This window comes from Callorhinus ursinus, unplaced genomic scaffold (assembly GCF_003265705.2).
Source record: "Callorhinus ursinus isolate GAN/ISIS: 27379988/994484 unplaced genomic scaffold, GSC_fseal_2.0 scaffold1, whole genome shotgun sequence".
Lineage (NCBI taxonomy): Eukaryota > Metazoa > Chordata > Mammalia > Carnivora > Otariidae > Callorhinus > Callorhinus ursinus.
In genome coordinates this window covers 94162031-94234119 of record NW_027397063.1, presented here as the reverse complement: position 1 = coordinate 94234119, position 72089 = coordinate 94162031, and the positions used below count along the sequence as shown (strand labels likewise).

The window sequence follows — 72089 nt, the reverse complement described above, 5'->3', positions numbered from 1 at the left end:
CTTCTAGGCGAGTGTCGAGTGGCCATGGCCCAATGAGAACAGCTAGAAGGAAGTGATGAGCCCCACCCACCCTGCAGCCTCCCATGGCCATGGCCACAGAGAACTTGGGGTCTGCTGACAGTGTTTTCCGACAGCCCCTGTGGGAATGGTAGTAATTAATACCCATATTGAATGGAACTGAAAAGTCCAAAATAAACTCCCCTCGGGAGGTCAGGGGGTTGAGGGAGGCTGTAGGCAGCTGGTGCTGGCTTTAAGATTGATAAGTGAGAACAGATGGATAATTCTGCAGACTGCTGGGCAATGTAAGCCATTACTGCTGCTGGGGTCCAGAACATGCTACCCCAAAATATAGCACCTTGGCATATTAAATATTTTAAGCTGAAGGGGTTTGAGAAAATGGCAGAAGCAGGAAGACCACTCTGACACCCCACCCCTCCTCCCCCCACACCTTACCCCTGTTGCCCTTCTTCCCTTGCGTCATAAAACCCTCACACGAGAGGGGGAGGAAAGGAGCATCCTTATCTCCAAAGACAAGGAAACACTGAGAAGAATCCTCACAAACAGGCCTTGCCAAGTTTCCTCAAGTTCATTACGATTACCTCATACTCCTAGCTTATTATATTTTTCTATGACTGTTCGTTTTTCATCAAACCTAGCATAAAAATACTCAGGTCTAATGGTTTCTTCGAATCTTCGTTTCCTTATGAAGGCTCCTGTATCCCCTAAAACTTATATTAAATAAATGTGTATGCTTTTCTCCTGTTAATCTGCCTGTGTCAGTTTAATTTTCAGACCCAGCCAGGAACCCCCCAACAGGGTCAGGGAAAACTTTTTCCGCCCTTACATGGCTTAGGATTTCTTTCTCTCCAGCACTACATGTAGTGCAGGATCCTGAAAAATAAAACCTACGGGAAGACCCAGGGCCTGGCTTTTCCTAGGGTCCTTGCCCTTCCTGTAGGCTCAGGAAGAGGGTGAGACCATTACGAAGGAAACCAGGAGGTTCTCTTTTTTCCTGGAGCCCAGGACCTAAGGAGCCTCTTCTTGCCTCCTTCCCATCTGAGCCACCAATCAGAGATGCCACCCCAAAACTCCCCATGCAATAACCAGCTCTCTTGGTCCTCTGCCAAAAAGACTCCAAAGGGTTCACCAAAAAAGCCTCACTAGCTTTCATAATATCTTCACTTTTTCAGAATTTCTACCCCCCCACCAAACCCTCTCATCCTCCAGAAATTTTTTAGGGAGGAGAGAGGAAGGAAAGATACAACTGCCAGTCCTCTGAGCCCAAAGGGGCTACTCTTTCTTCTTCCCATCTTAACATACAGCACGATTCCCAAGATCTTATTTGTGAAGGTTGCAATAAAGGGTAGCAAAGACTTCAGAGAAACGAAACTCAGAAGGCCAGGAACTGATAGAAGTGAAGGTTCTGGCTGGGAAAACTCTGAAGACGCAAGAGTTCAAAACAAAGGTATGGGACATGGGCATAGGTGTCAGGAGGTTGCAGAGAATTACTTTGGATTGGGACCAGAAGTACTTTGGATTGTCACTCAACCCTCAGGTGAAAAGGCCTGGCTTCCCCCATAGATGAGAGCCAGGACAGTGGGGCAAACATTTCAGACTGGTGTATTATCCTGCCCAGCTGAATTCCATGACTCTACCTAGTTGCCGTATATGACACCAAGACATTCTTCATCCCAAGTATGCTAATTTGGACGACTCAGCCAGAAGCAAAGCAAAGAATAGAACTGTGGGACCACATGAGATCCCAGCAAGCAGTGTGGAGTAGAAACTCTTTAATTTGTTTGATTGAAGGGGAGCCAGGAGCACTTTACATGGGAAAGAGGCTTCGATAATTGTGTGTCTGACTCAGGCCTTTTTGTGACAGATGTTTAAAAAGAAGACATACATTTAGCCTTCATGGGAGAATAGAGGAACTATATCAATGTTTTTCTTTTACTAAGACATAAATATTATATAAAAAGAAAAGATTAAATGGCATGGAGTGGCAAGTGATAGTGTAATCCCTGAAGGTTTGATTTCAGATTAAAATTCAAGTTTACCAATGTTTATACTAGGATAATATACTCCCAATGAAAATCCTAACTTTTCAGCTTGTTTGTTACAATCTGCTTTTTACTTTTTTTGCCGAAATCTCCAGCTGTTTGAAATCTAACAATCATCCCTTAAACTGTTTATTATCCTTAGCATGTTCTTCATAAACATAAGACACTTGTTAGGAGGGAAAAAGGAAACTCTGAAATTAGACTTTCTGTTCAGAGCGTTTCTAATTCACAATAAGATAATTGCAAGGACCTAACAATTTATTTCATAATATAAATATTTTTGAACGTAACTTATTGTGTGTGTGGGTGTGTGTGGGTGTATGCCCTCATTTGTCACATGAGACTTGACATTCCTTGGGGTTTCAATGGCAGATTTCGAGAACGTTGAGCTGTGTTTTAGATATTCTCAGCAGGCCAGCTCTGGTAGGAAATTGAGCTCCTTTCATTCAAAAGAAAAATGAATCCAATGCCTTTTAATGGGATCTATATTCAATTAGTCAACAAATGGAAAAAAGAGTCTACCAGTGAACACATTCCAGACAACAGAATTAAGCTAATTTACTTCAACCTGATACCATTGTTTTCCTCCTAGAACACAGGATAAAGTATAGAAAATTCTCAGGTTTCCTTTAATCTTCACAGTTCTTTCCAATTTTGTCTGTGCCTGAAAACGTAGATGCCCCTTGTATGATTGTGTTACCAAATGTGATTCTTCTTTCTTTAATTGGAAGAGACCTTAATGTAAGTAACTCATTATTTATCATTAGCTCTCAGCCACAACAGTATGCCTTTCTGCATCTGCACAGAGCTCTGTCATCAAAAGGCCAATTTATTGTTCAAGGTGACCGTGGACTGAAATAGGTATTTTTCCTTCGAGTAATTTAGGTTTCACAGTTTAAATGAACGTGTACGAAACATACAAGGTCAAATAAGTAATAAAATGTAGCTAACGGAGCATAAAAGCCCCCATTTAAAAACAAAACAGCTTTATCCTACCCCTGTGTAAGTAAGCCCTCTGGCAGCAAAACAGGGACTTCTGCTGAGACAGTCCATCTCTGCAGGTGGCCTCTTGTTGAAGTTCTAGAAGTTGGAGCTTTAAAATGGATGCAGGGAGGTAAGTTTTTGAAAATCACATCAAGGGGCACCTGGGTGGCTCAGTTGGTTAAGCGACTGCCTTCGGCTCAGATCATGATCCTGGAGTCCTGGGATGGAGTCCTGCATCCTGGAGTCTGCTTCTCCCTCTGACCCTCCTCCCTCTCATGCTCTCTGTCTCTCATTCTCTGTCTCTCAAATAAATAAATAAAATCTTTTAAAATTTTTGAAAAAAAAAGAAAATCACATCAAATAATGACAAGTAAAGACATTGCCCACCAAATATGGTCATGACTAAATATATCTGAAAATGCAGGTTTGTTCAAATGATTGTCTTTCCCAGGTTCGCCCTTTCAAGTGTCATAGCCTCAATCCTTTGGTTTTACTGAAACAATGGCAACATCGTTAGCAACTAAAATCACAGAGGTGCTTAGGCCTTTGGAGAGCAAGGGCAAAGCTTGATTTTTTTTCTCCAAGCCTTCTTCCCAGGGGAATGGGTCAACAAACCAGCATTTGTTGTTAGGTTGAGGGGTTTGAAGAAAGTGGGTTTGTCACTCACTCAGCTGCACTTGGCCATTTTCCCTGGCTATTTACAGTGGTCCGGGAACTTGCCCTAGGCCTTGGTGGGTCAGATACTCAGCCTTGGGAGGGTCCCAGATTGGCCGGAAGACAGATTCATGGCCACGGGAGGCTGATGGACAAAGCCACGTGCTCATTTGTTAATTTCCACTGAGAACTAGAACTGTTAGGTGGGCCAGATGTTCATGCCATCTCAAGTAGTCCCTTCTTCTTCAGAGGCCAGGGAGGCCAGGTTTGCTGGTGGTTCTCTGGCAACATGGCCTCAGAGCTAGGGCAGGAGGCGCATGAGTCAAGGGCTTGGTCCCAGCAAATTTGGGTGGCCCATTAGACCATGTCTACACAGTTATTCCTGTACCACACACTGGCAGGGCACTCCTTTTCCAGAATGGTGTTTGATAGGCATCAGCAACATTTGTTTCAGGGATTATCCTTTCTCTAGTTTCCATAACTAACCAACTGCCTCTTACTAATGCTCTCTTTCTTTAGATAATTTAGTGCATTTGATCAAGTTTTCAGCAGTTGGGCTACCTGGGAGCCACTCTGTATCTTTAAGGTCACTTGTACACCTCTGCTCTGAGCCCCTTTGGGCTCAGAGGATAATTTGTTTTCCTCTCTGTGGGGAGGGACACTCAGGTCATGGTTGCCTCTATTTAAAACCTATATGTAACACCAAAGGAAAGCAGAAAAAGTTCCCGAGAGGTTATGTATTATCAGGAAAGTGTGTTATCCTGGGGGGGGGTGTCTTCGAGGTTAGGTAGTCATTGACCTGGTGGAGAGGACAAGGAAGTCATACCAGATGGTGTGGGCATTAGTGCAGGATGGAGGGTATGAGCCCTGGGCACAGTGGAGATACTATTTGAGCAAAGATAAGGAGGGTAGGCAGGTCCACCTTGTCTGATAGTCTGTGGGTTGGGGCCTTGTCTTTTTCTCAAGTGTATCTCTAGCACTTAGCATCTAACACATAGTAGTTGCTCAGCAAACACAATGGAAGGGCAGAGATCAAAGAAACCAATGGATTTGGAGTGAAAGCTTTCATCCTAGAGTGGGATTTCAGGTTGGGGAGTCTGAATCGATGGAAAGAAGACTGGAGCTAGAATCAGAAGATCTGAGTTGTGTGATCCAATATGTGACTTGGAGCAAGGCAGTTCACCTCTTTGGGCTCAATCTCCTCTGTACAACAAGGATGTTAATACTGTAGCCACTTCACAGGACAGCTGAACAGTAGTGAGTACAACTGTGAATGGGAAAGAACAATGGCGAGTGGGCAGCTACTTTAGAAAGCACAGTGCTCACAGAAGGTAGTGGCAGTGATAAGAAATAACCCAGCTCCTTTTGCTGTGCAAGGAAAAGCCACTGAGGAAGAGGGGTGCGGGTCCATCTCTGTTGAATTCCCCATCTGTTATGCAAGGTCATGGGCAGCCTGCTGATGAGGTTCCGCGGGGCTGGAGAAGGAAGTGGGGTTTCTCACCCAAGGTCAGCAGATTTGCCAAAATTAAGAGAGCAAGCAGAGCTGGGAGCCAAATGAAAAGCTGGGTTCAATTTAACAACAACAACAACAACAAAAAGGAGATTCCAAGCAGGGCAACAAGGGTGAAGCATCAAAGACAGAAGCATGAAGCCAGGAATCTGAGAGCCGTAGAGAGGAGATAAAAGCCAGGCCCTAAGTATAAGCACATGCCCAGAAAAGAGGGACTGTCTGTGGTTGTCTTTTTTTTTTTTTAAGCTTTATTGAGATACAATTCATATACCACACAATTCAAACATTCCGAAGGTACAATTCAATGGGTTTTAATGTATTGGCAGAGTTAGGCACCCATCACCACAATCAGTTTTAGAACACTTCATTAGCCTGAGAAGAGAACCCACACCCTTAGCCATAACTCCCCAGTCTCCTCATGCTGCCTTCATCCCTATGCAGCCTCCTTTCTGTCTTTATAGATTTGCCTATTCTGACATCTCATATAAATGGCATCATACACTATGTGGTCCTTTGTTACTGGCTTCTTTCATGTAGCGTGTTTTCAAAGGTTTCAACCAATATTGTAGCATATAGAAGTACTTCATTTCTTTTTACCACCGACTAATATTCCATTTTATGTATGTGCCACATTTTGAATATCCAGTCATCAGTCGATGGGCAGAACTCTATACCCAGAGTAATTATCACTAAGGGTGAGGGCACCATAAAGACTGTTAGGCTTTGCAACATGCCAGTATTTTCAACCCTGTTAGGATATGCCTAAAAAGCTTACGTTGAAGAAAAAGACTGACATTGTTACTGGTTGGATTCATATGCACGTATGAAAAGAACAGTCCATGTCATTCACTTAAAAATATCAATGCCTCCGCGTCCTCTAAGGGGCAGCTTTCCATAGAGCAAATGCTCATTTGGGAAGTGCTAGGCAGTACTTGAGTGTGTAATGCTGTTCTCATTGATAGCCATGAGAAAATTAAATGTCCCATTAAATCCACTTAAAAGAAAACTGTGAACTACTAGAAAGTCCTTACAGTAAGACACTCTTTCCTTCCCTGATGTGCCATTAGCAGAGCAAGTGATTCAAGCTGTTTTCTCAGCTGTGAGAGTTGCACTGAGCCCCAGTCTTGTGGCCAGAAGACCTGATGACCAGCTGCTGAAGCCAGGGCTCCCCCCGGGACAGTAGGTCTGGAGCTTCTACTGCACAAAATTCACAGTCTCATCCTGGTAGAACACCTCCCACCTTTCCCTCATCAGCCACACGAGCACCCGGCCCCGGACTCCAGACCCTAGCTGCAGTTCTGCAAGGGGAACCCAGAATTCAACATGACAAGGTTGGCTCCCCTCTTGCTGGGAACCCCCATCAATGAGATGAGGGAGATCATACATGGATTGAGCCTGCTTGCGAGGAAGACCACAGGCAGCAGATCTGGCTCGGCCTTCCCCACATATGACGGGAAGCTGGAGGAAACAAACAGATGATACTCTCTTCCAGCTAACGCTCACCTTCAGTTGAAAATGATAATCATACTTACTTCTAGCCGTCCACCCGAGATCCCTTCCAGGCCTAGAAGACTTTTCTCTACTGAAAGAGGAAGAAAACAGGGCCTCTACCCTGATTTTCTCTTCTGAATTGTGCGCTTGTTGTAGCTTATGGTTTTCTGGGTTTATAAGTGGCACATTCCACGAACATATGAAGGAAGTGAAAGCAAAGCAAAAAGTGTGATGAAGAAAAGGACAGTAACTTCCCACTCAGATTTAATCACTGCATCTGTTTTCTCATTGTGGGAAGTCTCTACATATTTGGCTTTACTGGATTTGTGCATCACGGTCTCTCTCTTCTCTGTGTCATTTTTGTCTCTATTCAACTGTGAGAAAATGTCTCCTTGGTCTTCTTGCCCTAATTTAGTACCAGCCCTGTCCACTGCCTCCATGCATTTCCAGATGTAGCTACTGTGTCTTAAATAGTCTTTCTGCACCCATCGCTCCCTTTTGTGGTGCCTACCTGCTCCTGTGTCTTGGGTGCGGTATGCCCTTAAACTCCCCGAGGACACAAATTAGAGATGCTTTAAGGTTCCCTACTCCTGGGCTTGACATAATACTTTTGGAAGGGAACATTTTTGCTTTGATTTCTCAGGTTGGACCTCTTGTCATAAAAAAAAAAAAAAAAAAAAAAAAATCTTTGAATATGTCTGGTGGTTTTTCTCCATAGAGAGGGGCTGTCTCTTTGTGTCCAGTATTGGGAGAGGAGATAGATTCTAGCAGCAACCATGTGGGTCCCTTGTGAAAATCCCACAGACCAAGTAAGGAAACCGATGCGGATTTTTGGTAGTTCTGCTTTTTCAGATTAGAGGTCGGCTTTCAAGTGGGGAAGTAGGTGGGGCCTGACCGCTGTGGCCAGATTTGCAGCAGTGCTGCCCGGGCAGGCGCAGAAGTTCCTTCTCTGGGTTTGCTGTGCGGCCAAAGCCTCCTGAGGGGCATCTCAGCCTTCCTCAGCCCCCACCGCCTTCAGCAGGACCCACTTCATATTTGGAGACGCCGTCTGCTCCCGAGCTAGGCGTGAGGGCCAGGGACAGCCTCTCGCTGTGCGGGGCTCTGGCCCTGGTGGGGTTGAGATTTCACCCTTTACCCAGGTCCCGTCGTCCCGCCTCCGACTTCCTCATGGACGGGGCATCCCCCCAGCTCCCCCTCTTCCACGAAAAGGGGCTTTAGGGGGGACCTGCTCCGGCTTCCTCTCCACTCCCTGTGGCAGATATGACATGACTAGTTGCCTGCCCAGTGTCTGTCCCCCTGGCCCTTCGCCTACAGAGCCCTGATTTCGTTCACCCAGACATTGTGTGCAACCCAGTGTGGGCCACGAGTGATTCACCTGAGCCAGTAGTTCTCCAGGAAGATGGTTAACCACACCAGAGGGGGCTTTGGAAATGTGGGGGGGGGGGGGGGGGGGGGGAAGGGTGGAAGGGGCTGTAAATGTCACAGTGATTGAGGGGCACCAGACAGTGGGGCCAGGGGTGCTGAAGGAGGCCCTGCAACACGTGGCAGAGGTGTGTGGCACGAAGACTGGCCCTGCACATCCTTCTCATGCCCCCTGGAAATTCGGGTAGGTGAGAAAACTATCGTTTGCGCCTCCCGATCGAACTCCATTTTACAAGGAAACACAAATACATGTTTCATAGCTTTAACCAACGCTGAAATTTTCCAGAAGTACAGCAATTGCGTAAATCGAGGAAAGATTGTGCTAGGCTGTGTTATGTTCGTGCTGTTTTGAAATTTACCAGGAGCTATTCCCTATTACAGACAATGACATCACCGCTGGGCCTCACTGCTTGTGTGTGAGTTGACAAGGCCACACCCCAACGTTGTAGCTGTCACATGGACTTATGTGTGAGGGGGTTTGAGTCCCTGCTAACAGAATTGAATATGATTAAATAAGGGGAGGTGCACGAAACACAGAAATCCGAATTAAATGCATTCTTACAAGTTTTCAAAATAATTTCATGTTTGTCATCCCATATTACAATTTTTTTTTTGGTTTAGCATAATGATAAGAAATCTATGGTGTGAGAATAATAACATTTATTCATTTGGGGGTTGCCTATTGTTTTTCAGCTTTATTTTGATCTTCTTACCAGATGAGTACCAAAAACCTTCTCCAGAGCCTCCTTGATTATGATTTTTTTTTTCTAGAACACCTTCTGTTTCATTGCTTATTGAAGCACAGGGCCTCCAAGGGTTTGTTTTGGTTTGTTTTGTGTTGTTTTTAGGTCCTCAAGGCTAAGTGTTTATCGTGACATGCATTAAGTCTTCAAGACAGGAGATGGGTTTCCTATGGTCCTTCCCCAGTTCCCTGTCCCATGTCATAACAATTATTTTTGACACTGCACTTAGCCATAAGGCTCAGCTCACTTGAGAGGATATCATAGTCTTCATTGTCTCCATTTCCACAGCCTGTAATTTGCCTGGACAATTAAGGGTTTTTTTCTTCTTGCTTTTATCCTATGCAAACAAGTCTGGTTTGTTTCTACTTATATTTACATTGGTTTTTATTCCAGTGCGCATTTGAACCTCGGCTCCTTCATCTTCCTGTACTTCTTGTATGGAATATCTTCTGATCTGTTTTTCTTTCTTCTCAACTATTCCTTTAAAAATAGGTGCAAATGTCTGACTGTGACATTATGTCTTCTAATGGAGTCCTACAGAGGCAATTATACACTGAAATGCATACATTTTCTTATAAATTACTTTCCTCTTGTTTCTTATTTTTATGTCACATTTAGGGCATTTTTCTAAAATTATGGATCTAGACCAGTTATGTGATCTATTCATTGCCTCTCTGGATAAAGGAGTATTACAAAATATTTGTTTACTAAAAGGAGGGAGTAAAAGGGGAAATTTTTTTCTGATAGGGTTGAGTTTAGGGCACGTGCAAAAGTCCTCTTCCCCGCTGCCGCAGCCTCCCTGGAGCCAGGGCCGGGGGGCATGTGACCCAGTTCCAGTCAATGAGATCCACGCAGATGTCTGCTGGGTAGCCCGGTTGGAAAAGCCTTGTGTTCTCTTGACAAAGGGAGACATAGCGGCTTGCCTGCCTCCTCTCCCTTTTTTGTTATGTGGAATACTGATGCGTGTGGCCGCAGAATGACCAGTCTGAGGAGAAAGCCAGCCTGCTCAGGATGGCAGACTGGAAAGAAAAAGCCTCCGAGTGCCCACATGCCATCTTTGACCCACTAAACCCTCTGTTTCTGGAGATTTAGTTATGTGGGGAAAACTTTTGTTTAAGCCATTATAAATTAGGTTTCCTGTGACCTGTTTCACTAATAACTGACTGTTTCTTTGCCTACCCTGAACCCCAAGCTTGCTGCTCTCGCGTGTAACTGCCACCCCAATGACTCCGTGGCATCCTAAATCCATAGTGACTTGGGAATCACTATTTAGAAAATTCTGTGAATGATTGTTCCAGTGGGCACCACTATGTTTAGGGAAACTGCCCGTATTCTCTCCAGGATGCTCCTTCATTTTGAATGCTTATTCAATCTTTTGAACAAACCATAGGGGAAAACTTGATCCAGTGATGACGGCTCTTTGATGCCTTCTTAGGGAGGTGGCTGGGCAGTACTAGCATGGCCTGGAACCCTAGATTGCTGCACCCGAATATTCTGTGGAACAGCGTGTTGCCAGAGTTCTGTTGTTAGCTGATGCCAGTAGCATCGACGAAATAAAAGTAAATCTGTTAACTCTGCTACTGTAACCACTTCAAGCTAATTACTTAAGTGAAGTGGTTTTGCCTTAATATGGAACATTAGTCAATTAAATTACATTTGACTACCCATAACTTTTGTTCAAGGAGCACTTCATATACAGACACCTCTAATCAGAGCACAAAGCACTTAAATACTTAATCTGGTTAAATGGAAGTGAAAACGGTAATGCATGACATTCTCCCTACTAAGGGAAATCTTCAGCCATTATGTCTGTGCAAGACCAGGCTTTAGAAACAATGAGAAACTACCAGCAATCACTTAAAGTATTTTGACGAGTATAGGAAAGGCACCCAAACTGTATTTATTCTCCAGAATCCAAAAAAAAAAGTCCTTGAAATTATTCTTATACCAAAATATAAAATGTTGGGGATGCCTGGGTGGCTCATTAGCGTCTGCCTTTGGCTCGGGTCGTGATCCCAGTGTCCTGGGATCGAGTCCTGCATCAGGCTCCTGCTAAGCAGGAGCCTGCTTCTCCCTCTGCCTGCTTCTCCCCCTGCTTATGCGCTCACTCTCGCTCTCTCTTTCTCTCGGACAAATAAATAAATAAAACCTTTTTTTTTAAAGATTTTATTTATTTGACAGAGAGAGACACAGCGAGAGAGGGAACACAAGCAGAGGAAGAGGGAGAAGCAGGCTTCCCGCTGAGCAGGGGGCCCGATATGGGGCTTGATCCCAGGACCCTGGGATCATGACCTGAGCTGAAGGCAGACGCTTAACGACTGAGCCACCCAGGCATCCCTAAATAAATAAAATCTTAAAAAAAAAGAAAAAAATATAAAATGTTGGAAATTATAGTACATTTGATTTATTCTCTAACCAACCAGGAGACAACACAACAGGGACTTTAGAGACCATTTGCCAGAGGACGTGGAAGTTATTTTGTCCAGAAAATAGGTCACTTGCCATAATTTTATGGAAAAGTTTTAGTTGGCGCTCATCAACTGCTCTTGCATTCTGTGCCTAGTTTGCACCAGGCCGTGTGCTGGGCATCAGCCAACATCGATCGCAGAAGAGACACTGTCCCTGAATTGGTGGTCCAGAGGCTGGGGCAGGTGAGCAAAAGAGAAGACGCAAAGGTCGACCAGGTCAAGATGAGCCTTGGGAACAAACATGTCAGGAGTTTGGGCTTTGTTCCAAAAGCACAGAGAAATCAGTGGATGTTTTGCACTGCATTCACTGCATCACTTTTGCATTGTAAAACCATCTCTCTGGCTGCAGAGTAGAGACCAGATGGAGAACAAGCAAGACCGGAAGCCAGGAATCCAGTTGACAGGTGCAGAGGTGGGGCAGCGAAGAGGAAACAATGAGATGGCCTGGGGAGATATTTAAGAAGCGGATTTGAAAGGACTTGGTGAATTACTAGGCACTGGGTTGGGATGATTATGATTCAATGGGTCTGAGTTGGTGCCCAGGAAACTAAATATCTTTAAGAAACACAAGCCAAGAGTTTTAGAAGAACATAGCATTTCCCTGAAGAACTGGAGACCTAAAAGCTAGTGAATGATGGTGCCTAGGTCACTCAGCCTGGCTTCTCTCTTGGCTAGCTGGTACTTCATACCAGTTTCTACATGAGTGTTCTGTCTTTTTTTCCCCTCCAGCAAACCTCTGGGCAAAGCAGAGGTGACAGATCCATCACACAGGGCACAAGATGGAGCAGTCTTTGAAGGAAACTTTCCACAGCACTTGTGCTAGTAGAAGAGGTTAACAACATTTGTTGGAGGTCTGCCCTCATCTCTCTGACTCTGGTTAGATGCTCTATTTTATCTCATTTAATACAATAGTATTATTATCCCCCTCCTGATGAGAAAAAAGCTGAGATTCAGAGAGGGTGAGTGTGCTGTCTAGAGTCACATGATTAGGAGCTGATGGGGTCTCGGTTCAGGTCTGTCTGGTTCCAAAGGACATGTGTGGCTTCGTGCCATTGCGTGGTGCTTCTGCTGAGCAACAGTCATAGTGGAGTGTGAATAATGGGGCTACTCCCATTTTTACCACCCTATAAGTACAAGATGGCATGTGGCTGAGCCCAGTTCAACCAAAGTCCCATCATAAGCCTACGACTTATTCCCTGTTGATGGGCCCATCAATTAACACATCTCCTGAAATTTAATACTTTCGTCAATCCTTGGCTAGCATTATAGATCTGACCTTCCACCCACTTAAAGAAAGTGTGGAGATCTTTTCCACTGTCAGATACAAATGAGATCCAGCTGCCTGTGACTTCAACCCCAGGCCAGATGTTTTAAATGTTAAGTGTCCTGCCCAATGTATCGTTTCATTAACCAAAAATTTTTTAACTGCAGGCTGCAACCCGTTAGTGATCCTGAAATCAATTTAGTGGATCACAACAGCCTTTTAAAATATTGGAACAGAATAGACTAGAATAGAACAGAACAGAAAATACCAGAACGTACCCCACAGAGTAGAGGGTGTTATCCTGTGAAACTTACACGTCAGTTGTGTTTGTATGTGATGATAAAAAGTATATTTCTTACCCTGAGTTGTGGTTTAAAAAAAAAAAAATGGAAAACCACTGCTCTGGAGGGCTCTGTCATCCTTTCTTTGCAGTTCTTTTTTTTTTTTTTTTTTTTTTTTTTGCAGTTCTTGAAAGAGCAAAGTTCTCTGCCCGTGGGAGAAAGTTAACTCACAAACAAAGGACTGGGAAGGAAGAGACAAGTGGAAGGCAGAGTCTTACCGCAGGCAGGAAAATAACAGCTCGCAGTCAATGGACATGTTCTTGTCAACAAGTCATCCGAGGCCAGTGTCCTCAGAGAGACTCTACAGTAAATTATTTTGTTGTATCAACTGCACTGTTTTCCCACGTCTCAGGATCGCTTTGGGATACTGCTTTGTGGATACTCAACAGTTTGGCTTTCTGGATGCTGCAGCACAAAACAAAGAAGTACGTGTGTTTCCTTTTCTTAACTTTTCATTAACGGAAACATTTTAAAGATTTACAGAGGTAGCCAGGATGGCTTAATGAAACCTCACATACCATCCCCCCGGCTTCAATAATGATCGGGTTCTGGCCAATCTGGTTTCATCTATACCTTACCCACTTTCCAGATGTGCTATCATTTTATCCACAAATATTTCAGTGTGTATTCCAAGAGGTGATTTGTGAACACTGGGTCTACTAGGGTCCTCACGCACTGCAATTGAAGAGGACTGCACTCTTTGAGACATGAGGCTTTGGCCAACACACAAGAACAGGAAGTCAGGCCCCATAAAAAGTAGGTCAGATGGCTTATGTTCCCTCTGACCAAAGACCCTAGAAAGGAAAACTGCTCACATATCCCAAGAAAATCTCCAAGAAACAAAGGAGGGGTGGGGGACAGAATGGCTTTATGAAAAGTAGGACATAAATTAAGAGCTCATGGTCACCACAGATGACTCCCAGAGACTGGTCCAACTCTTGTCATTTTGCAGATGAAATAACTGAGGCCAGAGAAAGTGACCTGGACCTAAGGGCCAGAGGACAATCCTCTTGATCCTCAGTGCACAAGTACGTGTGCTTGTCACGAAACAGTACGTGAATACGGTTCTCATTCAAAGTTAGAGACGGAAAGTTATTATAGGGCCTGCTAGTCAAGAAGGTGGACCAACCGCAACCATGGGATAGCTACTAAATTGCCATTCTAGATCTTCGTCTTTCCTGAGTCAAATCCCTGGACCATTAACTGCCTGAGACCAATTCCATCTTTAAAAAAACTCAACATTCCCAAACCTTCCTCCAATGACCTGCTTCTTCAAACAACTGATTCCTTCCTTTCCCATGGCTCTGCCCTGCCTCAAGGTCTAGTCCACTCCTCAGCCAGGTCTTTCATGGCCTGCTGTCCCGTGACCTCCACCCCATTCATCTCCACAGAGCCTCGTTGTTTTCCCCTGTGACCCCTGAATGCCCCAGGCTGGTTCCCCTTTCAAGCCCTGCAAGTGTGCTCTCTCTTGTGTAGAACTTGCCTTGCTCCTCTTGCTCCACAATTTATCCATCCTTCTTGGCCTCCTTCAACTCTCTAAACTTTGGGAAGCCTGGTATTCCCGACACGCATGCCTCTATCTCTCCCTTTGTCCGAACGCCTGCAGTATTTCAAATCTGTTTCATTCTCACCGGTGCTTTTTATTACTGCCTTTTAACTATCTTACCTTGGTTCACCTAGTGATCTCATCTGGTCTCTACTCCTTGAGGTTAATAACCGAGTGTTCTGAGGCCCCTGGGTGGCTCAGTCAGTTAAGCGTCTGCCTTCTGCTCAGGTCATGATCCCAGGGTTATGGATTCAAGCCCCGCATCGCCTCGGGCTCCCTGCTCAGCAGGGAGTCTGCTTCTCCTCCCTCTGCCCCTCCTGCTGCTAGTGCTCTCTGACTCTCTAAAAAATGAAAAAAATAAAAAAATAACCGAGTATTCTCCTTTTATGGACTATCTTCCGTAGTAAATTAAATAGGGGCAACTTGGGGCACCTGGGTGGCTTAGTCAGTTAGGAGGCTGACTCTCCATTTTGGCTCAGGTCATTATGATCTCAGGGTCCTGGGATCCAGCCCCACATGGGGCTCTGCACTCAGTGGGGAGTTGGCTTAGGGGTTTTCTCTCTCCCTCTGCCCCTCCCCCAGGCCATGCTTTCCCTCTCTCTCTCTCAAATAAATAATCTTTTCAAAAATGCTTAACTATTAAACAATATATAAAAATAAATAAATAGGGGCAACTTGTCAGTCAGGGCAGCAGGGCACTGTGGAATGAGCTTTGGAATCAGAATTCCCTGGGTTAGAACCCCAGTCCCGCCGCTCGGGAGCCATGTGACCATGGCCCGGTTCACTGACTGTCCTGAACCTCATTCTCTTCCTGTAACATTCTCCTCTTTGTAGCATATACAGAAGATATGACATTGACTACTTACTTGCCCAGATGGTATTTAGAATTTCCAGGCCTGTGTTAACTAGAAGCTACGGAGTAGTTTTGTGCCACATCTGTGAGGGGACAGAAGCACAGGTTTAATTCTATCATTACTTTCTCAAAAGCAACTCCAGGATAAGACTGTGCCATAGCCAAGCCCACGGAAGCTGAAGTCGAACCCTGCTAATACTGGAAGGGTTTGACAGCTATGATTCTCAGGGTTGTTACAGATGCGCCCAGAAGTGCGGACGGAGTGCCTTGGGAGGACGTATTAGGATAGTAATTAACGGCGGATGCTGCCACAACACCAACCTGAACCCTCAGGGTTTGGCCCCCTTAGAAGTTCATTGCTGTCCCTGCTGCCCTTGCGGCTCCAGGAAAGTTGGACACGAGTCAGGAGGCTGTCCTCCATCCTGCAACTAGGAACTTGCAAATGTGACGCCAGACCACTGCAATGTTATTTAATACCTCTTGAGTTCTAGTTCATGGTACTTACACAGGTCCATGTCTCACAATACCTGTTGTTAAATATTAACAACAGTCAGCCAGCCGCTCAGGTCCCAGTTTGCCCTGGAGTGCGGTGGTACTGTTTGTATCAGCCATCATCTGAGATGAAATTCAGATTTTGCTGCTGGGCCTGAGAGAGCACCTTCAGGGAGAATTCTGCCCGCTGCCACCCCAGGCTGGGCAACTTCAGGGCGGAGGTCACCTGCAAAGGTGAGCAGGGAGGTGGCCCTATGGAACACAGCAGCTATCCAAGGACCCAGCCTCTCTCTGCTTGTTCTCTGGGCTTCTGTAAACGTCCTCAGAGCTGCCTGTTTGCCCAGCACTCCCCCGCCCCCTCTGCCCTTCTCCTTTCTTTCTGTTTGTTCAGACTTTGCCCCTACCACCTGCTAGAAGCAAAATGGTGGAGGGAGAAGAGACTGGCTGGCCACGCCAGGGACTATGTGGACCCAAAGTCCTCAACTTTCCCATGAGACCCATAACTCTCTGATGGTGGAGATCATTTTGTTGTTGTTGTTGTTGTTTTTGTGCACACAGTAGGTGCCCAATACATATTTACAAGTAGGACAATAGGAACCCCTGTAGTGGGATTAGGAGAATGTGCACTGAAGTCAGCCACACCTTCATTCAAATTCTGGCTCTGCCATTTCCTGGGTCTCAGACCTTTGCAACGGTTATTTAATACCCCTGAGTTCTAGTTCACGGTACTTACAGAGGTCCATGTCTACAATACCTGTTGTTAAATATGTTTACATTAAATATCACCCCTCGTTATCAAAGATAAAATAACACTGTATGTATAAGGCGTCTAGCATGGATGAAGTCCTCTAGAACTGATAGTGATTATTATTAGTTTCTCAAGGGCAAAACTCATATCTGACTCACCTTTGATCCCTAGTATTGTCTTGTATATATTAGGGGCTTCATAAACTTTAACTAGTTGAGTTCATTCTCCCAAAATTTATTTATTGGGTGCCTCCTCCATGCCAGGAAAACTGGGGATACAAAGTGACAGCACAGTCCCTGCATTCGTGGAGTTAACTATCTAACAGGAAGAGAATGATAGTAAATAAATGACCCAGTAACATTCCATGTTGTGGTCAGTGTGTCAGTGGATCAGGGCTAGTGAGACAGGAGAGTAGTGTTTTAGACCCTGCAATCCCTGGAGCCTGGCTAAGGAGATACCAGAGAGTAGGTACCTGGGAGGACAAAGGAGCCATGGAGAAACACTGTGACAAAAATGCTACGATCACATTCGCTTGGAGACCAACACGGTGGTGGATTTTGAGGCTTTGATTAGAGTGACATTAACATTTCTCGTTTTTAAGCAGCCCTTACCTGAAAGGTCTCCATCCCTGTTCTTGTCCCGTCTCTCCTCTTAGCTCTAAATACCGAACAAAGCCTTCTCCCTTCTCCGGCTCCTTTTCTCCAGGCACTTCATTCAAATTTTATAGTCCCTCTTTCCCTCTTCTGTTCCAAAACCACCTTGACCCTTTTGTCCTTTTCCTAAAGTGTTCCGCGGCCCTTTTCTGCAGAAGATGCACATTTACAGCAAAGCTCTCATCCCCTTGCCCTTTGAGACTATCACAGAACGGTGAAAAGTGCTGAGCGCGTTAGGGAGGCGAGAGCTGCAGACCAGGAAGGTCAGAGAGAGCTGAGCCCACAGAACCGCCCGGGCAGGAGTCCCGGGGCAGCCGCCGTGGCTCGTGGGCCAGCGTGGCTCTCAGCAGGGCTTGGAAACCAAGAGGCCGTCGCCTGCACACCGGGAACTGCGAAGCTGGCATTCCCCTCCTGCCATCCCAGGCTGAGCCCTCTGGGTTCCGCGGGGCTGTGTTGAGCATGGGCCGCAGGGGGTTCGGAGGCGGAGAGCACGCCCACGTGATGGGCTTGTCAGCTTTTCTTGACGGTGACAACCCAAAGTAGGGCCCACAGACAGAGTGCGGGGACATTCGATGCGGCGGCCTTTGTGTCCGCTGTCTGTGACCTTCATGCCACATCTTGTACCATTTCTTATCTCACTCTGTTTTAAACGGATTTACTTTTCTCCTTATCTCCAAGGAAATCTTTACGTCAAGGTGGGGGGGGGGTTGGGGGGAGGAAGTTAGTGATGGGCCCAAAGCTAAGTACAATGAAAACTAAACAGTGATATCAAACAATGTTATCTTAGACACTGCAGCCTGCCAAATACTCTGAACCGAAGGTTAGATGTTTCATGAAGCTCTCTCTGCTAAAATGAAAGCAAAGAGGCAGGAAGGTAGGTCAGCAAGTGTTAGATGTTAAAGCCATAGTAGCAGTTATGCTTTGACTTTATCAGAAGGATCGAAGGGGAACTGAAAAGGAAAAAGTGTCCTCAGTACCAATTCAGTGTTGAAGTTCTGTGTCCACGTAACGCCTTAACATGTAAGGGAGTCTGCCGGTGAGCCTGGGTTACCCCGCCAGCTTCTGCGGCCATGTACACTGTGAGTTCTCATGGACTCTGGCTGGGACAGGGCACTGGCCACACCAAGTAGGCTTCCCAAGCCAGCAGCCTGTTATAACCCCCATTGGAAGGGCCCCGATGCCCACGCAATAGTTATAATTTTTGAGCTCTTATTATGTGCCAAGCTCTTAACACACCGATTTTAAGTCTCTAAGACATGTATTGTTATTTGCATTTTAGAAATGAAGAAGCAGGCGCTGGGTGCCTGGGTGGCCCAGGTGGTCAAGTGTCCAACTGGGTTTCAGTGCCAGTTGTGATCTCAGGATCTCGAGATCAAGCTCCGCGAGTTGGGCTCCACACTCAGTATGGAGTCTCTCCTCCTCTCCCCGCTGCTCACTCCCTCTCTCTAAAATAAATAAATCTTTTTTGAAAAAGGAATGAAGAAGCAAAGAAGTTAAGTCACGATTCAATCCCAAGACCATCTTCCTCCAAAGTTCTTGTCCTGTTCACTATACCCCACTGTCTCCCTAGTTGTGAGATGTAAGCTCTCTGAGTTCCCTGTAAGACCATTGATTTTGCTTGGTGGAGTGGTTTTCAAACTCTGTTTAAACCTTTGCTTCAATTTTCTATTGCCGTGTAACAAACCACTAGTAAATGTAGAAGGAGAAAAGAGTGTTTTATTTTGAACACAGCTCTGAGGTCCACAAGAAGACAAGCAGGATTGACTGGTCTCTGCTCCACATGACGTCTGCTGGAGACAGAATGTCTGAGACAGTGTCTTCATGTCCCCTAGGATGGCTCACCAGGCTGGGGGCTGGCTGGAGCAGCTCGCCTGGATGCTTATGTCCATGCCTCCAGTCTACTCTTTGGCTGGTTCCTTGGCTCACTGCCACATGGTCTCTTCAGCAGGGTAGGGCTTCTTCGATGGCAGCTGAGGCGCCAAGAGCCCACTTGTCAAAGGAGAAGTGGAAGCTGCCAGTCATCTTAAAGGCTGGCACAGCATCACTTCTGCCACATTCTTGGGACAAAGCAGTCACAAGAGTAGCCTCGATTAAGTGCAAGGTAAATAAAGTCCACCTCTTGATGGGGAAGTGAAAGAACTTCTGGCCATCTTTCATCTGCCACAACTTTGAAATCTTTGAGAGGTTAAATCATACACAGAATTTGAATGTGCAAATCTGATAAAGGGAGGGAGACATATTGGTTTGAAGTGGGGACATAAGGGGAGGGTGCAGAGCTTGTCCACCCTGCTGCTCTTTTGGACTTTAGATGAAACCAAGGTCTCTAGGGAAGAGAACTTATAAAGACTGATCTGGATGACATCAGAAGAACAATACCCTCCAGGACCCTGCCTCTGCCTGCCTCTCTGACCTTACCTAGATTCATCATCTCAGCCCACCCCACTTTTACTCTCGGAGCTCTGTCCTTCTTCCTGTTTGTCAAACACCCGCCTACCATGGGGTTTTGCATGAGACTGTCCCATTGCCTGGAATATTCATCCCTCAGGCTTTCACACAATGAGCTCCAGCCCGCCATTCCCATCAGGAGACCTTCCCTAGGGAAAGCAGCCCTCCCCAAACTCCAAGCACTTTCTATTGCATTAACCTTTCTTATTTCCTTTGTAACACTTAATATCTATAATGTATCTCATTGAAACATTCCCCAAGGGCAGAGGCCTTGTCTGTCTTGTTCACTGCTGTCATTCTTGGCACCTAGGGCAGAGCTTGCCACTTAACTAGGCACTCGATGAATACTCATTGAAAAACAACATGAATAGTTGAATGGATAAATGTGTAACAGTGAAAGGCTATTTAGCCCTATCTTCTCCTCCTGATGTGTTCCCAGGGCATTCCAGAAAGGATGGATCCTTAGGGATTGTGTAAACTAATGGTTCCTACCCAGGAAACAATAATATTAATACAACTAAGAAAAATGGCCTTGACAGGGGCTCAGTCACTACCCCTTCCTGCAGCCCAGGTCTCTGAGTCCTCTTCAAGTGCCTTTCCAAATCAAGCAGTGCCAAGGCCTGCCCCGGGCTGTAGACAGATCTGACTGACAAAATTCACACAGGTCCTGAGCAAAATATTTCCCTGCAGCCCTGGGGGAATCCCTACCAATCAATTCTCTGGTATATGGCCTTTGTGTAGACCAGTGCCCCCGGGTGTACAGTGCCCAGTGATGGGTGAGGATCGGACTGCTTCCTCCTCCGCTCCGACTACAAGGGCCCAGCCAAGTGTTCCACCTGCGCTCTGCTTATTTAAGTTCACTGTATCCAGCAGTAATATGTATGTCCAAGCATCCCCTGTGGCCACTCTCAAGAGAACCCAGCTGGGTGAAGCCAAGCCTCAAAGGGATCTTGTCAGCTTGCAGCTCAGAGCTATGACATAAGACATTTGTCCCAGAGACTGACTAAGAAACAAGAGAAAGGCGGATTCATTCCTACACAGAGCCATCCCTTTGGACAGAACTATTTTCAGAAAGGGTACCTTCAACTCCTAACCATAGGGATGTATGCGTTACCAAATACTAAACTCAGTCCTATGGCTCCAAAGAAGGCCTCTGTTTAGAATATGATTCTCATGACAAACAGCTTTTGTGCTACGGCAGAGTATTTCAGCAGTTCATTCTTAAAGGGTTCTGAAAAAGTCATTCGGGACTGCCACTTGAACATAAAGCTTTTCCTGTTCCCACCCTAGGGAAGATTATTTTTTCTTACAGATTTCAAAAGATACTATGATCAGTAGTAGGGAATTCCAAAAAAGAAGAAATAGCTCTTGCTTTTAATTTATTCATGAATGTAAACTTTGTTTCCCTGGGCTATACCAGCTGTGGGGGAAAATCACAGACATGGGTTCTAATCACAGCAGGAATTAACTTCCAGTCCCTACCCCATTTGTTACTGGAATCTAACTCTTCCTGATTCTATAAATATCACCCTGGGGCGGCCAACAGCCCCTGCCATGTCGCCCGTGGGTTCCAGATGACACACACCATCCTTAGCTGCTGCCAACAGCGCTCCCACACAGGAGAAAGCCAGGGGGATAACTGGTCCCCCAAGTGTCATGTGTCTTCCAGCCCAACTCTGGCCCTTTTGGTCTTGTTGATTCCCCTTTGTAATTCCTTGGTATGGGGAGAGAAGAGGTGTTAATTAAGAGACTCCTTTGCTGTCCCTGAAACTACATCTAGAAATGGGGCCCTATCTTTGATTGTCTCTTGCTTCAGTGGACTTCTCCACTCTCTTCAGTGGCCTAAGGACCTTTAGGTCCTGAGACAGCCATTATCTTTGTCTTCATTTCGATCCTGTCTGTAAACACCAGTGACCGCTTATTTGTTTATCCCAAGGAGTCCTCATGAAACCAAGAATATTTGGTGGTCTGCTTTGCAGTCCCGTAAAAGCCTATAGATTTGCACCACCTTGGTCTCTTTTTTTTTTTTTTATGTTATGTTAGTCACCATACAATACATCATTAGGTTTTGATGCAGTGATCCACGATCCATTGTTTTCATATAACACCCAGTGCTCCGTGCATTATGTGCCCTCCTTAATACCCATCACCGGCCTAACCCATGCCCCCTCCCCACTCCCCTCGAATACGCTGTTTGTTTCTCAGAGTCCATAGACCACCTTGGTCTCTTTAACCAGAGATTTAGTAACCCAAGTTTGGTTCCACTGGAAACTAACTTTTTTTTTTAAATTAACATATAATGTATTATTTGTTTCAGGGGTACATGTCTGTGATTCATCCGTCTTACACAACTCACAGCGCTCACCATAGCACATACCCTCCCCAATGTCCATCACCCAGGCACCCCATCCCTCCCACCCCTCACCACTCCAGCAACCCTCAGTTTGTTTCCTGAGATTAAGAGTCTCCTATGGTTTGTCTCCCTCTCTGGTTTCATCTTGTTTCATAAACATGGCAAAAGAAAAATTTTCTCTCTTCAGACACACTGTCTATGGATCTGAAAATTTTTCTAGATAATAAACATGCTATACTGAAGGGACTAATGGAACCCAAAGCCACACTGTGAAGGACCCACAGTGTTAGTGTTCCTTAATTTCATACAACCTCCAGCTCCTCCCCCAAACTCAGTAACTCTACCTGAGTGCTCTAAAAAAATATCCCCAAGGTCATCAATTTCATGACACAGCTCCAAATGGATTGGGAAGCATTTCTCCCAAAGACGGTAGGTCTTGGTTTATTGTATGCTACCTTGATATCAGTCTATGCAGCTTTCCTTTAAGACAGTGGTTCTAAAAATGAGCCATGGATCTTTGGGCTTAGAGCATTAATCTCCACAGTATGTACTTTAGGGGCATGAATTAATAATTAAGTTGTGATCAATTTACTTGTGATAGCCCTTCTTGGTGTTTCATCAGGAACACCACCACCCATCAGGAAAGCCTATTTGTATCTACAAATAAGAGATCTGGGGGGTGTGTGGGGGGAGAAAAGGGAAAGAACAGTCCATAGACTAAAGCTGTATAGAGAAATCTGTGGCCCCAAGTGCTCCGTCAAATGCTCAGGCTCACTTGGAGAATGCTTTAGTCATTTCTGGGGTTGGGTCCTGGATGATTCACCATGAGCTAGACATTTTACCTGGCCCTATTTAAAACTTTGGAAATAGAAACCACCATTTGGAAAATACCACAATAATAATCATAGCAGTCCAGAATCATCAAAGGATCCTAAAATCAGTGGACAGTTTAATGAAAACCAGCATTATCTACTTATTCCTACATGATACTAATTAATTACAAAGGAGAAACAATAACCTCAGAGTGGAGAAACCCACCAGACCCACCCGAGCCAAGTGATTAAGGTTTACCTGGTCAACAGTGGTACATGTGCATCACATACCCTCAGAGATGATAGGCTGAGAAGGGTATTCTTGGCAAAAACGTAAAGCCCAAAGATGAGCAACAAGAAACACCACACAAACCCAGTTTGGAGATCATTGTAACAAAAAACTGGCCAGTGCCCTTCAAATATTTTCAGGTCATGAGAGACAAAGAAAGACTGAGGAATTGTCCCAGATTGAAGGAGATTAAGGAGATATGGCAACCTAATGTCATGTGTGATCCTGGATTTGGACCCTGGTTCAGAAAAAAAGCATTAATGGGACAACTGGCAAAATTTGAATAAGGTCTGTGGATTAGTTGTATTCTATTGATGTTTATTTCCTGATGTTGAACATCCTACTACGGTTATGGGAGAAGTACTGGGGTTGTGTAATATTTGGGGAATGTAATTGAAGGGTGTATGGGAATTTTTTGTTACTGGTTTCACAACTTTTTTGAAAGTCTGAAAGTACTTTGAAATGAAAACATTAAAAGAGTCTTGAGACACGGAGAAATCAGAGGAAAATAAACATCAGAGCAAACTTGTGCAATAAGTAAGATTTGAAATAACACAACTACTCATTCGTTCAGCAAACTGAGCACCTACTTTGTGCTGGGGGCTTTGCTGGGAGCTGGGGATGCAATGAGGAAGACAGTCCTTACTAGCTAGGACACCTTGGTCTGGACTAGAAGGATCCAGACACATTAAATGATGGGATGCTGAGGTGGGGGCTATGTTAGAAACTCAAGCGAAGTATTACAGTATCACAGGGGGAAAAGAAGTCATAAAAAATTAGGATGTATCATTAATGGGCAAAGAGCAGCTTGAAGACGTTACAAAAGCATGGGAAAGAGACCCCGAGGAGGGAAAGAAGGAGTGAACGGGGAACCATCAATTGCAGAAGTGCAGAGGGCAGGATAGAGCAGAAAGAGACACAGGGGGAACAGGGAGGGATTTGGGAGAAGTTGGAGAAGAGATGACGAGAAGGTTGGTAGGTGGCAGGAGAAGCCTGTGATTAGGGTAAGAGTGACAAGGACAGGAGAGGGCTCCTCAGAGAGGAGTCCCTTGGGAGTAGGCATGCGGTGAGGCCACAGTGAATGTGAGCATGGGAAATGGGAAATGGATTTACCTGGATGGCCGAGGAAGTTCATGCCCTCCCAGCCTGCTCAGATTGAGTCCCGCGTTGTTTTGGTAGCAAGAAGGCAGAAGAGGGCAGACCAGCTGACACGGATTACCTAGAAACCCCAGAGGCAGGATCGAGGGTTTTTCTCAGAATCGGCTGGTGGTGCTGCTCTTTGCTTCCCCTCTTGCCATCCTGACCTGAGTCACTGCACTAAGCCAGCCCCCTGTGACCCACAACAGTGGGACCCCCAAGAGAGCAGACTCTGAATAGCCACTTTCCTGTACCTCAAGGAAAGCTCTCATGGAATGTACTGGTCTCAGAAGTTTCCAGACTCAAAGGCCAATTCCTAGCATGGCCTTCGTGATTCAGTCTGAAATGGTTTTGTTCCAAGTAGAACTTAACTAGAGCTCTCTCCAGCAGCTCACTTATTAGCTCTTCTTGTAACACCTTCAACCAATTAAAAAATAGAATGGCCATGGGGCGCCTGGGTGGCTCAGTTGGTTAAGCGACTGCCTTCGGCTCAGGTCATGATCCTGGAGTCCAGGGATCGAGTCCCACATCGGGCTCCCTGCTCAGCAGGGAGTCTGCTTCTCCCTCTGACCCTCTTCCCTCTCGTGCTCTCTGTCTTTCATTCTCTCTCTCTCAAATAAATAAATAAAATCTTTAAAAAAAAATAGAATGGCCAATGAAGAGATATTTTCTTTCCTGTTTCACACTGATGGTAGTTAGTAATACAATTTGTGTTAGTTATATACCATGCCTATTGGTTCTGAGGGTGACTTCAGCGAGTTTTAAGAAGGAAAATAGAAAAACATTGGGTGCAGTCCCCTTCTTGGGATAAAGATTCAAGACTTGGAAGGCCAACTCTATGAAATAACCAAGCCAGCAAGAAGGAAAACATGTCCAGTCTGCATCTAAGACAAATCTAAATTCCAAACGGAAAAGAAATGTTTGCCTCGACTAAATAAATGTGTCAACAATTTTGTACAGTACTGTGTGATGAGCTGCTAGTTTGTTTGAGAGTGTGTGGGGGCGTGTAAGAGAAAAGTGGGGTGCTCCCTGCAGCAAAGATTGCTACAAGTCACAGGAACTGCAAAATGAAAGATTTCCTCAACAACCGCATTTGGACAGACCTTTATTTTTCATTTGTGAGTATGGCCAGCAGGTGGGGATAGTTCTTTATTGGTAGGTAACTATCATAAATCACCTGTTTTGTAACTTTCTAGGCTGCGTCAAAAAGAGAAATCAATTTAGAATTGTTAGGTCTGTATATTCCTCAGATAACATCAAAAGGATGAAGATATGTATTATCATTCCCCTACTGAAGTAGTAGCCAGAATGATCTTTCTCAAATATTTATTGGGTGCCATGTGAACAGGTAATATACCAGTTTAAGTGGCCCTAGGCCACAGAGCTGGTGTGTGCCGGAGCTGAGATCTCATCCCGGCCTCTGTGGCTCCAGCCGTCACTCACCCATTCCATGAGCTCCTGCTTCAGAGTAAACTCTAGAAAGGCTGTGCAAAGTCAAGGCTATCTAGTGTAATCTCTACAGCAATCACGGAAGAAAAAAAAAAAAAGGAATGCAAAGAGCTATAGCTCAAAGCTCAACAAAGGTTTTTTGCAGAACTTGGCAAATTAATCCCACCTCCTTTGGGAAGAGCAGATGACCAAGCAGAATCAAGACAAATCTGAGGGGCGGGTTATTCATAACAAAGGAAACCTAAATGGCCAAGAAACCTTAAAAGGTTTTGAAACTCAGGAAAATGAATATAAAGCAACACAATACCATTTCCTACCCAGCAGACTGGCAAGACAAAAGTCTGGAAAATACATGTTTTGTTAAAGATGTGGGGAAATGGGAATGCTTATAACTGCTGGTGAGAGTATAAATTAGCACAGCTTCTTTGAAGAGCAAGGTGGGGGTACCTAGTAAAGTTGATTTAAAGCAATTATGGTAAAACATGAACATGTTTATTTAATCCCACTAGTGTGCACATAGTTAGGTATTATAACTGTTCTGTATTTCGAATACAACTGGAAGTAAAACAAAGATTTATGTCCAAGGATGGTCATAGAAGCAATTGCTTATAAGGCAAAAAACAAAAACACCAGAAACTGGAAAAAACAAAACAAGAAACATGTACAGCAACAGGGGGCTGGTTACACAGGTCATGTATAATAAAATAGTATGCAGCTGAATAATATAATTTACATATGTATGAAAAATGTTATCTTAGTGTATTGCTAAGGGGTGAAACGAAGCTATGAAGCAGTAATGCTCCCATCTATTTGCTTAAAAGCTACATGCTGCTGATGCTTTCATGTGCGTAGAAAATGCCCGAAAGGATGTCCAGGAAACTGTTAATAGTAGTTACCACCGAGAGTAGAACTGGGAGGGGGAGGGGGAATTCTTATTTTTTGATTTATGTTCTTCTAAATTATTTGAATTATTTTTTTAGCATGAGCATGTATTACTTTTCTATTTTTTAAAAAACAAACCTTTGGGCGCCTGGGTGGCTCAGTTGGTTAAGCGACTGCCTTCGGCTCAGGTCATGATTCTGGAGTCCCGGGATCGAGTCCCACATCGGACTCCCTGCTCGGCGGGGAGTCTGCTTCTCCCTCTGACCCTCTTCCCTCTCATGCTCTCTATCTCTCATTCTCTCTCTCTCTCAAATAAATAAATAAAATCTTTAAAAAAATAAAAATAAAAAAAAATAAAAAACAAACCTTTAAAAAGTTACTTTTGTTCATAATAGCAGTCTACTAGTTGATTTGCTGAGTCATTCCAGCTGCAAAATTTAAAAAATATTTTTTCTCAAGTTTCAGCTAGTGGAAGGAACTTAGGTTTTACCACCATTACTCATCTCATTATGTCCTTTATCCCTGTTTATGTGGCTCTACAAGAACCCAGGACTCCAGGTCACCTCCCTTTCCTGCCCTGACCCACTATTCCCAAACTCCTGAAGCCTTCCCCTGGGTCTTTAGGAAACTCAGTCACTAGAAAAATCTCCCACTCTCCCAGCCTCCTCTCTAGAGGCAGCCTTCCCCTTGCGCTCAGGGAACCCTGCTGTTCCCTGAGGACGCTGCTCCCCAGCCACCCTCTCTCCAGGCAGCTACTCCCCTTCTCACAGGCCTCATGCCCCTGGACCTGGGCAGGTGCGGCCCTCACCTCCCTCCCTCCTCACTGTCTACACCCTCTGGCATCCTTGAACCTCAGGTCACCAGGTGGGAACACCCAAGCTCCAGGATCTTGTCATCTACCAGCTCTGGGACTCGCCCCTGAGACCTTGAAGATGATAGTTCCTGACTCAGTGTCGCTTTCTCCAACTCTGCTCCTGCCTTAATTCTTGATGATTTCAACATCCACTCAGATGATCCTCCCAAAGCTGGCCTGTCAGTTTCTTTCTTCTCATCCAGTGCTCCCGCCCTCCCCGCCTCCACCTTGGCTACTCACAACCAGAGACATATTCCAGTCACATTAGCAACAGCCACAACCTCCCTAGTCTACTCTCTGATACATCCCCCTTGTCTTTCCATTTCACTCTTTCTGGTACCTCAGCTGGACTGAAAAATCCATCTGCCCTATTACTTCTTACTTGTCCCATAGCCCCCTGTTCCCCTCACTTGTTTGTTTACCCAGTTTAAATTCCATGGTCAATCTCAACTCAACTCTGTCTATTCTCCCTATGCCTGCACAGCTGGACGAGTCTGGAGAAAAAAAACATAAGACATCAAGGGGTTGAGTGGGTGAGCCATATGATATCTGGGAGAATGACCCAAAAGTTAGGAACAGCATGTGCAAGGGCCCTGAGGCATAAAAGTACATGAAGACCTGAGGAATAAAAGAAGGCCAGGCAGCTCTGAGCAGAGTGAATAAGGGAGAACATGAACAAAGATATGCACAGGAACACAACCAAGTCATTTAGGGTTTTGTAGGCCACGGTAGTAAAGATTGCCCTTTCTCTGAGTGGTGGGGTGCCATCAGAAGGGTTTGAGAAAGGAGTGACATCAACTGACTTCTAAGGGCAGATGTTACTCTGGTTGTGGTGTTGAGAATAGACTACAGGGAACAAGGGCAGGAGCAGGGAGAGCATCTAGGAGGCTATTATAATAATATAGGCAAGAGATGGTGGTGGCTTGGGCCAGTCTGGTAGCTGTGCAGGTGCTGAAGAATGGTCTGATTCTGGATATATTTCAGAGGTAAACAGGGTATGGTAACTGATTAGATGTGGGACATGAGCAAATGAGAGGGATTATTCCAAGCTGTTGTTCATTTTTATTTGTTTGTTTGCTTTTCACCTGCACAACTGAAAGAATGGAGATGCCATCAACTGAGATGGGAAAGACTGGGTGGGTGAAACAGGGTTTATTTTGGGAGAGAGCATCAGACAAATCTTAAATCTCAGGGAGGCCATTCTTTTTTTTTTTTTTTTAAAGATTTTATTTATTTATTTGAGAGAGAGAATGAGAGAGAGAACATGAGAGGGGGGAGGGTCCGAGGGAGAAGCAGACTCCCCACTGAGCAGGGAGCCCGATGCGGGACTCAATCCCGGGACTCCAGGATCATGACCTGAGCCGAAGGCAGCCGCTCAACCAACTGAGCCACCCAGGCGCCCCTCAGGGAGGCCATTCTTGACCACCCTCTTTAGGTTGTACTCCCACTGCGGCACTATCCATCCCCCACCCTGCTGCATTTTTCACAGCATGGATAGAGGAGAGTCTGCCTGACTGACAGTCCCCCACCCCCATCCTTGGCTGGGGGTGGAAAACAGGGGACCTCGTTAACTGTCTCTCTGAGGACGCATTCAATGGAAACTCCAAGAAGAAATGAAGGTGAATGGGAGGGAATGGAACCTGAGTGAGTAAATAAAAACAGATGTTCCCATTACACAAACTATAAACAGAAAATAAATCATTCCCTTCCCACTAATTTCTTTTGAAAATCAGGGACAGCTGTAGGAACAATACATATTTTTCCTTCCCCATCAGGGATTTAAAGCTGAACCTCATAAGTTAAGGTTCTTGTGTGCTGCTACCACATCCTTTTCCTGCTTTCTCCTGAAACAGGTGACCTTAGCAAATTGGCATCTTCCAGAAAACCAGGATCCCTACCTGAGGTGTGATTTGGCAAGAGGCCAATCGATGTGGTCTGGCCATAATTTTATTTTTACTTTAAGCACTCCAATTGAACCAAATAAATACCTTGCTCCATTAAGAACAGTCTCAGGTAATGTATCTGTTCATTCTTTTAGACATTTATCTCTCCAGAGACTTCAGACAATGCTTTTTCACAGGTAATATCCATGTCAGTACCTGCCTTTTGCAAACTGAAGCAACAAGTCATTTAGAACACCAGCTTACCCTTTTGACTGTGCGTGCCTACCCTTCAACATACCCTCAGCTGAAGGAGGCAAATAATATTCTGGGATATTAAGCCAATACATTCTCACTCTTGCTCATATCTACATAGTATATCTGATGGACTCAGAGCACAGAGATTTTCCACAATCCCTGGCAGAAGCTGGGTTTGGGACAAAAGCCACAGTGTTTTGAGACTGCAGAACCAGAGGCAAGTGGCTGAGCCAGAGGCTTCAAGCATGTGCCAGCATGATGCCCAGAAGACTCAATGGGGTCAGTTGCTCCCCTGCATGCATCAGCTTAGGGCTTGTCCCACGCAGACAACCAGCAACAGAGACCACCAAGGATGCAGAGGAAAGACATTTCTTTCTAAAGAATTGGGTCGCATGATGATGGAAGCTGACAAATTCCAAGATCTGCAGTCTGTAATGTGGAGACGCTGAAGACCTGATGGTTTAGTTCCAGTCCAAAAGCCAGCAGGCTCTGAGACCCAGGGAGAGCTGATGTTTTGGTTTGAGTCTGAAGGCAGGAAAAAAGGAATATCCCAGCTCAAAGGCAGTCACACGGGAGAAATTCCTTTTTACTTGCAGGAGAGTCGACCTTTTTGTTCTGATTGAATGAGGCCCACACATGTTAGGAAGGGCAAACTGATTGAATGAGGCCCACACATGTTAGGAAGGGCAAACTGATTGAATGAGGCCCACACATGTTAGGAAGGGCAATCTGCTCCACTCAAACTACCTAGTCAAATGTTCATCTCATCTGGAAACACCCCCCCAGACAGACCCAAATGTTTGGCCAAATATCTGGGCATCCTATGGCCCAATCAAGCTGACACATAAAACGAACCATCACATTTATGTTTAGTCACCCTAACTCATCTGAATAACCCAGATCCTGCCTCATAGCATGGCTGCACAAGGAGAATTCATCATTTGGGATCAGAAATTCTTAACTGAGATTATTTGGCTGATTTAACAGGGACTTCATGGAAAAGAATAAATTTGGATTTCTCCAACTTTCCTCACCCATATTTTTATATTCCTGAGGTTTCTATGCCAAAAAAAAACAACAACAACAAAAAAGAAAAAACCACCTGCTTATTAGTTAACAAGAGTAGGCTTTTTCAAGGCAGCTGGGTTTTAAGATATTCCCATATTTATAAATGAGAACCAAGATTTATCAAACCTTGCCTCTTTCAATGCCAGCTCAAATTCAATTTCTTCTCTTAAACTTTTCTTGACTGTCCTACCCAGAACTGGCCTCACCCATCTCCAAGTTTCTGAAGCAGTTACAGTGTGAACCCTGGAATTTAATACATAACCACATAATACATGGCATTGGGACTGCCCTCACTTGCTGATAACTCCCACTCACTCTCCTTTGGCCAGTCCTATCTCCATGGGATCACAAGCAGGTTAAGAACTATGTGATCTCATGATCTCATAACATTTCTCATGAAGTGGAAACCACCCCTTGGGAATGAGCTTCTGCTTTCATCCTCTACATCTCCAAACATATCTTTAATCATCCTTTGTGCTTCTGCATTCTGCCTCAGAAGAAGACATTTTTCAATTCCTTTGTCAGATAAATAACTCCCCTAGCTTTCTTGATCTCATCCCTCCTGCCTCTTTCAGGACTTCAAGGCATCGATTATATTCCCTCTCGTATCTTTAGTCCTTTTCTTCTCTACTCTGTGGTCTACAGACTTGCCTAAAGCTTCCTCACCCTAAAAAGAAAAGAAGGGAGGGAGGGAGAGAAAGAAGTACCCCCCCCCCCCCGTGTTGTGCTCTCCACTCAGGCTTCCTCCCTTTCATTGTCACCCTCTTAAACAGCAGTTTACCCACTTATTAGCGCCTTTACCCTTCATTCAACCCATTGCAAATTTGCTTCTGTTTCCACCAACCCTTTGAAACTACCAGAAGATATTAGAGACAAAAATTATAATTTATTATAACAAGAGACAGAACATACACAGATCTAACCTTAAGTAAATTATTGCCCCACTGGGCTAATGCTCTTTATTCTTTGTTTTCCTAAAGTCAATGGAATACAAAGTGTTCCTCAACCCAGGCCAGACCCTAGCAATTGTGGAACGTGGATCAATATTACAAATGGTGGCTCGTATATCACTGTCTAAATAATTAGAATTCGTATTTCAAGATGACAAACTATAAAATAAAATATATCCTGTCTACTGACCTTGACAAATAAAATGCTATGACAGAATAAAAAATTACATATGTAAAGCTATGTTTTTAATATGACTGAAAATTGGTAAAGTATCAAAGATACCTGAATTTGCTTATTATTGCATAAGTCTGGATGTTCTGTGGATGTGCCAGAAATATTTAGATGAATAATAAAGAGCTAACTAATTCATAAGGCATTATGTGTTTATTCCATAAAATTTGTGCCTTTATTTTAGCAAAATCACTAATTATGTTTAATACTTAAGAGTTTTCATAATTCAGGAAGTCAGCACCTAGAGACTCGAAGAGCCGTGATAAAACTCCAAACAGCATTCTTAAATCCTTGCCCTGCAAAGCATGCTGGAGATGGACATCCTCACACCTTTCTTTCTGTCAATGTAGGAGCATTTCTATAAGAAATAGACCTAATTTTCAGCTGGATGGGGAGAGATGTATCTTTACCCCTAGCGATGCTTGGATGTCTGGTTTTTGACTCAGCCAAGGACCAAAGTCTCAAGCTAGGCACAGGAAGTTTAGAATGCACACTATAGTGACAGATGGAGTAGATGCAGCTGGGAAATCAGAAGCCATTACTCTGCCCTTGAACTGACATCAGCCTGGCACTCCAGCCTGTGTGGGAAGCAGACTCTGCCCTTAAAGCTGACCTGCCTTTCTGCAGCAAGCACCTGAGCTGGTGACGATGGAGGGGCCTACACTCTCTTCATTTGGGCACAGTTTTATCCATTGAATCGATATATTTGTATTTTCAAAACTGCAACACTATCATCACCATGACTCTTGCCCCTAGTGTGTGATTTATCATCCAACATGTCAAAATATTTTGAAAAAGGTATCATGAAATGCAAAGTCTAAGTTGTATTTGATTTATGAAGAAGAATAAACCTAGAAGGGAAAGAATACAATACAAGAAAATGTCTTGATAGGAAATAGAATCATTCATAAAGTCATGAGACAAAATGTTTTCTAAAATTTGTATTATAGATATTGGCAAACAGAGATAGATATGGAAAACAATGGGTCAATTGGAATGCTCTTATATGAGCGTAAATTTTTCTCTTAGTAGAAACTTTTCCTTCTGGTTACTAAACAAATCCTCTAAACATTGAAAATATTTCAGAAGTTCTCAGGAAATGATCATTAAAGTAAACTGCTAGTGTTTGACAAATTCCAAAAAAAAAAAGTTCTCATAATTCATATTCCATCAATAGTAAAGATTTAATGGATTAAAAAATAAAATATAAGCATATTCAAGTAGTCAAAATTTAAATATATTTTCATCAAAATATAAAGTAAATATAAAATGCAAAAAATCAAAATTATTTTTCTTATCACTGCAAATAAGTTATTCTCATTAATTACCTACTAACTTAGAAGGCTACAGGCAAATTAGAGTTAACAAGTATCAATTTTTAAATAATCAGATTTAAATGAAACCAAATTTTATTTAATTTCTTGAAGAATCAATGAAATATTATTTAATATTTTTTAAATCATAATTTGCAATGTTAGCATTCAAATATGTCTAGCTGCCAATGTAGGGAATCTATATCATGTTTCGTGTATTTTAGATCTAAAGTTTTATATACATGCATACAAATACACATATACACACAAATATGCATACATGTATACAATTTTAAGAGTAATATGGATTATATTAAATTGAAAAATATTTTTCAGCTACTATGAGCAACTGCTGCAACCCACACTAATTCATAAGTACTTTTGTGACTAAAAATTAGAACTTGAAGAGAAGCAAGACTCTATATACATGTTCTGTCTACTAGAAAATACTTTGTCACACAAGCATCTATTGTATCCATGCTCTCTGTAAGGAAGTTTGTTTTTTTCTGACCAAAATGTTTCCACCCCTCTAATCTTACTACACTCCAAAAGCAGCATCCATCTCCAAGATTGGCCTTGGTACAATTCCCAACACTTTCCACCATATGTCCTATGTTTCAAGGACATAGCAGGCTGGGACTTCAAAAGCCCACTGACGCCAAACTCAAATTTTTACACATCCAGGTCTTTTCAACATAGCCCCAAATAAGCAGGGTTTTAGCTATTTAGATTGCCTACTTTGCATACTCCAGGATATTACACCCAACATCTGCCAGCCATAAATAATATAAACTCTGTAGATATAAAAGACCCCAGGCCACTGCTGTTCCAGAGACACCCAATCATGCAACGTCACCTAGACACTAAGCCCCCCTCCCATGCCCCTTGTCCTCCTCCCCTTCTAGATAGGGGCCCCCACAGGGTAGCCTGTGGACGGCATCATTCTGTGAGGGACTTGCCCCCCATGAAAATCTGTCGAAGTGTTACCCAATAAAGCTTGTGAGCAACACCACCCTGTGAGCATATCTTTTTCCTTGATCAACCCCCAAATCACTCAAACTCACTCTTAGGGCCTTTCTCTTAGGTTTGTCTAATGTTTCCTCATGTTTAGACCCAAATTATAAATCTTTGGCAGGAATCTCACAGGAGTGATGCTATGTTTTCCTCAGTGCATCCTGTGAGCTGGCAAATGATGTCCATGTGTCCCGTTACTTGTGTCTGCAGATTTCTCACTGTAAAGATACTCCCCCCACCCCTGTAATTAATTTTATACAGAGCTACTTTGCAACTATATAAATAATCTATTCCTTATCTTTCAGGCACTATCTTTAGCATCTATTGATGTTTCTTTGCCTGAATTAATAATTACTGTGATGGTTGCCACATTGAGATTTTTAACTCCATTATTCCTTCTGTGTTTATTAGTTGACATTCTATTGTGATGAAGAGATTTCTCTTCTCTCTGTTTATTTATTCATTTGTTTATTTGGATGCAGAGGTAGATAAACTGTGACCCATGGGCCATATTCAGCCTGCTGTCTATTTTTGTAAATAAAGTTTTATTGGAACACAGCCATTCATTTATTTATTGTCTATGGCTCCTTTTGTGCTACAGTGGCAGAACTGAACAGTTGTGTCAAAGACTGCATGACTCAGCAAACCTAAAATATTTACTATCAGGCCCTTTATAGGAAAAGCCAATTTCTGATTTATATCATGTAGACTCATGTATTCTTATTTTATTCCATTACTATCATTGTTTATTTGATGTTCTAATTGTCCTAGCATTGGCCATTGGAAGCCCCTTCAAACTGGCTCCTGTGTCCTTTTGACCGGTGTCCATCGTTCTTTGAACCTGTCCTTACTTTCTGATACAAGATTTTCTAGGTTTTCCCTACGTTTTCCACAGAATCAGCCATTTCTCCAAGGAAACTTGGTTTCTTTTAGTTGGAAGTGGTATTTGGAAGCCAATGTCTGTTATTGTCCCTGGGGTGTTGCTGGAAATCACCAGAGAGGTCATGGTTATAGATCTAAAATTAGACATTGTTAGCCTATAGATGGTCTATATAGCTATGGGACTAATAAGATTACTCAAGGAAAAGTGCAAAGAGGATGCAGACTAGACCCAGGATCTCCAACATTAAAGGAAAATAGTCTGAGAAAAAGATATCTGTAGTAATACGACTCAGGGTTTTAAAGCCTATGTCCACAAAGTGCTTATGTAAGTAAGTAAGAAATAATTAAGACCTCACTGAAAAATAAAGGGTCATATCAGACCTGTCACATGATTAAAATGAGAATTAGTAAATCAGCAAGAAGAAATATATTCAACCTGACTTATATGAAAGAAATGAAAATTAAAACAGGATACAGTTTTGAGTAATTGCCTTATTTTTTTCAAATATTTAGTTGGACAGTTTTCAAATTTATAGAAAAGTGGACAGAGGAGAATAATAAACATCTGTACAGGCATCATCTAGATTCAACATTTGTTAACATTTTGCTGCTTACTCATCTTTCTTTCAACACACATACCCACAGCACACACTTTTTTTCCCACCGAACCACTTGAAAGGAAGTTGCAGATAGCTTGACATTTGATCCCTAAATATTTCAACATGTATTTCCTTATATGTGTCCTTATATAGACCATTTAAGGATTTAACATTTTTTAAAATTGTAATTAAAAAAACATAACATATAATTTACCGTCTTAGGGAAGCCTGGGTGGCTCAGTCAGTTAAGCGTCTGCCTTTGGCTCAGGTCATGATCTCAGGATCCTGGGATCGAGCCCTGCATCGGGCTCCCTGCTCAGTGGGGAGCCTTCTCCTCCCTCTCCCTCTGCTTGCTGCTCTGCCTACTTGTGCTCGTTCTCTTTCTGTCAAATAAATAAATAAAATCTTTTTTTAAAGATTTTTTATTTATTTATTCATGAGGGAGAGAGAGAGAGAGAGAGAGAGAGAGAGAGAGAAGCAGAGGGAGAAGCAGGCTCCCAAGGAGCAGGGAGCCCGATGCGGGACTTGATCCCAGGACCCTGGGATCATGACCTGAGCCGAAGGCAGATGCTTAACCATCTGAGCCACCCAGGCGCCCAAATAAATAAATTTAAAAAAAAATAATAATAATAGAATAAAATTTACCATCTTAATCATTTCAGTAATGTTAACTATATGAACATTGTTGTACAACAGATCTCCAAAACTTTTTCATTTTGCAAAATGAAACAATTTCTTATTTCCCTTTCCTCACAGAAAATTAATTTTAATTCAACAAAGTATCTAATATACAGTCCATATTCAAATTTCCCCAAATGTCTTTGAAAAAAATTTTTACAGCAGTCTTTTTAATTGCCGTGTCTCTTTAGACTCCTTTATTTTAGAACAGTCTCCCTGCCTTATTTTTGCTGTTTAAGATACTGATTTTCTTTAAGAGTCCAGTTTTCTTGTGGAAGGTCTCATGTTCTGGATTAGCCTACTTGTTTCCTTATGATTACATCGAGACTAAACATTTTTGGCAAGAACACTCCGTAGGTAACATCATGTACTTCTTGCATCATATCGGGAAGAACATAATGCTGGGTTTATGCTGGGTTCTTCACTATTCACAGTACTAAGCTTGATCATTGGTTAAGGTTGTCAGCCAGATCTCTCATAAAGATACTTTTCCCCTTTGGAATTAATAAGTAGTCTATGGTGATACTGTGAAACCATGTGAATATTGTTTCCCAACACCCTTTCACACAATTATTAAATCAGAGGTTGCAAAATGATTTTGTAATTGGTTTTCAATTTATTCTCTGGCATTCTACTGTAAAGAAAAGCTTTCTCTTCTTTTTCCCCTTTCTCTTTCTTATTTATTTATTATCATAATGGCCTCATAAATTTCTGTATTCAGTAATTACCATCCACTACTGCCATTATTCTTTTTTTTTTAAGATTTTATTTATTTATTTGATACACACAGAGAGATCACAAGCAGGGGGAGCTGCAGACAGAAGGAGAGGGAAAAGCAGGTTCCCCGCTGAGCAAGGAGCCCGATGTGGGGCTCATCAATCATGATGAGGGGCTCAGAAATCATGATCTGAGCTCCAGGTGTTCCCATTTCTACAAGGATGTCTCCCTGTTTCTAGGTCTTTGCAGTGTACATACTAGAGCACACACACACATATTTACTCATTATCTTCCATTCAAATCCAGTAGCACAGGGTTTTCCCGTAGCCTCCCCTCATTCCATGTTTGTATCTCTCTCTTTACCCATGGTGAAAACTCTGGCTCATAAAATCGTTGATATATTCATTCATTATTTTTTTAAGTAAGCTTTTACACCCAACATGGGGCTTAAACTCACTACACTGAGATCAAGAGCTGCATGCTCTACTGAGTGAACCAGCCAGGCACTCCTATTCATTAATTTGAATCTAACCCATAATATACACAAAATTATTTCAAAATTGCATCACCAATACCACTACTTATCACAAACCTACTGTAAGTCCAAAATTTCTTTGCCATTCTTTTTGTTCTCAGAATATACTCCACTAAAAATATGAAGCGTGCTGTGTTCAAAAGCTAATTGAATTTATTTTTTCTTTCCCAAGTTATCAATTTGTTATATACTTACATTCATTTGTTTCTGTTTTTATCTAATCTTAGGGTTTATTATAAACTTAAGTTTATTTTTTGAATATGTAAAACATTTAAGAAGTTCAAAAGTTAAAACTATATAAAAGGTATACTTAGAGAAATCTCTCCTCACCCCTTTCCCTCTATTTGCTCCTACACCTTAGATGGAACAATTCTAAATAATTTCTGGCCAATTCATCTATTTTTTAAAATACATCTGTATTTTTTATGTATATATGAAGTAACTCCATATAAATTCGTAAGATCTTCCTCCTACTAGACATTGTGCTCTAGGACCAAAGAGAATGTAAAGGTGAAGGAGATATGAACTGTGGGAGAGCAGGGAACTATGGTGAAAAGATGTGACATGTATAACTTTTATAAAAATTAAAACTTTCTTTTTCTTTTTTTTTTTTAAAGATTTATTTATTTATTTTAGAGAGAGAGTGCACAGGTGGGGCGAGGAGCAGAGGAAAAGGGAGAGAGAAAAATCTCAAGCAGACTCCCCGCTGAGCATGGGGCCCAATGTGGAGCTCAGTCTCACAACTCTGAGATCATGACCTCAGCCAAAATCAAGCATCAGACATTGAACTGAGCCACCAGGCACCCCCCAAATAAAAACTTTCTGATAAGAAAGCAGATGAGCTTGTAAAACTTCAGAGAAGACTTTCATGAAGGAAGAAGTGGTAAGCCATGTCCAATGAGGCTGAGAGGTCACGGAAGAGGAGGGCCAAGAATTGACCAAGAGGCAGCCGTTGGTGATTTCATCAGAGTGGTTGCAGGGAATGATGACGATGAAGGAGTAATTGAACTGGAGTGGATTAAAGAGGGACTGGGAGGTGAGGAAGGAAGATATCAGCACAGGCATGTCTTCTAAGGGACACTTCAACAAAGCAGAAGAAAGAAATGGGGCTACAGCTAGAGGCAGACTTGATGCAAACCTTTTTTTTTTTTTTTAACATGAGAGATATTATCTACTACATGCTTGGGTGCTGATGGGAGTGCTCTAGCACAGAGGGGGAGATCGAGGTGGGAGATCGAGGTGTGAGGGAGAAAAAAGAGAATTGCAAGAGCAAAGTCTTGAATGTACAGGAGGGGGATAGGATCCAGTGTACAAATGAACTAGCATTTAGTAGAAGCTTAATGAAAATGTGTTGGATGAAAAAGAAATAGTAAGTAATGGACTCTCTTCAAGCTGATCAAGTCAAAAGATGGAAGACAGATGAGTGAAGCACATACCAGAGCACAAACAGCACCATATGAACTGTGGCTTCAAAGACAAGAAAATGAAGCAAAGGATTCTGGGAGAGAGAAAGGATATCTGTTCAGCCTGAAGAAACAACACGAACAAGAACAGGGAGAGATAAAGTATATAGCTTGTGCTTTCGCTTCATAAAACTTGTTTTTACTACAGCCAACATCAGACACAAATGGGATTTTCTTATAAATACTTGTGGCTAAAGTTTATTGATGGCACTCTTAATCCACAGCTACGGCAGGCAGACCACGGTTTCTGATCCTATCTGTGAATGTCATTGGTCAGCCCTGAAGAATTTAGTGTGGAATCCTTTCTTGCTGCTCTCATACATAAGACCTGGATTTCTTGAGCACACTGCATGCAGGGAGTGAACACGTGCAGAGAGACAACTCCTTCGTTGATGAGTGGACAGAAACTAGCAGATTGTTTAAAATTTTCAGTCTCAGTTTCTTCATCTGCAAAGTAGGGATGGTAATACCTCGCTTGTAGAGTTTTGTGAGGATTAAAGTAGGCAGTCTATGTGAAATGCCTACTCCCTGTGTAGAACAGAGTATGTGCTCAATAAATATTTAGCTATTTTTGGTATTAAACATAGAGACAGTTACCGCGTACTAAGCACTTATGATATATCCAGTATAGCTCTAGGTGCTCAGTAGGTATTAATTCACTGAATCCCCACTGCGTCTTATGAGATAGATATTATCATTGCCTCTAGTTCCACAAATGAGAACAGCAAGGTAAGCAAGCGGTAGGGCGGGGATGTGAGATGAGGCAGGCTGGCCTCAGAGCCTGTCTCTCCTCTTCTGGGCCACATTGACTCTCTAATAATTAATGGAATCACACCAGTTCCAGAACCAGATCAATCTGTTATCCCAGACCCCATTTCCCTTTTTAACAAGGAATCCAAGAAGTAAAGCCAGTTCTTCACAACCATGAGAGCTGGCAAGAAGCGTAGAAAATGATCCACAGATTTTATTCACATGCTTTATTTTGACCAACTGTCTTCACTCACCGGTTATTACTCCAGTAATAAAATGCAACATACTTTGATTTATTTTGCAGTTAAAAATTTAACATTATTCAAGAATAGGCCGAAATGTCTAGGGACTTATTCAGCTAAAACACACAAGCCAGCAAAAAAATATAAACAAAAATATTCATTGCAGTACGTTTTATAATACTGAAATATCAGAAGCCACCCAAATATCTTTCATAGGGGTCTAATTAAAGTGTGGTACATCCACAACTGTTTTTTTTTTAAAGATTTTATTTATTTATTTGAGAGAGAGATAAAGCAAGAGACAGAGCACGGGGTGGGAGGGGGGGTAGGGAGAAGCAGACTCCCCGCTGAGCAGGGAGCCTGATGTGGGGCTCGATCTCAGGACCCGGAGATCATGACCTGAGCCTAAGGCAGACGATTAACCGACTGAGCCCCACATCCACAGCTTTTAACAAGACTGAAATAAATTTAAAGATAAAAAATTCTCCTATGTAATGTGATGTGAAAAAGCAAGGTACAGAACTGTGTGTCTAATTTGATCCTACTTTTGAAAACTAATGCATATGTTGGTTTGTGCCATTTTACAGATCTAGAGAAATAACTCTCACAAACCCTTAACCGTAGTTATGAGGAAGGGGTAACAGATGACTTTTGACTTCCTATGTTATCCATTTATGGATCATTTGAATTATTTACAAGCAGAAGAAAACAATATATGTTTAAATAGGCAGAAGAGGCAAAGCCTGCCAGGAATGGAACAGGGAAGAATAGAGCCTGAAGTGGGGCTGGAATCTCTCAGTCCATTAACTGCTGCCTCACTTCCTAGCAGCAGAGTTTTATGGCTGGCTGGCTCTCCACACATCCTTCAGTCAACAGGACACTGGTGAGCAGCGTCATTAGCAATCTTCCTTGAGAGAACTCTAACACAAGCGTAAGAGGCATTACGACTTGGAAATATGGCCAAAGGGAAAAATCCATAAAAACCATCCATCGCCCCGAGTCTCTATCCATGGTAGGAAATGTGGCCATTAAGCCAATGAAAGGAATTAGGACCAGGATGAAATCACACCGGGCTGGCTGTGGAGAAAACGAGAGACGTTAAGTGCAATTCATCTTTAGAGAACTCCATCCTGCCCATCGGGCCTTGGGAACTGCATAGCCATAAAAGTAACAGAGATAAGATAAATAATCACTAAAATATCTAGCATTTTTTACAGTGAGCTACAAATTTCAGAGTCTTTCACATCCATTTTTTGCCACATTATGTGTCTGCCCCATCCAGAAACTCTGGGAAGCAGGTTCTTTGGAAGAGGAGGCATTCTGTAAGAGACACAGCAGGACCAGACCCCAGACTGTCTCATGCCCACTAGCAAAAAGCATCATCCTAGAATGAACTGGCATAATAATGAGTACAATTCATTTTTAGGCAAATATGTCCTTTCCAAACAGCCAGATAAACAATGTATCCATCAAAGAAGAAAGATTGACAGCAGATGAACAATGCCGAAAATGTAAGGGAAACTGAGCCTCTGAATGAAGCCATAGATAAAGGGAATCATTGGTCAGCCCGGCTTTTCCCAGATCTTAGAGAGGGGCGTGGAGGGTCTCGGGCCTGTGGGCACATGGTATGGTCCCCTCGCCATTCCGTCACCACCAGAGTGGTCCTGATATGCAGTGAGGAGAATGGGGATATGGGGATGCTCCTGCCAGTCTCATCTGAGGGTTGCACCCTCCTCCACTGGGGCCTCTGGGATGGCCAGTGCTTGTTTCACAAAGGCAAAAATTGAGATACAAAATCATTATGGAAATTCCTCAAGGTGACTGAACGACAAAAACAAGAATAAAATTGACCTTTTCTCAACTCCAACTTGAGTGCCAGACTTCAAAATGGAGAGACATGAGGACTTGAGTTCAAGCCACACCTCATTTTAATTCTCATTGTATATATAAGCACAAACCTTACCATTGTTCTTTTTCTTATTGGCCACTTTGCTTCCTTCCTGCTCTCACACTGAGCTGAATTCATTACTCTTTTAAGCCAAAGAAGGGAGAGGGAATAGATTGATAAAGTAAGGTAAATAAAGAGATGATTTAAATAGTGTTTAGGGGCACCTGGGTGGCTAAGTCAGTTAAGCATCCAACTCTTAGTTTCAGCTCAGGTTGTGATCTCAAGATCATGAGATCAAGCCCTGCATTGGGCTCACGCTCATCGAGAAGTCTGCTTGGGACTCTCTCTCCCTCTTCCTCTGCCCCTCCCCACTGTGTGCGCACGCTCTCTTTCAAACAAATAAATAGTTTCTAAAATGGCTAGGTATCATATTTTAAGACAGCTTGTTCTAACAGTTTTGATGTTGCATTATAGATACAAAACTAGTCTTATAAAAATTAGAAGAATAAAAGAAAACCTAGAAGAATATTTTTTCTTCTCAGTCTTCAGCAGGCCTTTATAAAGGAAAGCCTCTCCCTTGTCCACATTCCCAAGTAAGGCTTTAATAAATGGACAGGCAGTTTGGAAACAAGAATAAAAAATATCCTGAGTCTACTTCTCCAAAGTGAACCCAGGTTTTCTTAGCACTTTCTTTCCACTAGCAAATAACACAGCCTAAAAACAGACATGCAGAGACATGCTGTCTTTACAAATGAGGACCAGATTCTACAATAGGCAAAATCCATTATTCTTCCCTTAACCATGCTAGAAACATGGATCAACAAAATGTGTATGTACATCTATACAATGGAATACTATTCAGCAGTGAAAAAGAACCAAAGTACTAACAATGCTACAACTCGAATGAACCTCAAAAGCATTACGTTAGGTGAAAGAAGACAGTCACAAAAGACCACACCACATTATGATTCCATCTATATTAAATGTCTAAAATAAAAAGACCTCTAGAGATAGGAGGCAGATTAATGGCTGCCTGGGGCTGGGGTAGGATGGAAGTGAATGATAAGCAAGCATAAGAGATCTTGCTGAGGTGATGAAAATGGTCTAAAACTGAATTATGGTAATGGCCACACACTCGCTAAATTTACTAAAAGTCATTAAAATGCACACTTTAAATGGGTAAATATTACAGCATGTAAATCACAGCTCAATAAAGTTGCTTTAAGCAATGCGGGAGTCCCCTGCAAGTCTCAGGTTGTCAGATTTAACCTCACATTCCTGCTAGTGTTCGAACCACAAAATGACACACATATCATTTTTGTAAAATTGCATTATGTCCTGAGACTTGCCACAGAAGAGACCCAGAAGCAAGTCTACATGACAAAATCCCAAAGTTTTTTTCATTTAGCAAAGCTGATGATAATTTTCTTCATGCTTCCCCTCTGCCTGCTGGAGGCGACTTTGGTTTGCTTACTTTTTATGAGAAGTTTGCTATTGTCTAACCCTAGTTTCACTTGAACTTGGCTGCAGAATAATTGACTTTTGGGGGGTCAGATGTGACATCCAAATGTTAGTCAGCATGGGGTAAAATTTATTTAAACTACAGCATTCAATCTTATTTTTCTCATTTGGCTAAAAAGCAACTCAGAGGTTTTTCCAGTCTTAAAAAATTTATGGATAATTCTTTATTTTTATTTTACTTATATTTGTATTTCATGAAATCTGAGAATATCAATTCATTCTTTCCTTTTAAAATATTATGCAAATGCATGTATGTACAGGATTTCAGTCTTGTAGGTAGCAGCAAAATATTGTTCATAAATAGGGAACTAGGTAAAACATTATACATCCAAACATGTAACAAATTACTATGTAGCTATTAAAAATATGGAGCAAAATCTATAGGAATTGGTGTGGAACTACCTCCAAGATATATTGTTGAGTAAAAAAAGATGTGGAATAGCATGCTTATTATGGTACCCTTTGAATTTTTTTTTTTTAACTAATATACCTAAGCATAGATACACCAGATTGGTAAGAGTATGTTTTTGTAAGAAAGGGAATTGAATATTTGGGGGTTTGCCCTGATAGGGCCACTAACTTTTCAGTACATATTCTTTAATATTGTTGGAATATTTACCATGTATGTTATTATTCACTGAAAATTTTTTTCACAAAAAGAGAAAATTTTTTTCATTTGATAAACCATACATTTGATGAACCATAACAAGGGGCAATTCAAATACTCTAACAACTTCTGTCCAAATGCAATAATAATGACATGTAATAAGAACTCTGCCCAGGGTGCCTGGGTGGCTCAGTTGGTTAAGTGACTGCCTTCGGCTCAGGTCATGATCCTGGAGTCCCGGGATCGAGTCCCGCATCGGGCTCCCTGCTCAGGGGGAAGTCTGCTTCTCCCTTTGACCCTCTTCCTTCTCACGCTCTCTATCTCTCATTCTCTCTCTCTCAAATAAATAAAATCTTTAAAAAAAAAAACTCTGCCCAAATTTTAATACATAGTTTAATAAGAAAATTATTTGAAGACTTCAATTCCCCCATCTCTAAAACAGAGACATTATTATGAAGTTGACAGAGTAACACTTGTAAGATTTTATAAGATGCAGAATCATTGAGATGGAGTTTTGCAGGGGCAGCTCATGCTTGGATATAAGTAAATTGAGTTCATCTGTAGAAGCAATAGATCTCTCTGTACTGGACATTTGTTTCTTATTCATCATTGGATCATTCAGGTTGAATTGGACTTGACTTATGGTGATCAATTATGGCTTTTTGTATTACAGGACCAAATTCATTATCAGATCCTTGGGGACTAAGTTTATCATTAAATATGTTTGCAATAGCAGACAAATTCATAATCTGCCTGTCAATTCACTCCACTGCCTAGTCATTCTTCTGCCTGTACAATTAATTTCACTGAAGAACAGTAATAAACATATCTTAAAACCATGATGGCACATTATAGTTTGCAAAACACTTTTACATATTTTATTGCATTCGACCATCTTAACCCTATGGAGGAGGCAAGACAGACATTATTATGTCTGTTTCACAGATGGTCATAGATCACTTAATCAATGAGGAAGCAGAGAGCTAATATTAAAAGCTGGGCTCCCACTATCCCATTCCATCTAGCTAGATGCATTTTACAGTACAAGTGTGAGAGTTCAGAAATGGGTGTGTTTGTGTATAAAATCTGCTCTTTGTATCAGAACATATAGACCATCTTTCAACTTCATAGTTCCTGGGTTTTGTGAATGGAATTCACATAGACATTGTTTCGCTTGCATTTTGAATTTACCCTGACAGTTATATCATCTAAATTCACATGGGTAGCCAAAGAGTGCTCTTGTGCGACAGGGACCATTCCTTTTCATAGTCTCATTTATGACTCATGGATTTGTGTGGGTGTTGAAAAGACAAATCCAAAGAAAGAGGAATGGGAAAAGATTTCTTTCTATATTTAAATATCAATAATAGAAAGAGGCTGAGCTAGGTTATAAATAACGATGAAGTGAAATGTTCTCTGGAAAATCCATGGCAATAGCATTACTGCTGCCTGAGAAATGTGACTGCTTAAAACTCTGGTTTGGAAAACCTATTCATTGTAAAATAAATGCTTTTTTATTGCTATTATTACATCAGGTCATTGTCCTGAATTTTTTCCAAGCTTACAAATGTAATAATTGGTCTTGTACATTTCAGTGATTCAAGATGTTATGGTTCTTAGTATGTATCATGTATTAGGAAAAGCAACTTGGGCTATCATTGGGTTATTGCTCTGGCTTGAAGTGGATTTTCACGATTTTTTGCAACAAGGTGTGAAGAGATGTTTATTATTTTAAACATTAGCCAGTAATTGTATGACAAAGAAAATATTATTAGGTTCAAATAATCATTATTATTCTTACACACACATTAATAAAGACATTGAATAGTACACCCAAGGCCAGAATCTGGAAACTGACAATATCCATGGCATTGATGTGATTTTTTTTGCAGTATTTTTCAAGATTTAATGAAGTTAAGTAATTTAGCTTGCTTTTGGACATTATCTAACTTGTTGGAAGAAATCACCTAATCTGAGAAGGAAAGTATCACAATCTTGTGGAAGTGCTGAATCTGCGTTTCTTCGTAGCTTAAAAGGAAATAGTTGGTTGCAGCAGAATGTTTCACATCCCTTTTGTTTGGTTCCAACTTGCAGAGTCATCTTGCTTCCAAAATGGTTTCAGAGCCAGAGATGGGAGGTTTCCAAGCCAGAAAGAAACTCCCCTCATCTTTGAATTTGTGCCTTTATAGAATGTGAATCTCAAGGGCCAATTGTAGCTGAGATCTAAATTTTTTTAAAGTTTCCATCAGATATATTTAGCAAGACCTAAGCATCCATTTGAAGACTTGACAGGAGTTATTCCAATAATCAAGCTCAGTATAAATAAATAACTTCTACTTCTTCCACACAGCCTTCTGAGAAGGCTGCAGGGGAGGGCCAGCTGAGGTGGACCCATTAAAGTGCAAATGGACTTCTGATTCTGTTTTTTATTCTTCAAGACTGATTTAGCTAATCTAAGCTAAAGGAAAGCTGATTATCTTGTGTTGGAGTTAATGTGAGAGTTTACACTGTATTCTGAAATAGTAGCCAGTTTCTGAGATAACCCTTCATTAGCATTTTACATATTTACATGTTAAACATTTACAGTAATGTAGATGTACACAGACATATCATTGTATATGGCTTTTATCCTGAGTAAAGGTTATAGGGAGCAGGACTACTCCAGAGAAATGCTAGCAATGAGAAAAAATAGGCAGTAGTATAAAAATATAAATTATCAGAGCCACAACATGCAAGAGATCAGAGATAAAAGTACACAAGCTTAAAAGAGCATGCTGTTATTAAAGGCCAGGTAACAGAAGAGATCAGAAATCCAGGCAGTTAATTCATAGCTTTAAGGGAAGTCAGGCACTGAAGGTCTGAGAACTAGGGCAGGTAAGGATGCACCATGCCCCACGAGAATGTCGCGAGAACTACAGATCTGATTCTGAGGCAAGGGCTCCTTCACATTCCCCAGGAAGATGGAAAATCTCCCACTCAAAGTCTGTGATCCTTCGACTGCCAAGTAGACTTAGGATCACCTAAATGAATTTTGTTAACAAGATAGACTGATTTATGCATTATGGCTGTTCTATGGCTTCCTCAGCTCACTTCTCCTCCTTGGCTAGTAACAGGTGAGAAAATTGAAACAGGGGTGGGGACAGCTGATAGTTGTTTTCTTTTTTTTTAAGATTTTATTTATTTATTTATTTGAGAGAGAGAGAGCACATGGGGGGGCGAGGGTCAGAGGGCAAAGCAGACTCCCTGCTGAGCAGGAGGTGGGACTCGATCCAGGGACTCCAGGATCATGACCTGAGCCGAAGGCAGTCGCCCAACGGAGCCACCCAGGCGCCCCAGCTGATAGTTGTTTAAAAATCAGGAGATAAGCACTCCACCCCACACCTCAGAGGCAGAACCAAGGTGCCTGCGTGCTTGACTCACATGAATGCTGAAGAGGTTGCTATAGAAATGTTATCAAATTGCTGGGATCAGCTGTGTACCTAACAGAACTTGAATTTCAAAGTCCACGGGAAGCATAGTTAGAAAGGACTTTCTTTGGCTGCTGTGTGTTTACAAGGCAGTTAGTAGATCAGATTGCATGTGGCTAGCCATCTCTGAGAACCTGGGTAGGGAGGATAACATTATCAGCAGCCCCCCCATGCTTGCTCATTAACAAGGAGGGGACTGGAGCTCCTAGTAGTGAAGATAAGGGGAGTCTGAGGGAGCACTTGCAGACACAGATCTCAGCCTCTATATATGGGCAAACCATTGTTTCCATCTGTCACCAGGGACTGTAATTAGAACAGGGCTCACCCTGCAGATTTCAGGCTGAGAAATGTTGAGCACTAAGGAAAGGGGAGGGGTTATCAGAGGTGGAAAAATAATGGGGAGGGAGTGGGGAGGGGCAGAGCAGGACAAATCCAGGGTGCAGAAATCCAAAACATGGGTAAGTTCCCAAACCCAGGTTGTAGGATAGCTTAAATATCAAGTATCAGGTAGGCAAAAGGCAGAACAGAACAGATATGTCAGGATAGCAGTTCTGAAATGGAGCCCTGTGTCTGATCCAAGGATTGTCTCATCCCAAGACTCCTTGGTTATTCCTTGCCAAAAAACTATTGCCCCAGCATGAAGAGAGAGCTAGACTTCACAAGAGTGGATTCTGACAATGTGTATTTATTGGAGTTTCCTGATATCAAAATATGCCAGATACCCAGGGATCAGCTTGAAACAAAAGGAAAAGCAAACACGTTTGTGTCCATTTCCATCAGCATCCATAGCAGTTAGAGTTGAAAGAGGCCTTGGAAATGTCCTAATCCAGCCCTTCATTTTGCAGATGTGCAACTGAGGTCCAGTTGTGGCCAAGTGACTTGCCTGAGCACACACAGTGAGCAGCAGTGCAAGGACTGAAAGTCGCTGCTCCCGACGTTCTGGCCAGTGTTCTTTCCACAGCCAGGTTTTTAACGTTCACAGAATATTGTGGATGAAGGGCTAAGTCTCCGGAACATTAGCATCCATTTGCATCATAAATTCAAACTCCCACAGAAAGGAGGAAGTGGGGTACCTCCCCACCCCCCCAACAGTAGGAAGTTAAGTGAGAAAGACGAGTCCTGAAAAGTTTGGCAAAGACAATTTATATTTGCCCTGGAAAAGCAGATGTAGGATCTGGGATGTATTAGGAAAGCATTCATTCAGCTGGCAATAATAGAAATCCCAAGCTTTGAGGGCTGAAATGAAGGGGGGGTGCGGTATTTTTCTCACCTTGCTGGCAGCGGTTTAGCAGCTCTGCAAATTCAGAGGCAACACCTTTGTGGCTCTCTGTCACAAAATAGCTGCCAACACATGTCCAGATAGGAACTCAGTTCCAGGCCACCCCTCACTGCAAGGAAACCTAGGAAAGCAAATGTTCAGGTTTTTCCAGTACTTATGGGAGATACAAGAAGGGAGAAAGTGTTTAGAATGGAGGTTGGGCCGGGCAGTTCATAAACCTGGGATGGCAGGGTTGGCATGCGCTCCATCATTCCATCCTTGCGCCAGACATTGCTAACCATGCAAACTTGGAGAAGGCCTTGACGCTCTTTCCAACGGAGAGTTCCAAGCAAGTTCTCCCAATTAATCAAACTTGGATCATGAGATGAAGCCCATTTGCTCTCCCTGATTATTTTCTGCTTTCATGGCAACTCCAAGGTATGACAGGAAAGCTCTTTAATAAAGATAATGACAGAGCTTAAACCTCCAAATTGTAGACCCGAAGAAAGAGCTGAGATGGTCTTTGGTCCTGACTCTATTTTACAGCTAAAGAAACCGAAGCCCAGAGTGGCTAGGAGTCTTAAGCCTTGTTACACAACAAGCCAGTTGAAGGTGGTCCCTTTCTAATCAGTTACTTTGAGAGGCTTTATACTTCTCCTAATGCTGCTGACGCTACTCAAAACATCTCTGAAACTCCTCAGAATTTCTTTTATTTTAGTAAATGGGCTGCTAACACAAGAAAATTCAGCTCCTCTATTTTATAGATGCCTTCTGTCTCCCTCCCTGTACTCCGCCCCTACCAAACAGCACTGCCCAGCTCACTCACTCATTAATTCAGCAAAAATTCGTTGAGCACGAGAACCCCAGATCTAGTGTATGACTTGGCTCCAATGACTCTGCATTATGTTGGAAAATCCAATACACTCTTGGGCCCTTACATTCAGCTGACCATCCCCCACCTTCTACCTACCCACCTCCCCATCGTGCTAAGTTTGCTTTATGAAACAAGTCACCTATTACAGGTAGTTGTTCTAGAGTCAACACAGTCCAACAGAACTTTCTGTAGTACTGTAAATATTCTATAATCTGTGCCACCCAAAACAGGAGTCACTAGCCACTTGTGGCTATTTAGCACTTACAATATGGCCAGAGTGACTGAGAAACTGAATTTTTAAAAATTTATTTTAACTAATTTAAATTTAAGTAGCTGCATATGAGCCTGGGTGGCTCAGTTGGTTAAGCATCTGCCTTTGGCTCAGGTCATGATCCCAGGTTCCTGGGATCGCGTCCCGCATTGGGCTCCCTGCTCAGATGGGAGTCTGCTTCTCCCTCTCCCTCTGCCCCTCCCCCCCGCTCATGCTCTCTCTCTTAAATAAATAAATAAATAAATAAATAAAAATCTTTAAAAAAAAATAAATAGCCACATGTGGCTAACAGCTACCATATTGGACAGCACAGGTCTAGACCCTTCCTCCATTTCCTCCCCAACTCATTCCTCTTTATCTCTCAGATACCAGGCTCAATCAAAACTTTGATACATAGTTCTTCCCTCTTCTCTGGTACCCCATGTGGTTGCCTGGACCTCATCTCTTCTCTGACTCCACATCACTTTCTGGGTTTGGCAACGCCATGATTCAGAAGGTTCAGAGGGATAAGCTCTGCTTTAGCCCTAGCTCCATAGACCTTCATGGATGCCCCCTTCCTGATCACCACATTCAAGAGGGCCAGGAGATTCAGACATTTGCGGTCCCACTGGAGACATTCAAAATAATGTTCTGAGGGCTGTTTGCCCTTTTGGCAAAGGAGAGTCACAAAATTAGAAATTTGCCCTCGGGTGTCTTTACCCTTAAGGTAAAACATAGAGGCACTGCAACAAGTAGTCTGTGGGAAGTCTTCCCTTCTGTGAGCAGGGAACACTTGGGAAACAAGCCTGGACAATAATTCTTATTCTTGACACTCAGCACCTCAACAATCAGTCATTCACTAGAATGCAGTATTCCCATGGTATAGTGATCCCATCCTTGGTGCTTTTAGTGGATATGCATTTGTCTGGAGATGAAGTTCTTTCACCTGCCACTGTTGGAATGTGAAATGACAAAGGCTGGAGACAAGGGGCGCCTGGGTGGCACAGTCCGTTAAGTGTCCAACTCAGTTTCGGCTCAGGTCATGATCCCAGGCTCATGGGATCAAGCCCCGCATCGGGCTCTGTGCTCAGCGCAGAGTCTGCTTGGGACTCTCTCTCCTCTGCCCCTCCCCCAAACTCACCCACGTTTAATCTCTCTCTCAAAATAAATAAATAAATCTTTAAAAAGAAAAAAAGGCTGGAGACAGCATGTGGGCTCGTAAGACAAGTTGTGCTTTCCAAAGATGACCACAATAGCTCCCTTCTCATATTCATCTCCCCTTGAATCTGGGAAGGCTTGTGACTTAGGAAGGCAAGTGACTTGCACTTGGAGCTCTAATCTACCATGTAAGAATTCCAGCTTTTGTGAAGCTGCCATACCAGGAAGATGCACAAGCCAATGGAGAAGAGGCGTGTAGATGCCCCATTGGCAGTTAGTCTTCAAGTCCTCCAATCCAGGCATCACACGTGTGAGTGGGAGCTCCAGATAGCCTTCCAGTCTTCCCAGTTGAGGCCCCAGACATGTGGAGCAGGAAGAAAATCCTTCTGCGTTGTGCCCATTTCACATTCTTGGCCCACAGAATCTGTGAGTATAACAAAATGGTTGTTGTTTTATGCCACTAAATCTGGGGCAATAATACCCACAAGTGTTCCATAAGTCCTAAGAAATTAATAACAAACCACCAATCCCCACCTCCCCACCAGCAGCTCCTGAACAGAAAGCACTCATCACTCCTACCATGACTAACTCTGTCAGCCACTGCCCTGGGCAAGGTAGAGTGGGTCTGGAAGGACTTTTCTGACAGGACAAATCTCCTGGGGGGTTGAGCTTTCTTAAGCCATGCAGCGTGATGGGCAGTGAATAAAAGGAAGAAAACCACTTTACCACCTCAGGAACATAGGCTCCCACAGAGAGGGCTTTCAGTGGCAAACTTGCGACTACAAGCTAGTGAGAATTTAGACTGAAATGTTTTCCTGCCCCTGGAGCTTACCCAGTACTTCAGAGATGACCCCTCAGGTAGAGGTCTCATTGATAAAATTACTAAATTCTCCAGGACTTACCTCAAAGGAGGCTCCCTTCCAGGCAAGAGACATACCCATAGCTGAACTGGCTTGGGCTTTCATCGTGGAGAGGAGGACTGGGAGGAAGAAGGAGGAGGAGACCTTTGGAGGGAGAACTGCATCCATGAGGATAGGCCACTTTCCTCCCCACCCTACCGGGGAGAGGGAGTGGGTGCTGTTTTGTTCCTTAGGGATTCCTGATTAAAAACTGAAGTTTAGAAAGGAGGTCCCCAAAAGACTTGCTCATAAAGTTTGGGTTTTATTCCAGAAAGGAAGACTGATGTCTTGTCCTTTGTTCGGCTATTTGCTTGGCCACTACCCAAGTGCTTGCAAATTGGGCAACGTGCCCTGAGGGGAGCTGGCACGGGAGATGGGCTGGTGGGAGGGGTGCAAGGGTACCTCTCACATTCCCAGGTCTCAGAGAGACAAAAGAGGGCTCTGATCAGCTCTCAGGTGCCAGCTTTGGAGTCTAGGCACGGAAGAGGAGATTGGGGCTACAGGGTTACCAGATTGCTGAGTTTGGAATAAAGAGACCTGCAGAGTTGAGGAGCTTGGGGAAAGGCACGTCTTGGAGGGGCCACCAAAGCCATGGATCGAGTGCCACGGGGGTGAGAGGCTGCCGGCAGTGGATCTGGATCCGTGTGACAACCATCAGGAGGGGGACCAAATTTCAAGGCAGGCTCTTGCTTAAGGAGATGGCCTTCCTTCTGTTGCAGAAGCATGGCAAGAAGAGGTGGGCGTCCAAGGGAGCAGACCACTCCCCCTCTCACACTCCAGGCCCCTGGAGCCACAAGCTTAGCCTGAACTTAGGAAAGGAGGAAAGATTTGAATCAAATATGAGATTGAAGTTCTAAGACAAAACTGAATTTTAACAACTGGGTGTCACTATTTTATTTTATTTTTTTTTAAAGATTTTATTTATTTATTTATTTGAGAGAGAGAATGAGAGAGAGAGAGAGCATGAGGGGGGGGAGGGTCAGAGGGAGAAGCAGACTCCCCGCCAAGCAGGGAGCCCGATGTGGGACTCGATCCTGGGACTCCAGGATCATGACCTGAGCTGAAGGCAGTCGCTTAACCAACTGAGCCACCCAGGCGCCCTGGGTCTCACTATTTTAATAACTGAAATAATGCAGAGTTACAGAAGTGGACTGAAATGACATTAAAAAGAGCACTCCGCCCGGCTGCAGAGCATAGTTGGGGACAGATTCTGGAAAAATAAAGCTCGTTTATATACGCACCCCCATGGGTTGAATAACCAGCAATCAAACTGGTTACACGCTTCATTGACTCCCGGGCAGAGACTGCGGGTAGGGTGCAAGTCCAGGGTCTCACAGTGTGGGGTGAATGCTGCACTTCCCAGCTGGGTGCCCTTCAGCACATCAAGAGAATTCCCTGAGCTTTCAGTTTCCTGTTTGTGAAGGGCTAACTAATCCTATGTCCCAGAGTTAGGAGATTTAAGTGCAATAATGTCTGTACACATCCAAAAAAAAGGAGTTGCTTTTTGCTCTCTGCTTGCTCCTCCCTGTGTCATCTTCCTGGTAAGGTGACCTCCTTCCTATCAGCTCTGGGGCTCACTGCTCCTTGCCTGTCTGTGGCTGAGCAGCTTTTCCCGCTCCCATGTCACTGACCACTGGTGAAGTAAGGTTCTTTCCTGCCCAGAGGTCCTCTCAGACCCCCCTCCATTCCACGCCAGAGAGGTTTCCCTTGCAGGCCCTCAGCAGTGACCACCAGATGCATCTTCTGCCCCAACAACTATCCTCTGTCCCTTTGAGAACCTGGGACCCCAGAGCTAGCACTGCCCCCCAGGGACTGCCTGCTCCAGACCCCCTTCCGAGCCACTGACTCCCCTTGGCAACGTTAGCTCGGAAGAGCTGGGTCCAGCTCACAGCACAGCGCCTTGCTAGTGGACATTTTTTAAAAATCAAGGCATAACTTATCTATGGTAAAGTGTACAGCTTGATGAATTCTTATATATGGATATGCCCATGGAAGCACTCCTCCGGGTCAAGGTTTTTAAAAAGTAGATCACCCCACAAGGCTTCCCATGCTCCTTCCCAGTGAATCACGCCCTCTGCCAGAGGCAACCAGCATTCTGACATGTAAGCCACCGATTTGTTCCACCTGGGGTTGAACTTCTACACAGAAGCATACCGTGTGTAGCCTCTACTCTCTGACTTACTTTGCTCTGCGTGTCTTTGAGATTCAGCCACGCTGTTGCATGTAGCCATAGTTTGTTCCTTTGCATTGCCGAGTGATAGTCCACCGTATGAAGATACTACAATTTGTGTATCTGTTCACCTTGATGGTCATTTGCGTTTGTTTTCAGTCTGGGGCAATTATGAATAAGCTGCCGTAAACATGCACCTAACATGCTTTTGTAAACATATGCACTCCCTTCTCTGGAGTAGACACCTAGGAGGAGTGAAATGATGTGTAATGGGGTAGGTGTATGTTTAGCTTAAACAGATCGGGTGCGCATTTGATGAATGCTACCTGTTAGAAGAAGTGAGTGAGTGAATGGATGACACTTTAACGCCACTGCTCTAGGTACTAACGTAAGAATGTATGAATTTGGGGGTAAAGAGGGGTTTCTTGTAAATGAAGTCCTTTGGGCTGACAATGGTTTCAGGAAGGAGCATGAGGCTTCAAAGTGCAGGAAGGGAGAGGGACTGCACGTAAAGACCCCTTGGAAGAGGCAGGTCGGAGCTGGGGTGGGATGCGGGCTGGCCAGGGCTTTGCCTCAGTGCTGAGAGCTCGGGCCCAGGACGGACACAGGGTCCACACACAGCCGGGCCCACACGGAGAGCCGTAGAGTACGCTTCCACTGATTCTCCATCATGGTACCTAATTGGTTGCCATCGTCATGGGAGTCTTTAGTCGTAAAACATTTAGCTGTCAGAGCGTTATCAATCCAGCCATATGGATAATGTATCAGCAGTGGAATCCGCAATTAGAGCAGCTGTATGTCAGGGCTGCTCCGAGGAAACCAGTAGGCCCAGAGCCCTGCCCCTCCTTTCCTGTTCCAGCCTCCCTCTAGGCTGAGATCCCCAGTGCCACCCTGCTTTCTCCAAGCACCGTGGGGTCTGCTCTTAAAGCTTCACTCAGCCTTAGCTACGACCACTTCAGAACTGGCAGCCCTCCCCTACCCCCAGGAGTACTGGAGTGTTTCCTGCACCTCAACAGGAATTATGCGAGAGCTTAATGACTGCAATTAATGGTGAGATTTCAGACACTGGGAGGAAGGGGAGTTGAGGAAAGAGCAATGGAGACATCCCAATTTCCCAAAATCTCACCTGGTTTGCCTTTGCCTGTGATTGGTCCAGCTGATAATACTTCTCTGCACTTCTGGCTTTACTATGAGGTTCAAATTAAAGATCCTTAACCTGCCTTAGGGGGCCCTTACTTATCTCCAGGCCTTTGCCCCCCTGCTTCTTTCATTCTGGCCACCCCTGCCTTCTCTCTGCCCTCTACACTCCAAGTTCTTGCCGCAGAGCCTCTGCAAACATGGCCTCAGCCTACTTGCACCCTCTTCCTACCTCCCACTTCTTGCCAATTCCCTTTATTCCTTCATCTCAACAGACTGTCATTCCTGGTCCTCCATTCTACGAAAGGTCCCCCTCGGAGACTCAAGGACCCCTCAGAGACACAGGTGTCCTGCCTACCTCTTATGACTCTTGAAATTATGAAAGTTACTTGTGTGGTACATGGTTGACATCTACCCCCCCCCCCCCCCACAGGAACATAAACCACATTCGGACATGGGTTTTTACTGCCTAACTCAAGGGTTGACACATCATACACGCTTAATCTAAACTTACAGCATTAAGGAAGGAAACAAATGGTCTTTATTCACCCCCAGGCCTTCCATTATAACTATCACCTTAAGGTAAAGTGGAACATCATTATCATTGCTACCATTAATGAACCAAAATCTTCAGTTATGTGATCTCAATTGTACAAATTTGCTGGGGAACAAAAATGTTAGGTTTGTCTCCTCCCATTGGAAAACAAAAATTCTTAAAGATGGTTTTGCCCAAGCACTGGAATCCAGTTAAAATTAGCCATTTAACCTTCAAGATCAACTATCAGTTCTGATATTGGAATCAGCAAGAAGCTCTTCCTGGGTAGTTCTCAAGTAGTGACCATTCTGAATTAATCTAATTATCCGGTTTGCTGATCACTCAGCTCCTGGGCTTTCCTTTCTTTGCTCATCCTCTGTCTCTAGGGGTTACTTGGGTGGCCTCGGTGATGACCATAGAACCTTCAGTTGCCCAAGTGCTCAAGCCACACACAGCACATCCAGGCAAGAAGGAGCCCCATAAAAATGACTCTGGCACCCCTAACCAGGTTTTCCCACTCTGGGCACTGGAATATGGACTGGAGGTTCTTCATCGAGGTGGCTCAAGTCTAGAGACAGATAAACCTCAGGTTTAGTCCCTGCTTTGCCACTGACTATTCATGTGCCCTTCATAAAATGCTTCATCTCGCTCAGCCTTAGCTGATTCCTCTGGGTGATAGATGTTTATTTGAAAAGCTATTTATCTCTAAGCAGTGAGACTTAATTTATTTAAAATTTCTGTATCTTAGATTTCTTTATCTGCAAAATGGGGAAAACAATAATATCTATTCCTTGGCGTTGTTATAAAGACTAAATACGTTAATATGCAAAACTCTGCTAAAAAGATGAAGTTGATGCTGCTGATGATGTTGTTACTAATGATGATGGTGGTGGTGGTTTTGTAGCACTGTGATCACGTGTTACTTTGGAGTCAAACTTAAGTTCAAATCCCAGGTATGTGACCTTGAGGAAGTTGCTCAATCTCTTTAAGTTTCCATTTCCTCTGTAAAATGGGATAATAGATCTGTAAAGTGGGATAATGATGAGTGCCTCCCTGGGAGGGTGGTTGTGAGATTCGGGTTCAGCACGGGTCCTGGCACGTAGTAAGTGGTCAACAAATGGTAGCTATGGTCATCGTTGAAATCATTCCTATTACACAACACCTCAAGGGAGTCTTTAACTTGAGACCTTGTAGAGATGGCAAAAGGATCTTTTGGAAATGTCTGAGCTCAGTCTATACTGATAATAGATAACTCGCAAGATGAAGTATAGACTGATGACCTATAAAAGAAACACAAGGATCTAATGTCGATCTCTGGTTCCTCTCATTAAGCAACATCCTTAGCCAGGAGCGGCTGGGCTAACAGTCTCAGGGCTGATCCTGGCCAGTCAGTGATTGGTGGGCCCATGCCACCCTTGTGCCAAGCCGACTGCTGACTGAGTCTGGAGCTGAGTCTTAGTCATTGCTTAAGCTCCTGGCTGGCGAATGTTCTGACGGAGGTTGGGTTTTACTTGTTGACAGGAGAGGAAGGAAAGAGCTACTTTGTCCAGACTATGTCATCTCCAGGCCTGCAGGGCATCCTCTGCTCTCTGCCAGGATACACAGCACATGAGGTGGGCTTCAAAGCCCATCTGAGAATAGAGGTGGGGGGGTGGCCTTGAGTTTGCCTGAAAAACAATCCCCCATTGAAGCCACAGCAAGATACTCCCTGTGACTATCAAACCTTTCCCAGCAACAGCCCTGGAAACAGCTCAGGTGAGCTTATCCCTTGCCTCACTGCTTAGTTACTGAGTGTCTCATATCTGGAGCAGCAGGTCCCATCTGGGCCTCCTGCAACACTCTGAGGGAGACAGGATAGTTATAAGGCATCTTGAGTTTACAGGTAAGGTGATAGAGGCCAGGGGACAGGCTTTGCTCGGGGACAGCCAATGATTAAGCAGAGAACCCAAGCCTCCAGCTGTTTTTCTAAGTCCTAGCCCATGTTTCTCTCTTCTTAGGCATGGTTCAGCCCCTGCTGACCTCGACAGACACAGCTTACCTCCCACTGCCGCCAGCCCTGGCCACCTCCCTGTGCTTCAGACAAACTAGCCCTTTCCTGCCTCAGGGCCTTTGCACTCCCTGTGCTCCCTTGGCTGAGAAAGATGTTACTTCCATCTACATGCCACCGCCTCTAAGAAGTCTTCCCTCGTTACTCTAAAGGAGCATTCACCAGTCACTCTCTCTCTCAACACCTAGCTCAATGCCTTCACATTCCTTACCTCAGTCATTTTGTTTTTGTTTCCCTCACTTAGGCAAGAGCCTCAGGAATTGTGTTTGCTACTGGCTCCCAGCACTTGGCACACAGCGCCACCCTGACTCCGCAGCTAAGACCCTTGCACTGGGCCCCAGAGGACCTGCCTTGAGCTCTTGACGCTGTGCCTGCTCTGTGGGGTAAGGAGTCCACAGAGCCCAGCCCACCTAGAGCTACTGCCTCCCCTTCTAGACGACACTGGGGGACTCCAGAGCTGGGAGTTCCCTGGCCACATGACCCTAAACCACGTCTAGGGCCTGTGTGAGCCTCATCTTCCTGAGGGCAGATCACACCACTGGTATGAGACCTTGGAGCCTGAGGAGTGGCCAAGGGGAAGCCTGTACAGCTGAGGCTCCTCAGACCCCTAGGCAAAGGGGGGCAGGGTGGCGGGAAAAAGGAGGGATTTCCAGCCAAGGACTAGAGGTCTGGAGATGGTGAGGAAGCTCTCTGTGCCACGGAGTTTTAATGCAGAACTCCAAGCAGCCCTAGAACTATACGTTTGAACCTGGTCTTCCTGGTCACTACAAAGGTATAGTATATACCTTTGTATATAATAATACAACAGTGTATTATTTTGATTTATAACTTAAAATTTAGGCATAGTGGTGTGGGGACCTCCAAGTATTCTGTCACCCAGAGCCTGACAGATGTTAGGGGCAGGCCTGCTAACATATAGCAGACAACCATTAAACATTAGCTAACTAAAATGTAAAAAGGAATGACCTAGTGAATGAATAAAGTTTAGGCCCCTACACCAGAGCTTCTAGACTGGCAGCTGAGAGAGGTTTCCACAAAGAATAAAGCCAACCCTCTCAGTCAGTCTGGATATGCACAACCCAAGCAAGGATCTTGTGCCATGGTGGGTCAAATCAGTATGGCCTTGGGGATTGCTGTAGGACAGAGTCAATCTCACTAATGAGATCAAATTAGAACCATGGCCAAAATAACCAACCAATTTCTAAGGTGGTCTAGAAGGCAGCTTTGAGTTTTTCTGTGGTTTTAATTCCTCCCACTATGCCTTCCTTCAACTACTGACATGGCATATAGCCAGCTCCATCCTATTTTTCTAGAAACTCTGAAGCTCATGGATAACCCCCACTAAGATGATGTATTAACAAAAGAAGAAAAAAGAGTTAATTCCGTAAAATGCAGTAACTGCTAAGTCAACTCCTTTTAAAACATTTTAGAGATTTTAAGGTCAAGAATTAATGGTCTGCTTACTTCAAAGGAATCAATTTATTTCTTCAGTGTTCATTTTCAGAATCAATCATTTTGCGTCACCTAGAGAACTTAAGAAATTGAACTCGAGAGCACATTACCGTAAAAACACTCATCAGTCTATGTATGACTTCCAGCTACTACAAGTCTTTTTCACATAAATCCGAAAGATAGTTGATTTCTTGTTGCTTTGCTCTAAATGTAATAGCTAGTAATAATTAGTTCTGCAGAAGAGTTCTAGATAATGGGTAGCAAAGTGAAGGCCTTGCCGGGATCAGTGCAAACCAACAAATATGTAGAGCAAACCTACATAGGCCAGGCATGTGCTAGGTACTGGCAGGGGCTTCCCATGTCGTTGAGCAGTACCAGCAACCAACCTGGGAAATGCATATAGAAATACGTGTTTGCTTTTCCCTCCACTAGCTGAGTTATTCCCCCAGGATGGGCTTGTTTGGAGTCCTGAATTCTTTAAAGATTTATGCTGAAAAGTTGGAGGGCAATAATTAGATGTCAGTGTATCTTTGGTCACATTTGTTCAGTTTCTGCTGTATAAAAACATCCAATCAATTTAACCTAAAGGCTGATGCTATTGTCCCAATGCTGCAACTAATAGGTGGGTGACCTTGGGCGAGTCACTCCACCTCCCCAAGCTTCAGCATGGATGGATGATCTGTAAGACTGTCTCCAATGCTCACAGTCTAGAAAACCTTGTGTCAATCAACATCACCAGAGGCTGGGACAGACCAGCTTTTGGGCTTTGGAAGACAGAACCTCCAGATGAATGAGGGATGTTTACTTTGGGCTTTTTGGCAGTTACACACCCAGGGAACAGTGCTGAGACCAGATTAGTAGGGGAGGCTTACATAGAGAAAATCTTAACAATTCAGGCCCCTAAGCATCCTCTTTACTGAGAAGTGGCTCTGGATTAAACACACATTGAAATTACACACTCATCCCAAATTAGATTTCAGGCAGAGTGTCATTACTGAAGTGGAGAAGAGACAGCTGCAGCCCAAGGTCACCTGTTCTCCTCAACATTCAGTGCTAATTGGATCAAGGTTAAATTTTCCTAAACTGCCACATAGTTCACACTGCATTTGTTTGGATGTACTAAGAAACTTGAGGTGGTGAGGCTGGCTTACCCTTTGGCATCTTGCCCATTGCTTTCTTGTTTTCTTCCTTCCTATAATATGGATGTCATGCCTGGACCTGCAGCAGACATATTGTAACCAAGTAATAAAGAGCCAGATGCTAATGTAAAGATGGCAGAGTAGGAAAAGAAAAGGGGCCTGGATCCTTGGGGTCTTCATGACCTGTGGTATCTATCTGTCCTACTCCCCCAGAACTGCTTGATGCATGCAATAATTAGTCCCCTGACTTCTTTCAGCCACTGTCAGTCAGGTCTCCTCTTACATGCAGCCCAACACCATCCTTAAATGATACAGAACATGAAAGGTCTTAACAAAAAGTGTTCCACCTTCTCAAGGTCTCAATCTTATGGCATGGACACAGAGCTAGAGACAATTTGCTTTGTTTAAAAATGGCCATTATACGTAAACCACTTTTACTCTTAAGCAAGAAGTCATGTTTTTGTTTGCTGTAGAAGGCTCCCCACAGGGCTTACACTTTGACAGAATCATCTGGAGCCTAGCTACTTGCTTCAGGTTATGCATCTTGGAAAACTGTGCTAATATTTAACTACCAATGAGATCCCAACCTGCCTCACCAAAGCTGGCTAGGTACAAGGTCTAGTGTGCTCTAGGGTACCAGGGTAGAAAGCTGAGAGCAGAGTTGAACAGAACAAAGGTTCAGTAGACCTCAGGAGCTTTCTTAAAATATATGCTCTCAGAGGCCATAATTCTAGCAATCATTAATAACTAGCCCAGACTCTATGTTGCTGGGGTGGGGGTGGGGCAATTACTTCTCTTGCAACCTTGACTTCCTCCCTTGTCCTCTAAGCCTCCTTTCTATACCTACATTCCCTGCTCATACAGGGAAGAGACTAAATGTCAACCATCCTTATGTCTCCTGCACCTAGCAGAGAATCTGGCAGATAGTAGGTGCTCACTAAATGTTCATTAAATGAATGAAAACACACTTATCCTCCCTTGGCTCACTCACCTACATGTACCTACCACTACTCCCCCTTCCTGGGCAGTGAGAAATCTAATTTGTTCTGGTTACTAAATTGTTTTATTTTCTTCCTACCTTGTCCAGGTGACCCTACTGCCATTCCTACCCTCGATTCTGGTATTAAGAAAGAGAAATGGGAAAGCAATGGGAGAGACTTACAGGTTGAAGGAGGTGTTTTTTTGTTTTTAAGGACATGCGTGCCTGCTTATGGTATAATCTAGTAGAGCAGGACTGGTTGAAGATTCAGGAGACAGAGAGGAGAAACAAAGGGCCACGGTCCTTGAAAAGGTGAAAGGGAACTTGAGTCAGGGCACAAGTGGGGGTTGACCTTTGAGACGAGGAGGGGCACTTCCTCTACTGAAACAGGAGAGAAGGCCGGCTTATGTCAGTAGACTTGTAAATTTGGCTTCTATTTTTCTAACAAAAGAGAAAATTTTATGATTGAGCATCTGACTCAGGTCATGATCTCAGGTTCATGGGATCGAGCCCTGCATTGGGCTCCATGCTGGGCGTGGGGCCTGCTTGGGATTTTCCTCCTGTCCCTCTGCCTCTCCTCCTTCCCTGCTCATGCTCTCTCTCTCTCTCTAAAAAAAAAAAGAGAGAGAGAGAGAGAGTGATCCTCAGCTGAGAATATGAGTAGCCGTAAGGGTATAGAAGGTTGAGAAAGAAGAGCTAGTTTCTGAGATCCAATCAACCCAATCAGCCCATCAAACTATCTTAATTGTCTAATACCAACTCATGCAGAGAATAGGTGTGGAGTTATTTTCTCACACTAGATCAGAGTAAGTTTCTGCAACCTCTCCCCTATACTTCAGCATCACCCATCCCTACCCTTTTCCTGGTGATGGCAAGGGAAGGAGAGGCAGAGAGTCTAATTTGGGCTACAGCAGGTAAAATTTGGAAAATTCAATGAAGTAAAAATGAGGCCACCTAGAATCTAAAACATGGTGACTGAGAGAAGCAAAAATTTAATAAGTAGTTCTGAGGACTCTGGACTTCTTTTGGTAAAGCTTCCAATGCTTATAGAAATAAGATTTATAGTAGAAACAATAATCTTAACATCCCAAGATTATAGTAAATTTACTTTAGTCAACATCAAGCCATTCTACACAATGACATTAATAGAGATGTCCTAAAACATGAGGGTAGGAGTATAGGAGGTAGGGAAGAAACTATGGGGTAGTTTTCCCTTGTTTAGACCCCACAACATTCTCTAGGAATACCTCCTGGCACACTGCTAGGACTCCCTCACCAGACAGGGAAGAAGAGCCATCTCCTAAAAGGGGGTAGGTAGGAATTGGTTCTGGCCCAGAACCAAGAATGGGGAAGGACCTGAACTCCCCTCTGGTCCTGGGGAAACATGATTCTTAGCCTCACTTGTACACAGAGAGAAGGGTATGAGGCCCACGTCTTGTGTGCAGAACTGAGGGAAAATACTGACCAATATTCAAGAGAGTCCCATGCCTATCCTCTGCTAATTCAGCAGCCACTGTAATTCCCACCCTCCTTCTCCTTTGTCTGTGCTTCTCCCAGTCAGGACTTCTACATCTTCTTCCCTTTTCTCAAAGTGATCGAGGGGGAAAAAACCTAGAAAACTCCTAATCTCAACACAAGTTTCAAATATATTTTAAAAGATTTTATTTAAATTCAAGTTAGTTAACATATCGTGTATTATTAGTTTCAGGGGTAGAATTTAGTGATTCATCCGTTGCATATAACAACCAGGACTCATTACATCAAGTGCCCTCCTTAATACCCATCACCCAATTACCCCAACCCCCCACCCAGCTCCCCTCCAGCAACCCTTAGTTTGTTCCCTATAGCTAAGAGTCTCTTATGGTTTGCCTCCCTCTCTGTTTTTATCTTATTTTATTTTCCCTTCCCTTCCCCTATGTTCATCTGTTTTGTTTCTTAAATTCCACATATGAGTGAAATAATTTGGTACTTGTCTTTCTCTGACTGACTTATTTCACTTAGCATAATGCCCTCTAGTTCCAGCCATGTCTTTGTAAATGCCAAGATTTCATTCTTTTTGATGGTTGGTCCATTGTATATATATACTACACCTTCTTTATCCATTCATCTGTCAATGGACATCTGGGCTCTTTTCATATTTTGGTTATTGTGGACATGCTGCTATAAACATTGGGGTGCATGTGCCCCTTCAAATCACTATGTTTGTATCCTTTGGATAAATACCTAGTAGTGCAATTGCTGGATCAAGGGGCGGTTCCATTTTTAACTTTTTGAGGAACCTCTATCCTGTTTTCCAGAGTGGCTGCACCAGTTTGCCTTCCCACCAACAGTGTAAGAGGGTTCCCCTTCCTCTGCATCCTCACCAACATCTGTCGTTTCCTCAGTTGTTCATTTTAGCCATTCTGACAGGTGTGAAGTGGTATCTCATTGTGGTTTTGATTTGTATTTCCCTGGTAAGTTTCAAATATTTGACCATGCCTCTTCTCCTGTCAAAGTGACCAACACTCATAACACTAGTAATTTTGAAATCCATATTCAGCCTTCTTCTATTAAAATATAAAATCACATGGCAGAGCATCTGGATGGTTTCAAAGCAGTGGTTGGCCAGAGTATGGGACCCAGTGGCTTTTAGGAGGGCACATTTATTTTTAAAGGAAAAATAAAAGAAGGATGTTGGAGTGTAGGGGTGGTTACACTGAGAAAATCTGCCTAGAATCACTTGACACCATGGGAAGTATCCCAGTTCATTTGGCAGAGGAAATCCAATGCTTCCACCCAGAGTGGTGGGAGATAATTCTGAGGAATTTAAATGTATAAAAAGAAAAAAGTAAGAGAAGGCAAAAGTAGAGAGAAAACAACAAAGGATGTTGAGACCCCAAATATATATGCCCTTGGATCACAATTTTCTCTGCCACTGGGTATCTAACCACCCCTCTCTCATATATATTCATCCTCATTCACCCTTGACTCTCCAGTGATTTCCAATGGATTGTGGTTAGAATCCTAACAGACCTTGTCCAATGGTCTTCAATCAGGATCACAATGAAAGACAAGCCAAGAACCCCATTTGCTCCATTTGGAATATCTCTACATTAGCTCAACTTTCCATTAATGCCACTGACTTTGGACTTCTGGATAACGAATATAAGAAAGTGGTTCTGTTATCAAGCATCCTAAGTAGCTCCTTGTTATCATCACCAAGATCTGAAGTTACGTGTTGTCCCACTCGTGAGCTGATTAATCTCCGTTTTCCAGGGGGAGCTGTACAATCACAGAGAACTACTCAGTGGAGGTCTGTAACAGCTGTCCAGTTGCAGTACCACCAGGCCACAGGTACACTTGCCTGAGTGGACCAGGACTGTGTATCAGGGGCAGGCAGGGCAGGCAACAGGGGGTTTGAGCTAATCAAAGTACAAGGCTTGTTTAGAATTTATTGACGTGCTGTTAAATGGTGTTGCAGCTTTTCCTAGTATGATGGCTGTTTATTTATTGATTTTTCAAAAGAGCTTTCAATATTGTGGTTTGTTTCTCGTGGAGGTTTGAGCTGTTGAAAGTTGACCTCAAAATTGATGTAATTAACTGGTTTTCATTTGTTCTTTTTAATTGATGTTGAATTGCAGACAAAAAAAATTGGGGGGGTGTCATTTTTAGTTAGTTGGATGTTGTTTTTGGCTTTTAGAGCCTTCTGGTTACTCAACAATAACTTTCCAAATGTTAGCTCCTCTCTGATTATTAGCTTTCTGATGATTACTTTGCCATTATGCCTAATCAACAGCTGTGCGGAAACTCATTTTAATCATATTATTCCTGCTTAGAAATTAGCAGATGAGGGATAATTACTACCAAAGAGCTCCACAGTTCTGATTGGCTGCCTCCTGTCTAACATTGTTGAAAATAAAAAAATGAAAACAAACTAAAAGAAAATATAAAATTTTTATTTTTCCTTCATAAATAAAGTATGAACTCTTGACCTTTTTTTTCCCATCTAGAGGCTGATAATGAGTTTCTCATTTCTCTATCCTGAGACTAACCACTTTTACCAGACTATGGTTATTTCATTAACTAGGTTAATTAAACCAGATTAAAGGTGATCTTTACAGCACGTGCCTTACAAGCAGCCACAGAGTTGTGAGCGATGGCAACATTCCTTAATTCCTTCTCCAGAATTTAAGAAAGGAGCTTTTCCTTTCTGCAGGTTTCACAGAAGCATCAGAACTTTGAACAAGACCAGGGCTGGAATGGCTCAGAGAGACCATCTCATCCACGGCTTGCTCGTGGACCTGGGAGTGGATGTACCCCAGGGGGCTTCCAGAGATTCCCAAGGGGACCACGGCTCCCAAGAAATTAAGACTTACAGAACAAACCCAGATCTTTCACTTCACAAAACTAGAAACCAAGAGGGTCTCAGAGTCAGTGGTGGCAGAGGTGAATGGAGAAGCAAGGTTCTCAGGCGTCCTAAGTCTCCTGTGTCTCAAAAAAGCCACCACATTCTCTAACCTGGCGTCACTGTTAGCACCTCCTCCTGAAGAATCAACACCCCCTCATGGAACTGCCCTCTGACCTCTGCTGACAAGAAATTTGGTTGAGGGTGTGATGTGCCGTGAGATCCATTGGACAAATGAATCTTTCTGACCTCAAACAGTGACTAACAATGATGAATGGTTGGTTGTTTCCCTGGTACCACTGATTTTAAGTACAGTAAGGAACCTATGAGCCATGGCTTAGAAAAATTCCAGTTTCACAGTGAAATAGCAAGTTTACAATACCATCAAGGACCAACCCTGCAATGAAGTACTGGTCTTTAGATTTAAATGCTTTCGTGATCCCAAAGAATAGCAGACTATTAACAAATAATAGTTTGGAAACTGAAAATACAATCCATATAACTTCACATAATTTCATTAGGTTTCAGATGTTATCGATACTTGATTATGAAATAATCTTACAACACTGGAACAAACATGACAAGAACAGGTGAAATCTTCATGGTCTAGAGTATCTCTTTTTAAAAAGATTTTAAGTAATCTCTACACCCAGTGTAGGGCTCAAATTTACAACTCCGAGATCAAGAGTTACATGCTCTACCAACTGAACCAGCCAGGTGCCCCCATGATCTAGGATATCTTACAGTCTGAACATCCAAACAAACAAAGAAAAAACCTGAAGAACTGATACACTTGAAAACAATGGTTCTCAAACTTTATATGTTAGAATCACCTGGAGGGTTCGATAAAATACAGATTGCTGAGCCCTACCCTGGAAGTTCTCATTCAGTAGATCTGATATAGGGCCTGAGAATTTGTAGTTCTAACATGTTTCCAAATGAGCGTGCTGCTGCCGATCCAGGGACCACACTTTAAGAACCATGTGTCTAAAAGCTAATGATTATCAACTGCTACTGGCTTTCCAGTACCATCTTCACACTTACATTTGGATTAAATGCCTCTGAAATGCCCATTGCTTAGCAATCATCTGTCTGTCCGCCTTACCTTCCATTATACATACATCTGCCCCTTCTTCTTGCTCCCTCCCTGCCCCCCTCCCCCACACACTGTGCATTCTTTCAGGGCAGGGGCAAGGGCAAGGGCAAGGTAGATTTGAGTTCTTTTTTGGGTCTCCCACAAAGTCTAGCACAGTTTCTATAAAGCATGTTGCCTTGATTTGCAATGGAACTAAAATTCAAGATAAGGGAGATAGACTAAGTCACTTTAAAAATCCATTCTAACTCTAAGGTTTTATTATTCAAAGGTTACCTCTTCAACCTGGTATCTGTTCTCATTTCCATGGCAGGCACCAGCTAGCTGTTCACGAACTCCATTTCCCCCTGTCAATCCTGTGTACATAGCTGGATTGCACTTCCCAGACTCTCTGGGAGTAAGACATAGATAGCCATGTGACTGATTTCCAGTCAATGGAATGTGCATCACTTCCAGGATTGACCCATAAGAACCACCCACACAAGATCCTCCATGCTTCCCCCTCCACTAGCTCTAGGCAGCTTAGCAGATAAACTGATGATGAAGGACCCTAAGATGAATGCAGCCTGGGTTCCCAAATCACTGCTTGAAGGAGAATTGCTCCAATCAGGACCTGTTTTGAACTTTCTAAAGGCTAAAGGTAAATTTCTATTGTACAAGTCCAGTGAGATTTCGGAGTGTCTGTCCATCCTAGCCTTAAATCATTTCACAGCTACAGCTCTTACTTCACAGGTGCCTAGATTGTGGAAATGGCATCTGTGGGGTCTTCTTGTTTCTGACTCTCTTCCTCCATAAGCATCCATCTCATTGCGTATTAACGTAATGGTTTCCACTGTCATAATAAGAAACTCATCAAAGCCTTTAAGCCTACCACCATTTGAGAACTCTTACCCTGTATTCCATGCTGTTCACATCCTATGGCTAAGGAGAGATACTAACCATCTAAGATAAGCACCTCTTTGAACACAGAACTGTTCATTAGGCATCCCCAATATACCTACACAGTCCTGGACTTCCTTGGGAGAGAAGTCACAGAGAGGTCAGTGCCCTGAGATCTGCAACCCTGCTGCATGAGTTTTATTTGTCTCCCCTGTCATTCAGGGGTTCAGATCCCTTAGGACTCTCCTTCTGGCTGAGAACATGGTTAGGAGGTTTACTCCCTGCTTGTGCAAAAGAGTCCAGGAATTTGGCAGAGACTAATTGGTCCGGACTCTGAAGGTCCTAGCTCAGATCCCTTGGAGACCCTTGTAAGGAAGAACTAATGTTCTTGCAAATGTCCCATGTCCAGGTGTTGTACTGGACATTTTATGTGTATTTTTAAAATTAACATAATGTAACTCTTATAGCTGGGGATAATGAGGCACAGAAAAAGGTAAAAAAGCCTATTACCCACATCACACAAGAGTGCCACACCTGAGTCCTTCTGACTCCAAAGCTAGTGTTTTTTCTAGCATAGCATATAGCCTCTCTAAAATCTGCCCAGGGGCGCCTGGGTGGCTCAGTTGGTTAAGCGACTGCCTTCGGCTCAGGTCGTGATCCTGGAGTCCCGGGATCGAGTCCCACATCGGGCTCCCTGCTCAGCAGGGAGTCTGCTTCTTCTTCTGACCCTCTTCCCTCTCGTGCTCTCTATCTCTCATTCTCTCTCTCTCTCAAATAAATAAATAAAAAATCTTTAAAAAAAAAATCTGCCCAGGAATATGCCACACTGGGGAGACTCCACACTCCTTATGATAGACACTACGTTTTTACCAGCAGATCCCCAGTGTGATTTAGTTAGGTTTAGAATGTGCCCAACTACTAAACTACATATCCCAGATGCCTTGCAACTAGGGGGTGGGTACACAACTCAACCTAGCCAATATGGTGTCAATAGAATTGTTTAGGTAGAGCTTCTAGGAAAGCTCCTTAAGGCAATAGCAGAAAACTAGAATATAATTTTTTTCTTTATTTGCATATGGGTTTTTTTTTTTTTTATATTTTGTCCTTCTTCCTTTTTTCTGCCTGAAACTCAGATGTCATCACATCTGGAAGTGGAAGTGATGTATTGTAACCATAGGGCAACAAAACGACTTCACAGAAAGGCATACCAGCCCTGTGCTGCCTCCCTCTGGATTTCTTTTACATGAGAAAAAAAATAAAAACATATTATTTGTTTAAGCAACCATTTCTTCAGGTTTTCTGTTACCAGCAGTCAGACAAGATACTAAGAGCTTCCCCTTTGAACAAATCTACTACAGAAGTGGTAGTAGATCTCCTGGCTCTTCTTGCTAAAATACATACGAGCTCTTCTGGCTGCTCTTATTTCCCAAACCACATTCCCTAGAGTTTCTCTGGAGGGTCCCTAGAGATAGGAGTATGCAGGCTGACATCCCAGCACTGAAGAGGCACCAGCCGGAAGGGCAATGTTGCCTGTGGTTTGTACTCCGCGTGGAACTTCACCCACCCACTGCAGCTGAATCTTCCTGCCCACCTTGAGCATGCCGAGCATGTGCCAATGATGTATTCAAAAGTACACAGAAGAGCACTTTGTGACCATTCCTAAACCACTAAATCATGGCACAGGTAATGGTCTTCCAGCTTCTCTCCAGCTTATTTCAAACAACAGTCAAGATTCCCCAGTGATGTAGGAAGGGTCCCAAATGAGCCTAACCTGGTTCTAACCACACCGCCCCCCCTCCGGCCCCCACAATGGCAGCAGTAGTGAGCCATTGTGCTTTGTATGGCTTCTTCAGCAGGAACCATTGCACAGGAAACCAAGATGAACAACATGCGAAGACTGTTCATGAGACACATTTGAAACGCCCCCGGGGATTCACAGAAGTAACTGAGCAGGGACATTTGCTCTGATTACTATGGCTGTGTAGAAAATCACCCAAAAACTTAGAGATTTAGGACAACAATAAGAATTCAGATCTAGGAATTCAAATGGGGGCACAGAAGGCTGCCTTGGCTCTGTTCCTCAATGTCCATGGCCTTGGCTGCAGACCCAAAGTCAGGAAGCTGGAATCATCAGAAGACTCATTCATTCACATCTCTGGTGGTTGATGCTGGCTGTTGGCTGGGGGCCTAGGTTGGGCTGTCAGCTAGAGCATTCACATGAGGCCTCTCCATGTGGCCTGAGTTTCCTCACGACACAGTTCTAAGGGCAAGTCCCCCAAGAGAGAGCACCATGTTACCTTTCAGGACCTAGACTTGGAAGTCATCCTGAGTCACCTCTGCTGCATTCTATTGGTTCAAAGGAAGGGACCATAAACTCCAGCTCTTGAGGGAGGCATGTTAATGTCACATTGTAAGAGCACATGAGATGGAACACACACACACACACACACACACACACACACACACACACCCCAGTACAGTTATCTTTGGAAAATACAATCTGCCACAATGTTGAAGGAATTCAGATGCCCTACTTTTACACTGGGGGCTGGGGGTTGGAGAGGAGAGGCAAGAGGCAGGGATATATGGTTATTGCCATAGACCAGGGAAGAACTGAATTACCGATTCAATTTTATAGTTACATGTATTCTCAGGCCCTTGCTATCTTAGTCAGCTCAGGCTGTTATACCATAGACTGAGTGGCCTATAAACAACAGAAGTTTATTTCTCATAGTTCTAGAGGCTGGAAAATCCAAGATCAGGGTGCCAACAGAGTCAGGTTTTGATGAGGACCCTCTGTGGGGTTGCAGACTGCCAACTTTTCATTTTATCCTCACATGATGGAAGGAATAAGAGAGCTCTCTGGGGTCCCTTTTATGAAAGCAGTTATCCCACTTATGAGGGCTCCACCCTCATGACCTAACCACCTCCCAAAGGCCTCATCTCCTAATATCTTCACATTTGGGGTTAGGATTTCAAAATATTAATTTTGGGGTGACACAAGCATTTAATCCATTTCATGTGCATTTGCTTCATTCTTTAGACTGTAAGATCTGTTGTACACACTTTACATTATTATGACCTACAGTTCTCAGTGTCTTTTCCTGTCCCAACTCCTCTTTCAAGCTCCAGCTCACATTTCCCTTCTATGGTAGAGCTGTCCCCCACTTCCCAGGGGAGTACCTCCTACTTCTGCTCCTCATCTTCCTTGCCAGACTCACAGAATTCAAGATACCATTTTTGTAACACCTAAATGCTTATATGACTCCCAATCAACAGTAGTTAACATCAAACATTGGTGGGGCATTATCTGACTATTCCATTCTCTGGTGTTCTTTAAAGCATCTAATACTTAAGTGTAAATTTCCAATTATATCTAGAAGTATATATTGACTTACTGTAACTACAAACCCAAGATACAGTCAACATGCTCGGAAGAGCTTGCCAAAATGTTACTTTTAAGAGCCTATTAAGGAGCTTTAATATTTTATTTTGGATTATGCAGATAAAGTTTATAAACAAGGTTGTTAAAAAATAATGGGGATGAGAAAGCCTTTCTATCTCTTTCTTTATATATGGGTGGAGGGACTAAAATACAAGTATAACTCTCCACTCCACTGGGCAAGAACTAGGGCAATTCCTGTTCTATCCAGATTGAGACGGAGGTCCCCTAGCCCCATGTCACTTCTCAACAATGATTAGGGTCTATCAAGAGCTTATCATGTACCAGCTACTTTAAGTATATCATCTCACTGAATTCTCACAATGATCCTGAAAAGGTAATCCTTATCCCAATTTCACAGAGCTAATAAATGGCACCACTTGGATATGAACTCAAGTCTGCCTAATTCTAAAGCTCTGTACTCTAGACCACTCCGCATACCCTCTCTACTGATGCTGTGGTAGATTACATGGTAGGTTACATGCTAGAACCTTGTTAGGCGGGGTCAGCAGGGAGTTTACCAGGCAGGCAGGGATCCCCAAGCCCTACTGGAAATAACAAGATCAGAGTTCAAGTCTTAGCTCTTGTTTTTTTCTGCAACCTTGAACAAATCACTCTTGAGTCTCATTTTCTTCTACATCCTTTAAAATAACTTATTTTGGGGGCATTTATGATGCATCAAGCACTTTGAAGTATCTCATTTAATGCTCACATAAGCTTAAAAATTAGATTCCATTATTACTGCCATTTGAAGAGGAGGAAACTGGGGTTTGGGGTGGTTAGGTAACCTCCCCAAGACTGTGGAACTAATGGTAGAGCCAGGTAAACCCAGGTCCATCGGACTCCATGGCTTGAACTCCCAACCACCCAGGATAATTGC

General features: G+C 43.4%; 1 long non-coding RNA gene across 1 annotated transcript; it reads left to right on the top strand.

Moving 5' to 3' along the window:
• Positions 1-12071: 12071 nt before the first annotated feature.
• LOC141370404 (uncharacterized) lies at positions 12072-18665 on the top strand. Its single transcript, XR_012374426.1, has 3 exons — positions 12072-12208; positions 13290-13362; positions 18509-18665. It is a non-coding gene; the product is annotated as an uncharacterized lncRNA (long non-coding RNA).
• The last annotated feature ends 53424 nt before the right edge of the window (positions 18666-72089 follow it).